This window comes from Mobula hypostoma, chromosome X2, assembly GCF_963921235.1.
Source record: "Mobula hypostoma chromosome X2, sMobHyp1.1, whole genome shotgun sequence".
NCBI lineage: Eukaryota > Metazoa > Chordata > Chondrichthyes > Myliobatiformes > Myliobatidae > Mobula > Mobula hypostoma.
The window spans coordinates 39,744,800-39,816,888 of record NC_086129.1 but is presented as its reverse complement, the minus strand read 5'-3'; the positions used below and the strand labels follow the sequence as shown (position 1 = coordinate 39,816,888).

The 72,089-nt window shown below is 42.3% G+C and overlaps 1 long non-coding RNA gene across 2 annotated transcripts; it reads left to right on the top strand.

The window, feature by feature from the left end:
- The first annotated feature begins 23,154 nt into the window (after positions 1-23,154).
- Positions 23,155-67,251, top strand: LOC134341045 (uncharacterized). Of its 2 annotated transcripts, none has more exons than XR_010016703.1 (4): positions 23,155-23,385; positions 41,892-42,114; positions 63,871-63,960; positions 66,564-67,251. It is a non-coding gene; the product is annotated as an uncharacterized LOC134341045 (long non-coding RNA). The 2 variants fall into 2 exon arrangements; XR_010016704.1 differs by lacking the exon at positions 23,155-23,385 and adding an exon at positions 26,553-26,582.
- The last annotated feature ends 4,838 nt before the right edge of the window (positions 67,252-72,089 follow it).

Below are 72,089 nucleotides of genomic sequence, written 5' to 3'. Positions count from 1 at the left end.
CTATTGATTGCAGTGACCATTGCCCAGAAAAATTGTGAGTAATAATGTAGCTAGTAGTTTTGTTTGTCGCCAGTAAGGCATCATTGTGTTTCACCAGCACCATCTTAAACCAGAAAGTGTACAAGATGATAAGAGGTATAGATCAAATGGATAACCAGAGACATTTTCCCAGGGTGGAAATAACTAATACAAGGGGTCATGATTTTAAAGTGATTGAGTGTCAAAGGTAAGTTGTATTTTTTAAGCACAAAGTGGTGGGTGCATGGAATACCCAGTCAGGGATAGTGTAGAGGCTGATATACTAGGGGCATTTAAGGAACTCTTATTTGAGAACATGTCAGATAGAAAAATGGAGAGCTATGCAGGAGAAAAGGTTTAGATTGATCTTAGAGTAGGTTTAACGGTCAGCACAACTTGTTGGGCCAAAGGGCCTATACTGTGCTGCTATGTTCTACATTCTATGTTCTATCACAAGTACAACTGTCCTCACCATTGAGAACATCCACAAGGAAGGGGGCATCCAACATCAGGGCCATGCTCTCTTCTCAATGCTGCCATCACACAGGACATAAAAGAGCCTAAAGACCTCACACCTCGAGGTATAACGACAGCCTCTTCCCTACTGCCATTAGGTTCTTGAACTGACCTGAAAACCCCTAACACTACTTTGACTATATATATCAAAATAGTATACGTATACTGTATATTTCGATATACAGTATATGACTATATTTCTCTCTCAGTCTGGAACTAGTGCCATTGCTGATTTTCTTGATTGTTACATACAGAAGATGGTAGAAGTTTCCAAGCTGTTATATATCGGTGCACTGTGCAGGTTCCTGTTCACTTATAAGAATTTTATGCAGAGCCCTATTGAAAAAACTGCACATGGAATTTGGGATGTGATAGTTGACACATGGAGAAACTGTTTGCACTAGCCTGATGATTAATAACCAGGAGTTCTCATTTAAGATAATTGGCAAAACAGTTAGAAGTGGACTATATTTTATGCAGCGAGCTGTTTGTGTATAATTTACCATCAGTCATTTATCTACACTCTGTCACCTACAACTGTCACCTGTGTCTTAGCTCATGACAAGACTGTTTACTCATTATCCTTGTGCCCATGAACCTTCATTGCCCTCTAGTTAAGCAGTGCCTTAACTTTATCATTTTCATCTTTGGTCTCAGGTCCCTCTATGGCCTCCTTCCTATCTTGCAACCTCATCTTGGTCTACACTTCACAGTAGTGGCTCTCCTCTAATTCTGGCCTTTAGATGATTGTCAACTTTAATTTTGTTCACCTTGCACTGAGACCCAAAACTCTAGAGCCCACCCTAAACTCCCCTGCTTTCTCCACCTCTTCTGTTTCCTTTGAGGGACTTAAGGCCCTTTAGGTCATCTACTCGAGTAACTCCTTATGTGGCCTTCGGTTTGACAATACACCTGATATTGAATGTTTTCCATATTAAAGGCCCTATTCAGAATAAATATCTATAATCTGAAAGTATGCTAGAACTAAGTTTGCCAATATCTCTCTAAAGGATTTTAGATAAATCAGAGAAACTACTGCAGGCTAATGGATTCCATAATAACTTTGGAAATAGAATTGGATAGGAAGTGTTTGCAATGAAGAAAGAGAGTGCGGTTATGTGAGTAGAACTTTCAAGGACAATGGAGGGTTGGTGAAATGAATGGATTCCTTCCGTACAATATGGTTCTAGCTGATATGGAATTGGTCTGCACTTGTTATTTCTTACATTGACCTATTTGTCTTCCTTAATTGACCTTGCCCTTGCGTTAGAAAATTGCTAATCATTTCCTGAATACTGTAAGCACTGAATCAATGTTGCTATTAGACAACTGCACATTAGGCAGAATGCAAGATAAAACAATGAATATACATTTATTTTAAGCTTGACAAATTAAATTATTCCTTTCTCTTTTACACAATGTCCGGAATATACTAACAATTATCAGTCTAAACAAGGACAACATTTTTTATTCCGGTTCCTAGATACTGATAATTGTTATGCTAATAATTTTATTTGAAAGAGGCACAATTTAGGGTTAAAAGAAACTGCTGAAAGCACAAATAACACTGGGCAACAATATTTTTCTAAAGTGTTGTCTCCTCAGAAATTTTTTTTGTTTATGATAGACCACTTGAAGCTGAACACAAATATAATTTCAAACTACTTGTATTATGTAGAAATTTGGAGAAACAAGAAATTAACTCTTTTTGAATACAATGCATTTAATTGCTTAAAGGTGTTGATGTTTTAGTTCAACTAAGCTAAAAATGTTTTGTTGATGGATTGATATGTAGCACTCCCTTTGTTGTATATTGGATTGCACCTCAGGTCCGTGGATTGGGAGCTCACCTGGTGCAATTAGATTGATGAACCAGGGCAATAATATTTTCAAGTAAACAGGAGAATGTCTTGATTTTTATTTCTTTTTGTAGAGTTTACAATTTATCTTTCTTTATTTCAAGCCAGGTTACAATTGTGAGGAAGGGAGAGCCAGTGACCATACCTAATGGTGCAGGGGCTTAAATTATGTGAGATGGACCTGGTCTGATGGACAACTCACTGCTGCCTTCCCTGACAGTGACCAAACTGCTGGAAATTACATTCGTGGACAAGTTCATCCAGAGCTAATTGTTTTTTTTTCACTTCCTGGGCTCTGCTTACTTCCCTGTCTCCTCAAACATCTGAATCAATTATACAGAGGCTGAGGCTCAAATCTGTGACCCTTTGTGCTGAACTAAGGGCTGTTGCAATCATTTATTTCAATTTTTTTTTTGTTCATCAATGGACAGTATGTCAAGCAGGCATTCATCCAGTGTGGGTATAGGTGACATCTCCCAAGACTTCCCTCCAAGCAACTCAAAGTTACGTCGCCGTGTATTGGCCATTTCTCCCCCGGGAAAAAGTCTCTGGCTATCAACTCTATTTTTGCCTCTTATCTTATACACCTCTGTCAAGTCACTCCTCATCCTCCTTCTCTCCAAAGAGGAAAAAACCCTAGCTCACTCAACCTATCCTCAAAAGGCTTGCTCTCTAATCCAGGCAGCATCCTGATAAATCTTCTCTGTAGCCTCTCTAGAGTTTTCACATCCTTCCTATTTGCACTGTGTGGCTTTTGAAAATGATGATTTACGATTATTTGAGTTTAGCACATTTTATTAATGTACTAATGTTCACTGCCATTCCTTCTCTGAGAGCTGCAATTAAATATTTCTTGGTATGCTTTTGTGCCTCTTCCATCTGAGTTCCATTTGATAGAATCAAAAAACCACACACCCCTTGTGTCTGTTCCAGATCTTTAAAACAGATATCCAATTAGTTCCATTCCTGCACTCTTTACCCAAAAGTTCTGCAATCTATTTTACCATTCAAGTTTATATTTAACTTCCTTTTGTAAGTTATAGTTGATTCTGCCAGTCTGTCAGGGAGATCTATGACCCAGACTATGGAAATTCATTGTTTTAAAAGCATTCACTTCATTCTCACCCTGTTCTTTTGCCAATTATCTGATAGCTTTAAGATCGCTCTGCTCCATCGGAAGGGGTTTTCTTGCCTGTGTATGGGTCTGTTGTAAACTATTTAATAGAGATTGATTACTATAATTAGTCATCAGTTCTGTTACCATTACTTTGGAAAGTAGAATAGGAGCCAAATAATCTTTTGACTTCCTATGTCCCTAAGGCATGTGTGCCTCTAATAACCTCTCTATCTCAGGTTAGTCAGTAAGGAAGGTATGACCTCTTTCTGTGCAATATGTTTTCTAAGAATCAATTTACACATAAATACATATATTATTGAATCAGTCATGTGCATTGGTTCCAAGAATGGGTTGAATCTTAGTTTAGAAATTTAGTTTACATGCTAACTTTTGCGTATTCTTCTCTTTACAGTGTAGACTTGTTTTATCAAGTTGATGTTGAATTGGATTGAGAGGGGTAGGAATTCAAACTTGGTCTCATGAGCTGAATGCACAATGCAGTAAAGGATGTCCTTTCACTCTTGTTCTAAAATTGATTTCTAATGACTCCTATGGAATCGACTTTCAGTAGCAAAGGGCAATGCGCTGTGTTGTAACATTTCAGCTAGACTAGATAGGCCGGATTTGTTTTTTTCCTGAGATGGAGAAGGCTGAGAGCTGATCTGGTTGAGCTCTACAGAAGTCATGAGATGCATAGGTAGGGTAGAGATACTGAGAAACATTTCTCTATTGCAGAATTGTCCAGAACCAGAGGGTTGTCGATTTAAGTTAAAGAGTAGGAAATTTAGAGGGGACGTGAGGAAAATTATTTTCATGCAGAGGACGAATGAGATCTGTAATACACTGCATGGGGAGGTGATGGGGGCAGTGTTACAGGTTTTAACCACCTTCTCGATATTCCCACAACTTTTCTAATGTTTTGCATGGACCAGATGGGGTGAAGGGCCTGTTTCTGTGCTGCATTTTTCTATGACTCTATTTAATGAGTATTTAACTGTGCATGTGAGGTATGTTGGCATAAAAGAGCTAGGTTAAGTACTAGAAAATAGGAATACTTTAGATAGGTAATTGATAGTCAGTACTGACACAATGGGCTGAAGGGCCTGGTATTGTGTTGTGATACACAATAACTCTTTCTATGTTAAACACAAGCAGTCAGAAGGTTCTTTGATATCATTTATTTACACCAATGTTACATGTGTCCAATGCTTATTGTGTAGAAAAAACTTGGCATTTCACAAGGATCTTAGCTAAGGAAACTAAACGGACACCAAAAAAGCAGGAGGATTATTGGGTCTGGTCAAGGACAAGGGTTTAAATGAGCCTCTTGAAGGAGGAGAGGCAAGGAGTATCATGTTCAGTTCTGGTCACCTCATTATAGGAAGGATGTAGAAGCTTTAGAGAGGGTGCAGAGGAGGTTTACCAGGATGCTGTCTGGATTATAAGGATAGGATGAGTGAGCTAGGGCATTTCTCTTTGGAGGATGAGATGTGATTGGATCAAGGTGATAAGAGGCGTAGATCAAGAGGGAAGCCAGAAAAATTTTCCCAGATATGGCTAATACCAGAGGGCATACCTTTAAGGTATTTGGAAAAAAAGGTATAGGGAGATGTCAAAAGTAGGTAATTAACACAGAGAGTTGTGGGTGCATGGAACACCCTCCCAGGATGGCAGTACAGGCAGATACATTAGATACATTTAAAACACTCTTAGATGAGCAGATTAATGAAAGGAAAATGAAGGGCTATGTAGGAGGAAAGCATTGTTGATCTTGAAATAAATTTAAGGGTCGGCATGACATTGTGGGCCGAAGAGCCTGTACTGTGTAGGACTGTTCTATGTTCTCTGTTCTAAAGAGGTTGAGGGAGGGGAATTCCAGAGCCCACTGCTTGAACAGTTGGTGGCATCGTCTTGGGGTCACACTGAGGCTACGAGGCACAGGTTTTTTGTTCTTCTTCCCTTCGTAACCCAGGGATACTGAAGCTGCCAGGAGACAATGAGAATCAGAGCAAACAAGAACCAGGAATTGGAAGAATGTGGAGTCCTCAAAGCTGAAGGCTGAAAGTTCCCTTCAAAGAAAGGCAACCTTATCCAATAAGCTGGTTTAAATTTAAAATCTTTACATTCGCCATTCCTCTACAAACATTATTGCATTTCTCTAAAAATTAAAAACAACAGCAGATGCTGGAAATCTGAAATTTAAAAAAACAGCAATTGCTGGGAACACACAGTAGGTCAGGCAGTGTCTCTTTCTCCTTCCACATGTGCTGCCTGACCTGCTGATTGCTTCCAGCATTTCCATTCTGTTTCCTTCCAGCCTCTGAAGCAAAGCCAAGCCTCTCCTCTCCCCAGTGAGTCAGAGTTCTGCCTATTTCTCGTTTCTCTTTTTGACTACAGTTTGGCATTCAATATCATCATCCCCTCAAAACTAATCAATAAGCTTCTAGACCTTGGCCTTAATACCTCCTTGTGCAATTGGATCCTCGATTTCCTCACTTGCAGACCCCAATCAGTTCAGATCGGCAACAACATCTCCTCCACAATCTCCATCAGCACAGGTACCCCACAAGGCTGAGTGCTTAGCCCTGCTCTACACTCACGACCGTGTGGCTAAGCACAGCTCCAATGCCATATTCAAGTTTGCTGATGACACCACTGTCATTGGCCGAATCAAAGGTGGTGATGAATCAGCAAATAGGAGGGAGATTGAAAATCTGGCTGAGTGGTGTCACAACAACAACCTCTCGCTCAATGTCAGCAAGAACAAGGAGCTGATTATTGACTTCAGGAGGAGGAAACCAGAGGTCCATGAGCCAGTCCTCATTGGAGGATCAGAAATGGAGACAGTCAGCAACTTTAAAGTCCTCGGTGTTGACTCCTCTGAATCCCTTATTATTTCTGTGTTGCAATGGGGCGTTGGGGGCAGAGGAAGCAGACACAAGTGCAGGACACAGGCACAGACACTTGACACAGAGACGGACTAGGACATGACTTGGACACGGGGACGGACTTGGACATGACCTGGACACGAAGACTTGATTGGACACGAAGCCTTGACTTGGACTGGGACTCAGAGCCTACAAAACAAAACAACGATGGCCCACTCGCATCCCGGCTCGGAGCAGCAGCAAAATGGCTGGCAACACTCAGCTGGACACGAGACGACAAAAACAAACAACAACAAACAATACGTATCTTGACACAGAGAAGCTCATGAAGACGATTCCTTATTCTTGGCGGCTCGGAAGATGGTCCCTTATTCTTGGCGGCTCGGAACGTTCATCGCCTCCCTGGCCATGGTGACGGACCAGCCCCGAGTAGCTGTAAGCTGGGGTTTTTATCCCGCCGGTTCGGATGAAGATCAGGTGCCCTAATCAAGGAGCCTGGTGGGACACGGGGAAAAGGAAATTAACTGAAATGAGTAGTTAACGGACCGGACCATGACATTCTGAGGACCTGTCCTGGTCCCAGCACATCAGTGCAATTACAAAGAAAGCACGGCAGTGCCTCTACTTCCTTAGGAGTTTGTGATGATTCAGCATTGCATTTAAAACTTTGACAAACTTCTATAGATGTGTAGTGGGGAGTATATTGACTGGCTGCATCATAGGCTGGTATAGGGACACCAATGCCCTTGAACAGAAAATCCTACAAAAAGTAATGGATATGGCCCAGTCCATCACAGCTAAAGCCCTCCCCACCATTGAGCACATCGATGTGAAACAACGTTACAGGAAGGTAGCATCCAATATCATGGACCCCAACGACCTGGAACATGCTATCTTCTCGCTGCTGCCATCAGGAAGAAGGTACAGAAGATGGTACAGGACTCACACCACCAGGTTCAGGAACCATTATTACCCCTCAACCATCAGGCTCCTGAACCAGAGGGGATAACTTCACTCGCCCCCATCATTGAAATGTTCCCACAACCTAAGGGCTCACTTTCAAGGATTCTTCATCTCATGTTTTTGACAGTTATTGCTTATTTAATTATTAGTATTATTATCATTTATTTCTTCTTGTATTCCCACAGCTTGTTGTCTTTTGCCCAGTGGTTGAACATCCAAGTTGATGCGGTCTCTCATTGATTCTGTTATGGTTGTTATGCTATGAATGTATTGTGCATACCCACAAGCAAATGAATCTCAGCGTTGTATTTGGTGACATATATGTACTTCGATAATATATTTACTTTGAAAATTGAGGCTAATTGCACATTTGAGCCTCATCTGTTGCTCATCGATGTTAAGATTAATCTACTTTCCTGCAATGACCCACATCCTTTGATTCCTTCAATATCTAGACGTGCTCATTCTTGTGATTGTCTTTTCATTTAACATTCTATTGGGTGAGCTCCATGGTCACCGGGAGATCTGTAAAGGGTTGTCAACCCCAAGCTTGTTCTTATGAGGTCCTGCTATATTTGCTTCCTTCTACTGTTTCAGGAATAGCAAGAGTTACCTGCAGCTGGTGAGCATAAGAATCAGCCTCTTCACAGTGCCAGCAGCAGAAACTGGTAACGTACATTTTAGAGCCTTTTTTATGCCATGGACCCCTACCATTAAGTGAGGAGTCCATGGACCTCAGGTTGACAGCCCCTGTTTTACAGAAATGGTGGTCTAGAGTACTATGACAGAGAAATAGGCCTTTCTAGTCCATGCTGGCCTTATTTTAGGCCTAGTCCACTACTCTCAAACTTAGCATAACTCATTCTCTCAGCTTTAAATATTTTTACCATTGTTTCTTCAAAGGACAATGCCACCTTTTGCTGGCTTAACCAGTTCATTGTTTTTCATCAGATTAGATGGTAAATGATTAGATGTTGGTGGGAGGAGAAGATGGCGGCACGACGCAGCGCATCGTGATATCGTATTTGTAAGTAGGATGCCATGCACAATTCTGATTTGATGGAGACAGACATGAGAAGCACGGAGGAACATCTGGTGTAATTTCTGAAATGCCCAGTTCGCTGCCGCTGCTACTGTGCGATCAAGAATCTCCGGAGTGAAGGCCCCAAAATCCGCGGCTTTGCCTGCTGCTGGCAACCATGGCTGGGGTCGAAATATTCGGCAGAGATGGTGCTCGGTGCTTGGTGTCGGAGGGCTGGTTGGAGCTCGAAGTTTTCGGAAGACTCAGAGTCGGACTGTGGTCGGGCATGGCAGGGAGAGTTTTCTTCCTTCTCCCATCTGCATGAGATGTGGGACTTTTGAGAGACTTTGAACTTTTTACCATGCTAAGTGGCCTGCTCTTCATCAAGTTACGGTGTTGCTTGCACTATTGTAACTATATGTTATAATTATGTGGTTTTTGTGATTTTTTTTCTGTCTTTGTCTGTCCTGTGTTTCTGTGATATCACACTGGAGGAATATTGTATCATTTCTTAATGCATGCATTACTAGATGACAATAAACGAGGACTGCGTGTCCTCATAATCTAAATTCTAATCTAAATCTAATCTAACTGTTGTCAGCCAGCAACTAGGTTCACCGTCTCCCACTGGCCCTATGGCTACATGCTTAGCATTAGACGTTATTGGGCAGTGACCATTTGCAAATTTTAAAATATTTTTCTCTCAAGGATACTGAGGCTAAATTTTGTACATCTGCCTCATTCCCTCCACCACTACTGCACAATGGCTACTGTGTGCACCATCCAGAAAAACACACTACAGATACTCGCCTCGAGGAGGCTTGAACAAGAGTGAACAGATGTTTAACACAACAAGGTAACTGAAGGTTTGGAGCAACTGGCTGAGGTTGGCTGGTTCAATGAGTGAACAAAAGACTGCGGATGAAAGCTGGGTTTAAATAGGCTGCAGGTGATGGGTTGGAAATGAGTGGCAGATGATTCCTGTTACCTGGGTGGAGTCTGGGAGGTATCTGCCTGTACAGGTCTAACATCAGCTAACACTTCCCAGACCTGTGACTCCAGCCACAAGATAACAAATTTCACAACATATGTCAGGTTTATTAAACCTGATTCTGATTCTGGTTCTTAATCCTGAATTCCCTATCCACAAGCACTATGGGAGGACCTTCTTTAGAAATGGTGCCAGAGGCCTGCTGGTGTCACCTTCTTGAGGACATTCTGGAATGAGCAGTAAATGCCAGTATTGCCCAGATTATGAAAAATAGAAAAGCCCTACATTCTTGTCCCAAAACTCAACTCCCATTTGGAAAGTACAATTCATCAACTGAAAAGTAATTGGAACAGGGATTATTTTCAACAACAATTTCATCTGTTAATATATTGGCGCCCCATGAGATCTTGCCTCCATATGTTCAACTGGAGCATGTACCTGCAATGAAATATGCTCAAGATAAAATATCCCCATATTTCAGCAGTGTGAAAGGGTCACCATTTTGCTTTGGCTCTTACTCTGTGAATGTTATTAAAAGTCTTACTTTGTTCTTTGTACTTATTTTCTGCTTCCCTTGGTTCTTGGGATATAGTTTCGATCAGATGAATCTTCAGACCTTGGCTGGCTCAGAATTCTTCCATTCTTTTATTCGCACCCTCCAGGCAGTGGACACGCTGGCCAATCCCTCTCTAACTTGGTGTAGCGGCCCATGGAATTCTGGCAGGATTCCTCAGGATTGAACAGCCCACGTATTTGTGTTTGGAGAAAAGGAAAATCGGGAATCCTTCCTGAGTTATGGATGTGAAAGGAGATTTCTGATGTGCTGTAGCAAAGCATAATTCAACATCCTTACAAAGTGTTTGATTTAAAAGGTACAGCATTCTTTTTAATAAAGCTTATAACATTTGTTCGGCTTTCTGCCACATTCCATAACCAAGTTTATTTCAACTCTTTGAACTATGTTATGAAATTGGTAGGCAAGTATAAAATGTGGGGGGCACTTTTTTGACATCAGAGGTTCAATATTCCTGTTTGCATAATAAGCATGTTTCATGGAGAAATAGGAAAGATGGGGAACTTTATTAAGGTGTGTCCAACCGTTTCTGTCCTTTCCAACATTTTAGGGGTGCTTGGGACTCTCCTATAATGACTACATGGAGTCCAAGAGACATAGAGTCATAGAGCATGGAATCAGGACCTTTGACCCAACTGGCCTTTGCTGACTAGCCAGTCACATTTGCCACAATTTGGCCCATAACTTTCTGTGCAATTTCAATCCATGTATCTGTACAACTAACATAACTTCCCTGTTAGCTAAATGAGATAAGACAGGCAACAAGTGTGAGAGAGATGCAACAAGCTGCCTACTTGAGAAAAGGGTTCAGAACCTTCAAGTGTCTGGTTTAATGCTGACAATGTAATGACTATGCAATAGAGGTGGTGGCCATAGTCCTGGATTAGTGATTGGGAGACATTTATAGGGCAAAATGGCAGCCAACACAACCGCCGCAAAATCCAGCAAGTGTCTAAATCAGGGGTAGGCAACCTACGGCCCACGAGCAAATATTGAGATGCTATGCTTATCCGGCCTGCAAGTGATTTTTCCTTATTCTGAGTGTTTCACGCGACCACACTGATGGACATGCATGGTGTCTTGTTACACCGGCCCCAGGTTCTGTTTTGTTCCAGACCAAACACTGGTATATACGAATGACGGGAAGGCAGACTACCTTATTAATATGTATTAGATACTCTCCGGGCACGCACAGGTTTTCAGATGGGATTGTTCAAATTTGTAAACAGAAACAACGTCACTGTGTTTTAACAAGAAATCCACGCTAAATATCCAGATATTTACATGTGCTATGATACGTTGAATAACTCGCGTTTCGAAATAAAATAGAAGAAAAAAATTCCAATGGCAATGAATGCGAAACGCAGGAAGGTAGACACTGAGTGCTGAAATTTCCAAGACACTTGGACACTAGATTACTTCTTCATCGAGCAAGCTGGGAAAGCACAAGATCCAGGCATTTTTGTGAATATGGTCTAAGAATTGAGAAAAGAGTTTAATCTCTTTTTGCTGATTTTCACTTGCGTGCAATTGAGTTCAAGCTGTTTGCTACTCCATTTGATGTGGAAGTGGACACTGCATCAGAAATTTTTCAAATAGAATTGATTGAAATGCAGTGTGATGATATATTGAGATCGAAATTTCATTCTGAAGATGTGTCAGTGCTTGACTTCTATAGAAAATATATTCATCCAAGTGGGAAGTATCCTAACTTAGTGGACCATGCAAAAAAGATGGCATCATTGTTTGGCAACACTTATCTATGTGAGCAATTATTTTCAAAAATGAAGCACACCAAGAACCATTTGAGAACAAGACTGACTGGATAATGTCTTGCTCTTGGCATCAACAAGTCTGACACCCAATATTGAGAAGCTTTCAAGCAACAAACAGCATCAATTTTCACATTAATTTATCGACTGTTTGCATTAAAATTTTCTTTTTTATTATACTTCATTTACCACCATTCAATGCATCATGTTCATACGTTTTATGTTTAAAGATTCTTTGTGTCCTTTTAATAGATTCAAAAGATGCCTTGATTGAAATAAATTGCAATTAAACTGAGTTCTTTGATTACTAATTGCCATCCTTGGTAAAGCACAAATGATTTTCTAGCATGCGTTATTCATTAATTTGAGGCAAAACATAACTAGATGTATTTAAAAGGAAAATTCCCATATTTCAAGTTTTTTATGGCATTTATCTGGCCCACCGTCCGCTCATTAATATGTGATCTGGCCCACAGAGGCAGAAAGTTTGCCGACCCCTGGTCTAAATGTTAAAAGACAGGATTTTTAAAAAATTGTGGCTATGCTAAAAGCAAGGGATGTAATGCTAAGAACTTATAAGGGATTGGTCAGACCACATTTGGAGTATTGTGAGTAGTCTTGGGGCTCCGTATCTAAGAAAGGATATGCTGGCACTGGAGACAGTTGAGATGTTCATGAGAATGATCCCGGGGTGGAAAGGGTTAAGGCATGAGGAGTGTTTGATAGCTCTGACACTGTATTCAATGGAGTTTAAAAGATTGAGGGGGGAACCTCTGGAAGCCCACTGAATATTGAAAGGCATTGATGGAGTGGAAGTGGAGAAATTGTTTCCAACGGTGTGAGAATCTTGGACTAGAGGGCACGGCCTCAGTAGAAGGATGTCTCTTTAGAACAGAGATGAGGAGGAATTTCTTCAGGCAGAAGATGGTGAAGCTGTGTAATTTGTTGCCACAAATGGCTGTGGAGACTAAGTCACTGGGTATATTTAAAGCAGCGGTTGATTGGTAAGGTCAGCCATGATCGAATGGTGCGGCAGACTCAATGGGCTGAATGGCCTGTGTTTTATGGTCTAATGGTCCTAGGTTGCTTGGAGAATGTTTGTTGGTCAGCACACTGTGAAAAATATCACCCTTGCTCTTCTTCAAGTTAGTGGATGGCATCCTGTTAATCCACTGGAGACAACAGATGAGGCCTTGGGTTTGAAACATAGAAAACCTACAGCAGGAAGAAGAGAGTGTGAGCTGGGTGGTGGGGGTCCCTGAAGATGGATGCTATTTTCCTGCAACAGTGCTCTGTGTAGATGTGCTCAAAAGTGGGAGGGATTTACCCGTGATGGACTGGTAAAAAAACACAAAAATATGAAGTCTTAGTCTTAAACATTTAAAAAAAATAAACCGAGCTAAAAAGACTGCAAAGGCTGAGTGGAAAGGTGAGTTCCAGAGGACTCTATTGAGGGACTTGGGTTACCTATAATTACTATCAGCACCCTTAGGCTTGGAGCAGGAGTGGGAATTTCAAAGTCCCCATTGGGTGAGACTGCTGTGGTAAACCCTGGGCATGAATCAGAATCAGATTTAATATCACCAGTACATGTTGTGAAATTTGTTAACTTCATGGCAGCAGTACAATGAAATACATGATAAATAAATATATAGAGAAAAGACTGTTACATTATATATATGTCTATTAGATCGTTGTTAAAATAATTCATGCAAACTAATAGAAATAAAGAAAGTAGTGAGGTAATGATTATGGGTTCCATATCCATTCAGAAATCTAATGGCAGAGGGGAAGAAGCTGTTCCTGAATCGCTGAGCATGTGTCTTCAGGCTCCTGTACCTCCTCCCTGTTGGCAGAGGGGAAGAAGCTGTTCCTGAATTGCTGAGTGTGTGCCTTCAGGCTTCTGTACCTCCTTCCTGATGACAGCAATGAGAACAAGGCATGTCCCGGGTGATGGAGGTCCTTAATGATGGACACTGCCTTCCTAAGGCACCGCTCCTTGAAGATGTTTCAGATACTACAGAGCAACTAGATGAACAACTACAGATTGTAGTTACATGGCTCTGTCATGTTGTAAGCCATCTTGAGACACATAATGGAGTGAGAATTCATAAGATCATAAGATATAGGAGCAGAATTAGGCCATTCAGCCCATCAAGTCTGCTCCACCATTCAATCAAGACTGATTTTTTTTCAACCACATTGATCCCAAATTCATCTTGTCTATTGAGATGAAATGTCAGGCAAAGTCTGAAAATTGGCAATCAACATAATGAGTTAAGGTTACCTAAGAAGCCTTTTAAGAGAGGGGGAAGAGAGAGAGGTGGAGATATCTGGGGAAGGAAATATCAAAATCTAAAAGTCTGACCATTACTGAATGAGGTATGGATGTGGGCAGAACTGGAGGCGGACAGGGAAATTAATAAGTCTTAAGGTGGAAGGAGGTTGTAGAGGCAGGGAGGAGCAGAGGCAAGGCACGGATTTGAAACAAAAGATCAAGGTTTTTAAACAGAGGGATTGCTGATGGATGAGGGATAATACCTTAGACATAGTAAACTAATGTGTGATATTATAGTAGTGCTATCACACGAGGAGTGGGAAGACAGATGTGGACTTCAAATGAAATAAGGCTATATGTTTAAAAAATAAAGTTAAAATATATTAAGTACGCAGAGGGTTAAAAATAGAGAGGAGAACTGGAGAAAAGAGGCCTTGACAACCAGCTTACTGTTGGTAAAAATTAACTGCGGCAGCAAGTCAGAGGGGTGTACATTTTGAGAACATAATGAATCATTTTCTTTGGTAAATCTGGCAAACATCAAACCTGTTCCTGCGGCCCCTTCATTTGAGTGAACTCTCTGTGACACATCAAATTTAATGAGATTGTACAGAATAGGAATCTGGGACAGAGGCAGTGCTGTGTGTTACAAAGTCCCACAGCACTTAACAACCAATAGAACTGCTCTCCCTCTTTCCTTCTCTAAATATATCTGCTCCAGGGGGAAAAAAAATCCCTTTTTGGCTTTCAGAATTCCTGTAGTCTGTTATGCTCATTCAGGATACATTATTGAGTCTTTTCCCTTGCTCTGACATAAATGATTGACAGCCTGTTGTGCTGTACTTATTATTTCCTCCTCCATTCAGACCCTGTGAAGAAATTCTTCATGTGCCCTCAACAAGCATACTCAGAAACCTAACAACAGCCTCAACTCACTGACCTCTATCGACTTCAGTTTCAGCTTAGCTTCCAATTTAAATTCCTCTTTGCTGTTTCAATAGCTTCACTCCTCCCTATCTTCGCAAGTTCATCCAACTATGAGACCCATTAGAACTCTGTATTCCTTCCTATCTGATCTCTTGGTTTAAATCAGTCTACCTAAGCAGCTTTCCTGGCAGATACGAGAAAGTGTAGATGTTCCAATCCAGAGCTCAAGCAAATTGCTGGAGGAACCCAGCAGGTCGGGCAGCATCTGTGGAGGGAGATGGACAGTCAATGTTTCAGGTCGAGACCCTTCATCTGGACTGGTCTGGAGTGATCTTGACCTGAAACATCAACTGTTGACTTCCCTCCACAGATGCTGCCTGACCCACTGAGTTCCTCCAGCGGTTTGTTTGTTGCTCCAGCTGGTTTAACATCTTCCTACTCTCAGACTTTTGGAATTCACTTCATAAATCGCTGTCTCTAGCACATCTCTAAAACCTACCATCTTTTGACAGTATTCGAGATTACTTATCATAAGCAACGCACACAAAATGCTGGAGGAACTCAGCATGTATGGAAGTAAATGAACAGTTGATGGTTCGGGCCGAGACCCTTCATCAGGACTAAAATGGAATAGGGGAAGATGCCAGAATAAAAAGGTGGGGAGAGGGGAAGGGGGCTAGCTGGAAGGTGATAGGCGAAGCCAGGTGGATGGGAAAGGTAAAGGGCTGGAGAAGAAGGAAACTTCTCCTATCCTAATATCTGGTAGATGGCTGGGTGTCAAACAAAGTTCTCCTCTATAAATAATTTTAGGATATTTTAATACACTTCTGGTACTATATAAATGTATGTAATAGACATCTTAAGTATTTTGTAACAGATTAACACACTGGATAGCTTTCTGGGCATCTTTTGCCTTTGCTTGTGACTCTTGAACAGATGACATTCTTTCCCCACTCTACATGCTGTTAGTGGTTTCAGTGTTTGTCTTTCAGTAAGGGATCTGCCCTGCCAAGGAGCAGAGGTTAACAGTGGTCACTGAGAAATATTTCTTTAGCCGTAGAAGGAGCTCTTCTCCGCTGGTACATTTGTCATTATATCAGACATCGGAAATGTCTCTTCTTATTGACCAGTTGTAGGTGCTGTTTGCCTGGTAGAAAGATATCTAAATTGCTGTTCATGTTTACTTGCACTTAAAGTCTTTAGCAATCAGTTTCGATAGCTGAGGAACATAGAACTTAGAAGAGTACAGTGCAGGAATAGCCCTTCAGCCCACAATGTTGTGCGAAACCAGTTAAAAAGTAAATCAAAAAAACCACAAACACTAATCCCTCCTACCTACACAATGTCCATATCCCTCCATCTTCCTCGCGTTCATGTGCCTATTTAATCGTCTCTTAAAAGCCTCTAATGTATTTGCCTTGACCACCTTACCAGGCAGCGCATTCCAGAAACCTACAACTCTCTGAGTAAAAAAAACTTACCCCTCACATCCCCCTTGAACCTACCCCCTCTCACTTTCAATGCATGCCCTCTGGTATTAAACGTTTCTACTCTGGGAAAAAGATACTGTCCACCTACTCTATCTATGCCTCTTAAATCTTCTAAACCTCTATCAGATCTCCCCTCAGCCTCCTGTGCGCTAGAGAAAACAACACAAGTTTACCCAGCCCTCCAAACCAGGCAGCATCCTGGTGAACCTCTTCTGCAGCCTCTCCAAAGCCTCAACATCCTTCCTAGAGTGGGGCGACCAGAACTGGAAACAATACTTCAGACGTGGCCTAACCAGAGTTCTATGAAGTTACAACATAATGTGAGTAGAAGGAAGTGGAAACATTGTGGGAAGGTGACTGAGGAAAACAGCCAGAGATGTAAGTGTAATGAAACCTGCAATTTTTGGGGGTGTGTGAGGGGTGGTGCTGTCTGGAAGGTGTTTGTATGGGTGCTATGGTAGTGTGCTATTAGCACAACACTATTACTGCTTAGGGTGCTCCGGAGTTTGGAGTTCAATTCCAGTGCTGTCTGTAAGGAGTCTATGCATTCTCCCCACGGAACGCATACGTTTCCTCCAGGTGCTCTGGTTTCCTCCCACAGTTCAAAGGTATACTGGTTAGTAGGTTAATTGGTGATTGTAAATTGTTCTGCAATTGGGCTAGGGTTAATTGGCGGGTTCCTAGGCAGCACGGCTCACTGGGCCGGAAAGGCCTGTTCCACACTGTATCTCGAAATAAAATTAAAAATAAATAAATGTACACCTCGTCACTGCGTGGTTTTCCTCAGGGTGCTCGGGTTTCCTTCCACATTCCAAAGACATACACTTTAGTAGGAGTTAGTAAGTTGAGGACATGATATGTGGGTGCCAAAAGCATAGCGACATTTGCAGGCTGCCCCCAGCAAGTCCTTGGACTGCAGGTCATTGATAGAAATGATGCATTTCACTGTATGTTTTGATCTACATGTGACAAATAAGCTAATCTTTAACATAAAGATTTAATCTTTACTGTTCTAAACTGTTGAGTTCTGATGTGCCCTTCCATAGGACACAGCTCTTTTAATGAGGGTGAATTGCTTTCAAGTGTGCAAGCTGCCATTTTGTTCCATCCAGAGGTATCCAAAGACTAGAAAGGTCAGGATAACTCTTTTTCTGCAAAGTGATTGAGCAGCGAACAGTAAAGTGTAGCAAGCAACACAATAATGTCGAACTTGATGTTGTTGCAAGAGAAGATAATGAATAATTTTCTTTGGTAATTGTGGAGAATCGGGTTCACTCAAGTCTTTGTGTTGGATCTGTACCCAGTGCTAAATAAAACTGTTCATGTCTGCATTTTGGAATTTCTTCTGGTATTTTATCTGTGCACATATGATTACATTATTATTAATAACTACACTGAGATCCCCTCTCTGTGGGCCCATGAGAGAATCTCTGGGAGAAAGCATTGTGTGAGTTCGTAGTTCTTGATCTGAAGCTTTCCAGGAAGAGATGGGACAGGTAGGTGCTGACAGATGGATAGTCTTTCACCACAAAATAAAAGTTCTGAAATGTATAAGTGGAATTTTATGTGCATAAAAACATATGAAAGAATTAGAATTCAACCAAGAGATACAAAAGTTTAACTAGTAGATACTCCAAGAAGGAAGGAGTCACCAAAGTGATCCAATTATAATTCAGTGAAGAGTCTGCATAGACTCCATCTTGTAAATGTTGCCTTCACTAAATTGCAGGGGGGAAAGTGTGGCTGAGCTATGGGAGATTCAGATTAAACTGCAGAAGAACAATGGTGACTTTTCACTATTAGTGATGATTTGCAAAAGTCAGTGGGCATATTTTTTCCCAGTGGAAAAAACAGATTATACTACGATCAAACAAAGTTTTGTTACATTTTCTAAAAGCATGATATCTGTAAATAATGGTGTGGTCTTGTGGCTGCGGTTGTGAACCAGTTGTCTACATGGTGTTAGCCATCATTTGTGAGTCAGGACCAAGAAAGAACTGGGTAGCACATGAGCTGGGAAGTGCAGCCTAGTCCATTTCTGAGAGCTTCCCATACCCGTAGGGGCAGGGCTTACTTCTTCTTGAAACCTCCGCAGGGAGGCTCCAGTTTACCAACCATTTTCTCTGCACTAATCCTCTCCACAGATTCCTACATCACTATTGTCTCTCTGCTGTCTCCCTCTTCTTCTTCTCTGAATGGCCCATAAGACCATTAGACATAGGAGCAGAACTAGGCCATCCGGTCCATCGAGTCTGCTTAGCTATTCCATCATAGCTGATTTATTATCCCTCTTAACCCCATTCTTCTGCCTTCTCCTGATAACCCTTTCTAATTAACAACCTTCACTTTAAATATACTTAATTACTTGGTGTCCAATGTTATCTGTGGCAATGAAATCCACCGATTCACCAGCCTCCGGCTAAAGAAATTCTTCCTCATCTCTGTTCTAAATGGACATGCCCTCTCGTCATAGACTTCCCACTGTAGGAAATATCGTCTCCACTTCCACTCTATCTGGACCTTTCAGTGTGTGTGTGTGTGAGAGAGACAGACAGACAGACAAACAGAGAGAGTGGAGTGGGTAGGGAGCACCATTCAATACTCAGAATTCAGGACAGGAAATTGCAGTAGAGGTGTAATATTGCAGAACTCACAATTTCTGCAGATTTCAAATGTGGGTCAGTCCATCGTCATGACAAATGCAAACATAGAAATTACAGGACAGGTTGGCCTGAATGTTGTTCAGCACCAGAATCTTGCAGAGCACACAGGGAACGGTAAAGTAGTGGATTATGAGAAGACACTACATCAGTGCTGCCTTTAGCCCAGTCTAAGCCCTGGCTTAACTGGAAACAGATAGGAGGCCAAGGCCCTGCCTCCCCCAGCAAACATTATGCCAAGCAGACATTCCGTCCTGTCTGCAGGGCTGGGAGTGTGTCACTCACTTAGATCCATTTCTGGCTGGTCCAGGAGCAAAAAAAATGTTTCAGAGCTATGAGAATTCTAAATGCAACTTATAAGAATATGAAACCTGCTCCTGTAACATCCTTGCTGACTCCTGTCAGGTTGTGACAAGGAGCCAGTAAAAGAAATGGATGTGTTCTTCCTCACAAAGCCATACTTGCATGTGCTGAATAATTCGTAACTTGGCTTAGCAAGAAATACAAAATACAGTGTGTAGAAAGAGACATCCGAGTAGAAGTGATGTGAGGGAATTGATAACTTTTAAACTGCTTCTGTTTTGGATCAAGGTTAGCGGGTGAAGGCAACATGATAAGTTTCAAGCTGATCATTTCTCATCCCAGATCCCTCAGCTTCCTAATGTCCAGGGCACCTGTTGGAAAGAGCCTTTTGTGAAGCCAGGGCTTTTTTTGATGCAAATAAGTTGGTCCGTGAATAAAAAAAATTATTAATGCCGACAAACAAAAGTCAGTTTTATTTGTCACATGTACATCGAAACATCGAAACACAGTGAAATACACCAATAGCGTCAATGACCAACACAGTCTGAGGATGTGCTGGGGGCAGCCTGCAAGTGTCACCATAGCAAATGTCTTCTATTGTACTGTTGCTGACATAACTTGGGTGAGTTTTATGCCGAAAAAAAGTTCTTGAGAAAACTTAAAGTCCTGATAAAAAATAATGAAGAGATGATTTCTCCCCAATGAGATACTAAGAAATCCAAAAATGGGTGCAAATTGACTCAATTATTAACATCATTAACTCCGGTCTTTTTGAAGTTGGGGCAATTAATTTCTCATTTCCCCCCCCCCCCCCTCCACCTTAAAGCCTGAAATCTATTTCTGGATGATAACTCCTTCTGTGCTGTCAGGTATATTGAACTGAATCTGGTTTGTAGATGTAATAACATCATGTTGAGTAAACAGCCAAGGCATAGCTTTCCTTCTGCGAAGCCGATAGACTCAGTAAATTCTAGTGATGTTTCCACCTCAGTGTGGGAGCAGTGTTACCTGTCAGAGGTGCCATCGTTTGGATGAGATGTTAACCAGGGTGTTGAATAAGGAGGTCTTCTCGGAAAATAGCTGGACACATCTCCCTGGTCTCTTGGCATTGATTAATATCAAGGGGTAAAGTTAGAGTTAAAATAGCAGCCAGGTAAATGTTATTGATGCCATTTGCTGGCTTTGCAGTTGTAAATTCTAGGCTTCTGACTTCCAAGTAATATATTCTGTTGTTGTAAATCAATGCCATTGATTGGTCCTTCCTGCCTTGGCCTAATGATTGATCTGCTCCTTCCTGTATCCAGACCAGCACAATATCTGTTCTAATTCTTTCTCCTTTCTCTTCTGACATTATTGACTCAAGTTGGATAACATTACTAAGGATATTAACATTCTCTCATGGCCAGTTCATTCTTTAGTGTGTAGCACTCTCACCTGAGTCAGAAAAGTGGTTTAAATACCATTCAAGAAAGGAATGGGACTCAGGGACTTGTGGTAATATTACTGTGTGATTGTATGTGATGGATTGTAAGTATATGTGCTGTGTGTGACTACATACAGTATACTATGTTTTGTATCTTGGCCCCAGAGGGACACTGTTTCGTTTAGCTGTATACTTGTGCATGGTTGAATGACAATAAACCTGAATTTGATTAAACTTGACTACAGTGTCTTGTCTCACATTTCAATACACTACTGAGGGAATCACTATATTCTGAAAGAAAGATTAAGTCAAGGGCTCTTCCACTGTCTCAGACAGGCAATCACATCCAATCAATAATATAATATGAACAATCTGACATTGCTTTCTGTGGGACCATTACAAATGAGGTTGCATTCTAAAGCTACTTCATTCATTTAAGGCACTTTGTGGCAAAAACTCATGCATTGTAAGCCTTCTGTTGATATATTAGTCAATCATTAAACTATTTTCTCAGCAGCAAACAATCTACTGGAAGAACTCAGTAGATCAAGCAGCATCTGTGGGAGAAAAGGAATTGTCAACGTTGTGGGTCAAAGCCTTGCATCAGTACTGTTTTCTCAGGTATGGGATCACAGTTTAGCCTTAATCTTGCTCTTGACTAATCATTCTCCATGCCATTCCTAGTGGTGCAAGGATATTGATCAGGAAGGACAACAATGGACCTTGAGACCATGCTCTCAAAGTGCAAAGCTCGTTAAAAAAAAGGATAAGATGCCAGCTCAGTTAATAATGATAAAATAGAGATTTTTCCTGGTCAGAAGTCTAGAGACTGGAGTCATGATGAAGAACAGGCATGACTTCATTAAGAAGCTAAATAAGCTTCAGTGACTGAAGGCCTAAATTACCAAGTTACTATGTTCTTATCCAAGCTGATAACATCCACCATTCTTCCAATGAGATAGACTAGGTGGGCAAGAACTATTGAATAAACTGGGTGGACCTCGACAGTTTTTTTTTACAAAATCTGGTTTACCAATTGATCCATTAGGCCGATTTGGACTTCAGTTAACCCGAAAATTGTACTTTTGTGGGACCAGTTTGGATAGATTGTGCTTTGATTTACTCTTGGACTTGAACGGGTACTTTTTCTGACTGTGTTATGGAATTTCCTGTCTTTATTCAGTATCTGCTGAGCTGAGCAGGACTGTGTTGTCATTCTTAAACACAGGATGACTGGATGGTAATCAGGCGAAAGGGTCCAGGCTGGTTTCCCCTTAAAGCAATTGTGTAAAGACCAGCACTTGTAAACCCTCTGCCTCCCTCAGTGAGGTCACCAATAGAAAGATTATACACATTTATCCTATATTGAGGACTTAATAATCTCCAAATCCACTTTACAATCAATGTAAGTTGTCTGAAGTGTTATCACCATTGTAATCACAAACAACAAAGATTAAAGATTTTTTTAAAACATTACCTTTATTTGTCACATGTACATCAAAACATCGAAACATACAGTGAAATGTGCCATTTGCGTCAACAAGCGACACAGTCCAAGGGTTGTGCTGGGTGCAGCCTGTAAGTGTCGCCACGCTTGCAGCGTAGCAAGCCCACAACTCGCTAACCCTGACCCTAAATGTGAGGAAACCAGAGTACCTGGAGAAACGCCATGCAGTCACGGCAAGAACCTGCAAACTCCATACGAATTGAACCCTGATCGGGGGTCACTGCTGCTGTAAAGCATTGCGCTAACTATGTTACGCTACCATGCCTCCCTGCACTACCAGGCCGCCTTAAAATTCATATCTAAATTCACATCTAAAACTTTTAAGTCTCAGCTCAAAGACACCAGCCCAACGGAGCAGCAGTCACTCAGTACTGAGGTGGAAGAACCAGCCGAAATCTTGTTCTTAAGAACCTGCAGTGGAACTTCAACATAAATTTTTAATTTGGATGATGAAGTGTTGTGACTGAGTCAGACAGCAGAATTCTTCATTAAAACAATCCATTAATTCACCTTTGACAATTCTTCAAGATGAAAAGTTGCCATTTAACCAATTTCCCTCAGGATCAATAAAGTATGACTATGACTATTTTAATCAGTCTTAAATTTTCATAATATGCCAATGTATCTCAAAGCAAAGTTCAATATTATCCATCTTTCTATCACAAATTTAAACAGCCTGTAAATAGCAGAGCAGTTAGTGTAAACTATTAAAACTGCAATTACATCCTTTTACTTATGGTGGCAATGTAGATCCTCCGTTTCCCACTATCCCGAGTTCTCAGTCTGTACTGCACACTCCACGAGGGATTGGCCACTTCCTGCCATTTCAGAGTCACAAAAACAACAGGGTTTCCCTATTTAATGTTCACCTGAGCTGGAAATGGTGTTGCTGTAAACGACTTCAGTTCCCTCAGAACATGGAAGAGAAAATGGTTAGGATTCACAATCCTGATGGTTGTTGCTCAACACTTTCCGGTCAAGTAGTGCATTGTCTCTCATTGTTTTGATTTATTCATGAAGACCAACCACGGGCAAAGTACCAGATGGTAGGAGAATTATTGAAGCAAAGCACATCAATGTAAGTCAGCTCCCTTCTAATATCTTGAACTTCTTTTAATTTATACTGCAGTGCAGTATTAGTTAAATTTGAGTAGCAGAGAACCAGAGGCATTTGGAAGCTGGTGCAATGAAAATGGAGCTTACATTGACAATTCTTATTATTGAAATGGTAGTTAATAGTGGTATTCCAGTGCGATGCAGTTAGCCGCTCGCACATGGGAGGAGCTCACATTCCGTACAAGCTGGGTTATCAATAAAGTTCAGTTGAATATCCTGCATAATGGACTCCTGGTGCCCTCTGCACTCTCCCTCAATAATGAACACAACAATTATAAATTTGCAGAGTAATTTGAAAGGAATTACCAAGGGCAGTAATTTGACAGGAACTGTTAACCAATGGAGTATTTCAATATTGTAGAAATATGGTATGTTTGTGTAACATTTAACAATCTATTGCTTTTGAATCAATATTGGAAAATAGCAAATAATTTAAATTATACTTATTGATAATTCATGAATAACTAATGCATTAATCTCTCAGGCACAAGGCATATGCTTATATGCAATTATTTATTTTTACTGGCTTACTTGTTTTGAAAACATTTGACTTTTTCTTTATATTGCTAGGTTTATAACTGCATGCATAGCACCCTGAGGATTTATTGTAGGATTCTTAAATTTTTTATCTAAAAATATCTTAGACCATGAGACGTAGGTGCAGAATTAGGCCAATCGGCCCATCGAGTCTGCTCCACCATGTCTGATTTATTATCCTTCTCAACCCCATTCTCCTGCCGTCTTGTAACCTTTGATGCCCTTCCTAATCAAGAACCAATCAACCTCCACTTTAAATATACCCGATGACTTGTCATCCATTTAAAGAAAGAAATGTGATCTTTTTTTCATAAGAAATGCAAATCAAAAACAATATTTGGAAATAAGATCAAAAACAATATCCACTTCATCTTTATCTCAACACCAAAGTCATTCTTGCATTTCTTCCTTCTGATCTTAACTGGACATAAGCTGCTCTGACAGACCTCTGCAGTGCTGAGCGAATGCTGTAGTACTAGAGATGCCATCTTTCATCTAAGACAGTAAACTCAGTCCATATTCCTTGGGTGCATGTGATACATCTTATAGCATAACATAAGGGAAAAGAGGGGAGCTTGTCTCCGCGTCTTAGTCAGTACTTGCCTCTCAAATGATGCCCATTAAAAATTTTAATGTTTATCACTTTGCAGATTGTTCAACCTCGCTAGCAATAAATTGCCTGCTACATTTCCTAAATTACAACAGTGTATATACATTAGAAAGCACTTGATTTGTTATAAAATACTTCGGGACCTGTTGGGTTATGAAAAAAGCTACAAAAATGCAAGTTCATCCTTTTAGTATGCCTGCCACTGTTTAATGGATATGAGATAAATGTGCAGGTTAGCTGTATGACCCTCAGTAGCACTCAATCAGGAGAATGCAAGCTAAGTATTGCGCATTGTGCTCCAATTATACACAGACTGCAGTCTATTTGAGAGAATGTGGAGAGGACCAGCCCTGGGCCCAGCACGTAAATGCCATTACAATGAAAGCACAACAGCGCCTCTACTTTCTTCAAGAAGATTTGGCATGTTATCTAAAACTTTGACAAAACTCTGTAGTTGCGCAGTGGACACAATATTGACTGGTTGCATCTCGCCTGGTGTGGAAGCACCAATGCCCTTGAACAGAGATGCTTATAAAAAGTAGTCGATGGAGCCCAGTCCATCATGTGTAAAGCCCTCCCCACCATTGAGCACATCTACACGAAACGTTGTCACAGGAAAGCAGCATCCATCATCAAGGATCCCCACCATCCAGGCCATGCTCTCTTCTCACTGCTGCCATCAGGAAGGAGGTACAGGAGCCTCAGGACTCACACCACCAGGTTCAGGAGCAGTTATTACCCCTCAACCATCAGGTTCCTGAACCAGGGGGAATAACTTCACTCAACTTCACTTGCCCCATCACTGAACTGTTCCCACAAACTATGGACTCACTCTCATGGACTTTTCATCTAATGTCCTCGATATTTAGTGCTTGCTTGTTTATTTATTTATTATTATCATTATTTCTCTTTTTTTCTTTTTGTATTTGCACAGGTTCCTGTCTTTTGCACACTGATTGCTTGTCCATTGGGTGCAGTCTTTCATTGATTCTATTGTGTTTCTTGTATTTACTGTGAATGCCTGCAGTAAAATGAGTCTCAGGGTTGTGTCTGGTCACTTATATGTACTTTGATTATAAATTTACTTTGTACTTTGGACTTGCTGAAATGTTCAATTTAAACAAATGTTCATGATTTCATTTGTATAGCTTATTCAGGTTTATTGGGAACTAATTTCATACTCCATTCTCTTCATAGGAGTATCTCAGATAATACTGAAAATGATAGGATTTTAACCAAGTTGTTGACCAGTGGAAATTCTGAAGCATTTTGAACACGTTGGCGCAGGCAGATACTGAGTCAGGGCTGTGTTCATGGAAATTTCCATATTAACACTGACCAGAATCGTTTCCATCCAGCAACAGTACCTTCCATTTGTATTGTGCCTTTCAGTTAAGAAAACATTCCCAGCCAGTTTATGAGTACGTTGCCCTGCAACATCTGACATAAACTTTGCTGAGTGCTTTGAATACTCCAAATTCTGTTCATTTGAGCTCTGGATTTAAAAAGATAAAGATTTGCTTTATTTGTCACATGAAATGTGTCATTTTTTGTCAAATCAAATCAGTGAGAACTTTATTTTGTTATCGGTGGCAGTTATCTGCTGAGGACATAAGCTTTTGAGTTGCATAACTTGAGCTTCTCCAAGGGAGTGTTTTAAAATCAACCCTTTGTCCATTTGTTTAAATGGCTGTGTCAAACTGTTCGAAAACCCTGCTGTCAGGGAAATTGGAATACAGTGAGAGAATAAGATAGCACAGGTACAGTTCAAAGTACAAAGTACATTTATCAACTAAGTGTGCATATGCTATGTCAGCATATACTACCTTCAGATTCATTTTCTTGCAGGCATTCATAATAGAAAAAAAGAAATACAACAGAATCAAGGAAAGATGACACACAAAGACTGACAACCAATGTGCAAAAGGAAGACAAATAATTAATACTGAGAACATGAATTGTAAAGTCCTTGAAAGTGACTCCATAAGGTGTGGAATCAGTTCAGTATTGAGGTGAGTGAAGTTATCCATGCTGATTCAGGAGCCTGATGGTTGAAGGGTAATAACTGTTCCTGAACCTAGTGCTGTGGGACCTAAGGCTCCTGTACCTCCTTCCTGGTGGCAGCAGTGAGAAGAGAGCATGCCCTTTGGCCCAACCTGTCTATACCAACCAAGATGCTCATCTATGGTAGTCCCATTCCCATATACCTCTGATCCTTTAAAGCTTTCCTACCCATTATTTACTATATTAAAAATTCTTGCTGTTGATCACTCTTGGACCATGGTGTCAGTTTCAAAATGTTCGGGAGGAGATGAGACTTTCTTTATGTGTCGAGTATTATGAACCAGAATATACTACTAGAAAGGATGAGAGTAATGGATTCAATCTGGACTTTCAAAGGGGAAGTGCTTAAAATCCTGAACGTTTGAGTTACCATAAGGAAAGAACTGGCAAGTTGGATATTTAGTTAGTCCTTCAAAAGACATGACACAGACACTATGGACTAAATATTCTCAGTTGTATGAATCTATGAATATTTTCTTTTTTTCTGCTGTTCTTAATATTGTAATATATGGATCTACTTCTTTTAGAGCAGTGAAACCCCCACTTACGTATTGATCTGTTGTCTACGCATGTGCATTGCTCTCTCTCTCTCCCATTGCAATGTGAATACATCAGTTGAAACCATGTCCCATGTGCGTGTTTTTATTTAACTGATATGTAGTTGTGCACAGACAGAACAAATTGGCAATGAGGATGAATTTGAGTGTCAGAAAAGATCATGAACTGCACTGACAGTTACTGGATGAAACAGCGAGAGTTAAACAGCATGAGAAAGCCAAATGAATGCATGAGTAACAGTGAAAGACGTGCTGAACTTAAAGTGAAAATAACGTATCGATGGCGTTAGCTGGGAAAGTTGATGAACTTGATAGCGCTAATGAAGGCTGGGAGTCATATATTGAGAGGGTTGAACTGCATTGTAAGGCAAACAACATGGAGGAGCAATAAAAAGCGATTTCACTGCTTACCTTAATGGGTGCAAGGACGTGCAGTCTCTTCCACAACCTAGTAACCCCTGCAAAGCCTGCAAGCAAGATGTTCAATGAAATTATTACAATTTTACATAATCACTTGAGCTCTAAACCACTGGTAATAGCTAAGAGATTTAGATTTTACCAAAGGAACCAGTCAAAAGATGAAAGCATTTCTGAATACTTTGCAGAACTGCGCAAACTTTCTCAGTACTGTGACTTTAGAGATGGACTTTCTGGGCAGGCTTGCGTGTAGCATGCATGATCAAAACACTCAGAAGAGGCTACTGTCAGAAAGAGACCCAACCTTTGAACAAGCATTGACCATTGCAATATCATTAGAGACTGCAGCAAAGGATGCAGCAGACCTACAGAAAAGGAGGCTAGAATGTGAAATGACAAAATTTCCCTGAATGGTGCAAAAGGCCAGAGATGTTATCGATGTGGAAAATCCTCCCATGATGCAAATGACTGTTGGTTCGAAGAAAAAGTCTGCAGAAAGTGTCACAGACAAGGTCACAGAGAGATAATATGCAAGGCAGACAAAAAGCACAATTGAGTGAAAAGTCTCAAACACAAAACTAAGCAAATGTAGAAAATTACCGAATGTAAAACAGAATCAGACAATATAGAGTCTGACAAAGGTGAACTGTCATGCCTAGAACTGTATAGTATTACTGAAGCAGATTGCAATATAATCTGGATCACATTAGATGTATGTGGTGTAAAACTGAAAATGGAGCTGGATACAGGGTTAGCTTTGTCTATTATTCCAGAGGCTGACTGCAACAGACTGTTTTCTAAGATACCATTAGAGAAGACCTCAGTGATGCTAAAGACTTACACAAATGAAAAAGTGTCGTCCAAAAGCAAACTGAAAGTAAACGTGATGTATGGAGCCAAACACAACAGTTAGAGCTTTATGTATTGAAAAGTGAAGGGCCAGCACTTTTTGGGCGTGAGTGGTTGAGAAAAATCCAACTGGACTGACACTCAATCAAAGCTCTCAGTGTGACATCAACAGGCACACTGCTGCCCAAATGGTAGCACTAACCAGAGACTGTCACAGCTGCTTAATGCTAATGACAAGGTGTTTGAGAAGGGAATAAATAAACAGATCAAAGACCTGGCCAAAAACTGTTCGGGATGCCAAAAAATTCAAAAAACAAATACCCCCACAGGCACCATTACACCTGTGGAAGTGGCTGTTGTCACCATGGCAAAGAGTACATATTGACTTTGCTGGGCTATTCATGGACTCCATGTTTTTGGTTACTGTGGATACTCACTCAAAGTGGCTGGAGGTCATACCAATGAAGTCAACCACCTCAGCAAAGACTGTCTCCACCCTGAGCACTATCGTGGCCAGAAATGGCTTAACAGGACAAATTGTGAGTGACAACGGACCACAATACACGTCAGAAGAATTCCAACTGTTCATGAAGGAAAATGGCATCAGACATTTTGAGTTGGCTCCTCACCACCCAGCAACGAATGGGTTAGCTGAAATCTTCAAGAAGTCCATTAAAGCCATGGACAAGGAGGGCATTTCTCTGCATCACAAGGTGGACAACTTCTTTTTCATGTATTGGAACTCTGTTCATGCCACGACAAATCAAACACCTGCAATGCTGTTTATGAACAGGAATCTGAGATCGTACACAGACCTCCTGAAACCGGATCTATGGAGGGAAGTACAGAATAAACAGTTCAACCAGTTGCCAAGTGAAGCAGCAAGGAGCTTCAAGACTGGACAGGAAGTCCTAGCATTTGAAGTGTCACTGGTTAATCTGTTCTGTATCTTACAATATTTAATTTATGCACTTTAGTTTGTTATTTATGTGCAATCCACTGTAGATTTTATCCTTACTTTCATAAGTTGCTATGCGTACTACTGGGCTTTACACGCTGGTTTGAAGAAACGTTGGCTAGTTTGTGTATAGTTAAATGACAATAAACTTGACTTGACTTGAGATTGAATAGAGAGCACATTTGTGCTGAATATTAGTTCATTGCAAAGTTTAGATTGCTGTGCACAGTTCTGTACTGCATATTATGCGAAGTATACACAGATGGTGCAAATAAATTTTAAAAAGATGATACCAGATCTAGGTACAGATGAATAGACTCCGTACAACAAGAGATGGGGTCATACTGGACCTGGTGTTGAGTAATCAACCTGGCTCGATGACTGACTTTTCAGCGGGTGAGAAGGTAGGGAACACGTCCACAACTCCTTAAGTTTTAAGATAGCTATAGATAAGGATAAGAATGGACCTTGTGGGAGAGTTTTAAACTGGAGCAGGGCAAATTACAAAAGCATTAGGCAGGAACTAAGGAGAGTTAATTGGGAACAGTTGTTTATGGGCAAGTCTACGTCTGACATGTGGAGGTTCTTTAAAGACAAGCGGCACAAAGTACAGGACAGGAACGTACCAGTTAGAAGGAAGGAAAAGGATGGCAAGGGAAGAGAACCTTGGATATCAAGAGAGAAGATGAATTTAGTCAAGAAGAAAAAGGAAAAGTACGTAAAGCTTAGGAAGCAAGAATCAAACTCAATCCTTGAGGATTATAAAGAAGCCAGAAAATAACTCAAGAAAGGAACTAGGAGAACAGGAGGGGCTGTGAAAGGTCCTTGGCAAGTAGGATTAAATAGAATTCCAAGGATTTCTATACTTCAAGAGTAAGAGAATAACGAGGGAGAGAGTAGGACCACTCAAGGATAAAGAGGGGAACATTTACTTGGATGTGGGTGAGACCCTTAATCAGTATTCACTAAGGAGAAAGACATGGAAGATAGGGAGGTTAGTGCTGAGAGTATTGATATGCTAGGGCATTTCAAGGTAAAGGAGGAGGTAGTGTTGGGTCCCTTAAAGAGCACTAATGTTGATAAGCCACAGGGCCTGATGGGACATACCCTAGGTTATTGAGAGAGGCAAGAGAAGGGATTTCTGGGCCTTGATCAATATCTTTGTGTCCTCTCTAGCCACAGGTGAGGTCCCAGAGAACTGGCGAGTAGCTAACGTTGTTCCATTGTTCAAGAAGGGAACCAGGGATAATCCAGGAAACTATAAACCGAAGAGGCTCACATCAGTGGTAGGGAAGTTATTGGAGAGAATTCTTAGGGGTGGAATTTATGAGTATTTTGAAAACCATGGCCTAATTAGGAAGAGCTAGCATGGTTTTGTGTGGGCCAAGTTGTGTCTTGCTAACTTACTTGAGTTTTTTGATGAGGTGATGAGGGCAATTGATGAAGGTAGCCCTGTGGATGGTGTCTACATGGATTTTAGTAAGGTGCCTGACAAGGTTCCTCATGGAACCCTCATCCAGAAGATTCAGATGGATGTCATCCATGGTAAATTTGCCGTTTGGATTCAGAACCGGCTTGCTCATTGAAGACAGAGGGTAATAGTCAAAGGGGCTTATTCTAGCTGGGGGTCTGTGATTAGTGGTGTTCTGTAGGGATCTGAACTGGGACCTCTGCTGTTTATGAGTGGAAACTGTCAATGACCTGGATGAAAATGTAGATCGGTGGGTGAGTGAGTTTACAGATGATGCGAAGATTGGTGTCATTATGGATTGCATAAAAGACTGACAAAGAATACAACGGGATATAGATCAGTTGCAGATCTGGGCGGAGAAATGGCAGATGGAAGTTAACCCAACCAAATGTGAAATGTTCACCTTGGTAGGTCAAATGTAAAGAGACAGTACACTATTAAGAGCAAGATCCTTAAAAGTGTTGATGAGCAAAGGGATCTTGGGCTCCAAGTTCATAACTCCCTGAAAATGGCTACACAGGTTGATAGGGCGGTTAAGAAGGCATATGGAACACTTACCTTTATTAGTCAAGGCATTGAGTTGAAAAGTCAGGAAGTTATGTTGCAGCTTTATAAAACTGTGGTTAGGCCACATCTCAAATATTGCAGACAGTTCTGACCCCCCTATTATAGGGGGGATGTGGAAGCTTTGGAGAGGGTGCAGAGGAGGTTTACCAGGATGCTGCCTGGTTTAGGGGGCATGTACTAATATGAGACGTTGGACAGACTTGGGTTGTTTTCTCTGGTGCCGTGGAGGCTAAGGGGAGATCTAATGGAGGACTATAAGATTGAGAGACATAGATAGAGAACACAGCCAGTACCTTTTTCATGAGGTTGAAATGTCTAGTACCAGAGGGCATGCATTTAAGATGAGAGGGAGCAATTTCAAAGGAGATATGAGGGGCAAGTTTTTTACACAGGGAGTGATGGGTGTCTGGAGTGCACTGCGTGGGGTGGGGGTAGAGGCAGATACATTAAGAACTTTTAAGAGAAATTTAGTAGGTAGAAGAATGTGAGGAAAATAGTGGGATATGGAATTGTGTAGGCAGAAGAGATTGGTTTTGTTGGCCATTTAATTACTAATTTAATTGTCTTGGCACAATATTGTGGGCTGAAGGGCCCATTCCTGTGCTGTACTACTCGCTGCTCTAAGCTCTATTGTGAAAACCATGCAGAGATGGTTTAAATAAATTGTGGAAGGAAAGAAATGATGCTAAAATTCTTAATTGATAGAGCATATACTGCCATTGTGCTTTCTCATAAAGTAAAGACTAAATTTAACAACCACCAATATAAGATTTTGGCTAAGAAATCAAACCAGGAATTTATAAGGGAGTTGTAAAAAGGTGGAGACAATTAGAATGCATGCACTTACAGGGAGGTTAGACCAGCATTAGAGAGACTAGGGAGGATGACATGAGGCTTGTGGAAGACGCAGACATCATCTTGGACTGCAGAAGCCAAATTTCCCATTGTTATGCTGTAGATGTAATTCCAGGGCGAAGACTCAGTGGTTGATTTGAGGGCTTTGCATGGAATGGTGCCCGCAGAATTAATGTGTCAAAGCGAAAAGACAACTGATATCCAATAAAGGTTTTCCTCAAACTTATGGCTGAGGCTATTATAACTTTTCAGTTCTGTCTCTGGTGCTTTATTTGCTTTTTATTTCGGAGAGGGAAAGCTGTCTGTTTAACCTGGGGTTAGGTTAGCTAGAACAACAATAGCAAACCATACGCGGGGTGTGGGGGGGGGGGGTGAATACACAGAACACTGATTCTCTTTGCAACTTGATCAATCCAGTTTCCTTCTAGTGTAGTCTACTAATGTGGCCTTAAACAGAGATTTAATTATTCATCATTCATCGGGTTTTGGTTAATTTGGAGTGTTGCGTTGCTTATGGCAACCATCTCCAGTATCATCTCGTTCTCATTTAGAAATGTTTAATGCTTCATCATAGGTTGTCACCTGAATAATGCTGTTTTCACATTCTTTTGAGTGATAAGTATTTCCCTCTTTTTGTTAAGTACCAGCTTTCTAAAAGTCTTCTAGAGAATAGTTGAGGTCTTTCACCAGCCTTTAATCCACCCCTGCTCCCCTTCTCCTGCACATCTATTGCTCCTATGTTTTAGAATGCAGTAAATAGTTGTGTTTATGTTCAGGCACTTATTGTTAGCATGAAGGACATGGAGATAAGGCAAAGCTCCCATTGCACTGCTCCAACCTCAAAAATGTCTCCAGTCACCCCTATATTACCCAGAATAAGATTCCCATTCAAATTTATCTGTGATGAAAATAGGAGCAGAAGTAGACTGTCAGATCCTTCGGGCATGTCCTGCCAATCAATATGATCATGGCTGATCAAATTCGATCTAATCTGATCCCATTAGGCAATAGTTCAAGACTATCTAAATGACACACCTTTTATTTTGTATTCAATACATTGAAACCACTTTATAAGCTGTTTCTGGATATGAAAGTGAAATGTTGACATTTTCAGTATTTAGATAGAAATTCCAGCATTTACATAGCATGACCCCAAGCTATCCCAAATATTTTCTTTGTGCCAAAGGAATACTTGTGTGTTACTACTGTGACCTAGGAAAACCAAAAGCCAATCTTTGCATAGCAAGCTCCCAAAAAATAGCAATATGATTAACCAGAACACAGGAGACTGCAGATGCTGGAATCTGGAGCAAAAGAAAACACAAGTTGCTGGAAGAACTCAATAGGTCAAGCAATATCTGGGGGAGGAAAGGAATTGTTGAGGTTTCAGGTCGAGACCTTGCATCAAGACTGATAAATCTGGAAATCTTTTCTATTGATATTTATGCTCTTCAGGGAAGGACATTTGTTATCTCTACTAAGTTTGACCTACATGTGGTTCTGGATCCACCTAAAAGGTTGACTCCTAATGGCCACAGATCAGGAATGGATATTAAATGCCAGCACCGCTGATGAAGTCAGCATATAGTGAAGCAACAAATAAAAGTACAAAGAGCACCATGTAAAATGGGCTGCACAAAACGATAAGAGGCAAAGATTGAATGGGCAGCCAGAGACGTTTCCCAGGGCAAAAATGGCTAATATGAGGGGGCTTAGTTTTAAGGTAATTGGAGGAAAGTTTTGGGGGGATGTCAGAGATAGGTTTTTAAACAGAGAGTGGTAAGTGCATAGAGCACATTGTTGGGGGTGGTGGTAGTGGCAGATACATTAGGGACATTTAAGACACTCTTAGATGCACACGGCCAAAAGCAAAATGGAGGCTATGAGGGAGAGGATGGCTAGATTGATCTCAGAGTAGGTTAAAAGGATGACACAACATCATGGGCTGAAGGAGCTCAATTGTTCTGCACTGTTCATAAAGTATACAGTACACATATTCTGCGTTTTTAAATAGTCAGGATGCAAAAAATAGCTCCACTGATGTTCTCTGCAATATTTTGATGGGATTCTTTATGTGTCATTCAGTGTCTACCTTTAACCATTTATCTGAAGTTCTGACAGCCTCGTGCACCCTCACACTTTCATTGGAGAGGAGCCTAAAGAGATTCTGCTTTTGCCGTTGACGTGGGTTTGAATATATCACCTTTGACTCAGACATCAAAGCAATACTTAGTCTACTGTGGCTGGTGGGGTGGAGCTACGTCTCTACCAAAGGAGGTGTAAGGTGCTCCTTCCCTCCGCGAGCCTATAGGTCACCCCTGGGAAGGTGTAGCACCTGCTTAACCTCCCCCCCCCACCCCCTATCAGGGTCACGTGAAGCCATGGGAGATGGTCTAGGATCAGCTGGTGCATATCACAAGTCCTGGTTATGCGACCACTGACACCAGGCAGACAATCTCTGAAGAGTATTGATAATGGCTGAGGTCACCCGTCTTGCAAAGACACTGCCCAGAGGAAGGCAACGGAAAACCACTTCTGTAGAAATATTTGGCAAGAACAATCATGGTCATGGAAAGACCATGATTGCCCACGTCATACCACACAGCACAGAATGATGATGAGTCTTCTTAGTCACTAAGTCACTTACAATTACTGCTGAACATTTGTTTGTTAATTCGTTCCTTTAATTACTAGGGGTATTACGGATTTTCATCCAATTTGGTTTTTAATAAATATCAATCCATATTGAATTTACAGGCAGAGAAGGTAATTTATCTCAACATATCTGTACTAGTGTTAATGCCAGCAACACACACAAAATGCTGGTGAACACAGCAGGCCAGGCAGCATCTCTAGGAAGAGGTACAGTCGACGTTTCAGGCCGAGACCCTTCGTCAGGACTAACTGAAAGAAGAGCTAATAAGAGATTTGAAAGTGGGAGGGGGAGGGGGAGGTCTGAAATGATAGGAGAAGACAGGAGGGGGAGGGATGGAGCCAAGAGCTGGACAGTTGATTGGCAAAAGGGATATGAGAGGATCATGGGACAGGAGGCCCAGGGAAAAAGAAAAGTGTGGGGGGGGGAACCCAGAGGATGGGCAAGGGGTATAGTCAGAGGGACAGAGGGAGAAAAAGGAGAGTGAGAGAAAGAATGTGTGTATAAAAATAAATAACAGATGGGGTACGAGGGGGAGGTGGGGCATTAGCAGAAGTTAGAGAAGTCGATGTTCATGCCATCAGGTTGGAGGCTACCCAGACGGAATATAAGGTGTTGTTCCTCCAACCTGAGTGTGGCTTCATCTTTACAGTAGAGGAGGCCGTGGATAGACATGTCAGAATGGGAATGGGATGTGGAATTAAAATGTGTGGCCACTGGGAGATCCTGCTTTCTCTGGTGGACAGAGCGTAGGTGTTCAGCAAAGCAGTCTCCCAGTCTGCGTCGGGTTTTGCCAATATATAGAAGGCCACATCGGGAGCACTGGACGCAGTATATCACCCCAGCCGACTCATAGGTGAAGTATCGCCTCACCTGGAAGGACTGTCTGGGGCCCTGAATGGTGGTGAGGAAGGAAGTGTAAGGGCATGTGTAGAATGCCTCCAGCTTCCCTTCTCTTCACACATTTATCCATCCACTCACTGAACAAAGGATAAGAGAACAGAGAAATTTGCAAATGAACGCACGACATGTCAAACCTTGAAGTGGATGGGCTACAGCAGCAGAAGATTACGAACGTACACCTAATAAAGTGGCCACTGAGTGTAGTTTGTAATTGGAATCATCAAAAGACACAGACCTGAGGTGATCTATACATAAGCAGAATGCAGCCACAAGCCTGGTGTAACTGGACTCTGACTGAAAGAGGTTGCAACTACCATAAGCAGGGAATAAGGCAGCATTCTTTAGCACAGGTACTTCTGCAAGACAAACAGACTGCAAATTATCCGGTCGGATAATATGAATCTTGATTCAAAGCTTCAATCAATGCTTCTCTACTGTACTGAAATAATGCTGAAACAGTTCTGTGATAGGGATCCTGTTGCAAAGGCCTTGTTTGAACTGAATTCAAAGTCTCCCCTGACCAGCAAAGAGGAGTAAATTGAAATAAAGTGACAGGTGTCGGTGCTTCAGTGTCCTAATCACTTCCAAATGTGACCTGACAAAGGCAGCTTTGAGGAGAGGCAGGTTACAGTAAAGGGTGGAGGGGGGATAGTTTTACAGTAACTGGGCAGCTTCCAGCATGCCTTTGGTGGATAACAGTGTGCCCTGTGTTTTTTGTTAAAACCTTTCCATAACCTCTTTGGTTACTCCATGCCACCATGCCACCATGCACCAACATTCCCAGGCACGGTGTTGTCCAGTTCACAGAAGTGTTAACTCTTTTCGACATTTCTCCTGTCTTGGAGTTCAGCAGGGATGTGGAGGAGGGGGAAAGAAATGAAGTCCGCTGGGATTTCAAATGCTTCGTTTTATTTTTACTGTTTTCAAATTCTTTCCAAAAAAAACCATATGCTTCAGGGAAGTTGTTAAATGTGTGTACACTATTTAAAGAAGTCCCCGAGGGTTACAGTATTTGGATTTCTTTTACCGCAGGTGTGGTCACTTCAACAAGGAGGTGGGTTATTGGTATAACTCCAGATGCCAATCTGCTTTTTTCTTGAGGAGAGGTTTAAAGGTAGAATGAACTTGCATATCTTTAGACTCTTTCATGACCTCAGAAAGTCCCAAACGATTCCAGTCAATGCTATACCTTTGAACGATAGTCACTGTTGTAATTCAGGATGCACACTAGCCAATATGTAAATAGCAAGCTCCCACAAGGAGCAATAAATTCATAGAATCGTAGAGAGATACAACATAGAAACATGCCTGTCAGGTGTCCAAGTATTAACTACCCACTTACACCTGCATTCAATCTATTTTATTCTCCCCACATTCCCATCAAAGCCTGCCAGGTCATCTACCTACAGGAAAGATGTAAATAAGGTTGAAAGAGTGCAGAGAAAATTTACAAGGATGTTGACGGGTCTGGGGGACCTGAGTTATAAGGAAAGATTGAATAGGTGAGGACTTCATTCCTTAGAATGTAGAAGATTGAGAGGAGATTTGATGGAGGTATACAAAATTATGAGGGGTAAATGCAAGCAGGCTTTTTCCACTGAGGTCAGGTAGGACTACAACCAGAGGTCATGGGTTAAGGGTGAAGGGTGAAAAGTTTAAGGGGAGTATGAGAGGGAACTTCTTTGCTCAGATGGTGGTGAGAGTGTGGAATGAGCTGCCAGCACAAGTGGTGGATAAGTTTGGATAGGTACATGGATGGTAGGGGTGTGGAGGTCTATGAACCTGTGCAGGTCAATGGCAGTTTTAAAGGTTTGGCATGGACTAGATGGACTGAAGGGCCTGTTTCTATGCTGTACTTTTCTATGACTCTATGACTCTCTCAAACACATGAATACACAATAGGAGCAAATTTTAGGGCCATAATTTTAAGGTAATTGGGGGTAAATTTAAGGCGAGCTTATGGTGTATGTCAAAGGTAGAGTGTGGGTGTGTGGAATGTGCTGCCTGGGGTGGTGGTAGAGGCAGATACATTAGGGACATTTAAAAGACTTTTAGATGGGCACATGAATGACAGAAAAATGGAGGGAGGGTTGACAGAGAAGTGGTTATATAAGGAATGTATACTTTGCATGTCAGTCTGTGTAACCACTTCCCAAGCTGGATCGAGGTCCAGAGTTAAGTGTTTAAAGTGATGACGGGGAAGTGGTTATATAAGGAATGTATACTTACCGGGGAAGTGAGAAATATGAAGGGTCAACAGGATGTTAGAATTATAAGGGTAACATTGCAATGACAATCAAATTGGCCGGTGGGCTAAATTGACCAAATTACCTAACTCAACAATACTTCTATCAGCATTTCAGGAACAAAGGATGGGGATGAAGTTTCTCAGAGAGGTGAAATATAATCCACTCTAAATTCAATGTTGCATAATTTGAGTTAAATGAGAGACACCCCCAGGGGAGCCCGAGAGGGGGGGGAGAATGAGCACCCCAATAGGATGGACCTATTAACAATGACCAAGGTAAATGGTCAACACCATGGACCTAGATTTAGCTGTTTTGAAGCTCTTCCTTGCCCATGCGATGATCTTTTCCAGGCCCTGGAGGATCCACCTGCTGCCAGGAACTGGTGTTGTCATGACAATGAGGTCATCCATAAAGGCTCTGATCGAACACCAAACTTGGTCAGCGGGCCTCTACGCTCTGCCTCGGCTGCCTTGACTATCATATTCATGGCAAGGGCAAAGAGAGTAACGGAGATTGTGCACCCAGTTATAATCCCCTTCTCCAGCTTATGCCAGCCTGATGTCATAGCTCCAGACAAGAGAGAGATGCATTTGCAGCAAAGTTTGTAAGAACAAGCGCAGCCTAAAGATCCATCAGGCCAGAATGAAGTGCTTGGAGCAGGAGAATGCTGCGCAGCGCATAGGATTTACACCTGGTGAGACGCAGGAGGAGCCCGGCCTGGAGTCACCCCACGGAGCCCAGAACCTCCAAGCACCAGAAGCTTCTGTCCCAAGCAACATAGTTCAACAGCGCCGGATCAAGTGGCCCCCAGCCAGCAACAAGAAAGAGTGGCTGCAGTTCGATGGCGATGTAGCAAGGATCATAGAGTTGAGAGCCAAGGGAGATTTTGACAGACGGCTTCAGACAATGACCACCATCATTGTCAGCTTTGCCACAGAGAGGTTTGGAATGGAGGAGGGAAAGACCACCAGATCCCGATACACTATGAACCGCAGGGCAGCCCAGATCCACCAACTGCACCAAGAGCTCCGGTCCCTGGCACGGCAGTTCAGGGTAGCAATGGAGGAGAAACCTCCCCTGGTTGAGCTTTGGAACATCTGCAGGAAGAAGCTAATAACCCTGCGCAGAGCAGAATGGCACAGGAGGTGAGGGAGAGAAAGAGCCAGGAAGCGAACTGCCTTCATAGGCAATCCGTTTGGTTTTACAAAACAGCTCCTAGGGCAGAAATGCTGCGGCCGCCTTGTGTGCTCTAAAGAAGAGGTAGACCATTTCCTTCATAACATCCTGAGCGACCCTGCAAGGGAACAAGAGCTGGGCCTCCACAGAGCCCTTACAAGCCAACCACTTCCCATAGTGGAGTTCGATGTGAGGGAGCCCACCTGGAGGGAAGTCCAGGAGGTTGTGTCTTCAGCCAGAGCCAGTTCTGCGCCAGGACCCAGCAGCGTACCCTACAAGGTGTACAAGCACTGCCTGGAGCTTCTCAAGATTCTTTGGAAGATCCTGCGAGTGATCTGGCGCAGGAAGGCAGTGGCAGACCAGTGGAGGTACGCAGAGGGGGTCTGGATCCCCAAGGAGGAAAATTCGTCGAATCTGGAGCAGTTCAGATCCATCTCACTGCTTAGTGTGGAAGAGAAAATCTTCTTTAGTGTCTTGTCCCGCCAGATGACGGACTTTCTCCTCAAGAACGCTTACATCGACACTTCAGTGCAGAAAGGTGGAATTCCCGGAGTGCCTGGGTGCCTGGAACACACTAGACTAGTCACCCAGCTGATCAGGGAGGCACACATGGGGAAGGGAGTCCTGGTCCATTGGCTAGATCTCGCCAATGCGTATGGGTCAATACCCCACAAACTGGTGGAGTTTACACTGGACCAACACCATGTTCCCAGAAAGGTCAAGGACCTCATCATGAACTACTACAGGAACTTCAGACTGAGAGTCACTTCTGGAGCTATGACATCAGGCTGGCAAAAGCTGGAGAAGGGGATTATAACCGGGTGTACAATCTCCGTTACTCTCTTTGCCCTTGCCATGAATATGATAGTCAAGGCAGCCGAGGCAGAGTGTAGAGGCCCACTGACCAAGTCTGGTGTTCGATCAGAGCCTTTATGGATGACCTCATTGTCATGACAACACCAGTTCCTGGCAGCAGGTGGATCCTCCGGGGCCTGGAAAAGCTCATCGCATGGGCAAGAATGAGCTTCAGACCAGCTAAATCCAGGTCCACGGTGTTGAAGAAGGGCAAAGTGGTGGACAAGTTTTGTTTTACCTTGGATGGCACTAAAGTTCCATCTATCAATGAGAAGCCAGTCAGGAGCTTGGGGAAGGTCTTCGACCGTAGCCTCAGAGATGCAGCTGCCGTCCGATCAGCTTCCAAGGAGCTTGAGATCTGGTTCACCAGGGTGGACAAGTCAGGCTTGCCTGGAAGGTTCGAAGCCTGGATTTACCAGCATGGCATCCTACCCCAAATCCTATGGCCGCTACTGGTATACGAGATGCTTGTGACAACTGTGGAGTTGCTGGAGAGAAAGGTTAGTAACTACCTTCGAAGGTGGTTGGGCCTACCTCGTAGTCTGAGCAGCTCAACACTATACAGAAGGAGCAATAAGCTGCGACTTCCCATCAGCAGCCTGGACGAGGAGTTCAGGGTTCTTGACGACATTCAGCAGCACATTTTCCAACCAAATTTAGTGAATGTGCAAAACATGGAATGTAATCCGCAAACTCATTCAGTTCTTTAATTCGTGCTTGTAAGCCACTATACTTGCCACTCATGTTGCTGGCATTGTCATAACTTTGACACGGCAGTCTTTTATATCAATGTCATTTTCCTTTAAAAAGTCAAGTAAACTTTGAGCGAGCTGTTCAGCACTCTGACCGTCCATATCCAAAAACTTCACAAATCTTTCAACTGGTCCAGACGGCAAAACATAGCACACAGTCAAAGTCAGTTGGTCCACATTCGATATATCTGGAGTAGAATCCAATGAAACAAAATATCTAACACTTTACCTGTGAGTCGGCTGGGGTGATATACTGTGTCCGGTGCTCCCAATGTGGCCTTCTATATATTGGCGAGACCCGATGCAGGCTGGGAGACCATTTCACTGAACACCTACGCTCTGTCCGCCAGAGAAAGCAGGATCTCCCAGTGGCCACACATTTTAATTCCACGGTCCATTCCCATTCTGATATGTCTATCCACGGCCTCCTCTACTGTAAAGATGAAGCCACACTCAGGTTGGAGGAACAAAACCTTATATTCCATCTGGGTAGCCTCCAACCTGATGGCATGAACACTGACTTCTCAAACTTCTGCTAATGCCCCACCTCCCCCTCCTACCCCATCCGTTATTTATTTATTTATTATTATTAGTAGTTTTTTTCTCTCTCTCTCTCTCTCTCTCCTTTTTCTCCCTCTGTCCCTCTCACTATACCCCTTGCCCATCCTCTGGGCTTCCCCCCTCCCCCTTTCTTTCTCCCTAGGCCTCCTGTCCCATGATCCTCTCATATCCCTTTTGCCAATCAACTGTCCAGCTCTTGACTCCATCCCCTCCCCCTCCTGTCTTCATTTCAGATCTCCCCCTCCCCCTCCCACTTTCAAATCTCTTATTAGCTCTTCCTTCAGTTAGTCCTGACGAAGGGTCTCGGCCCGAAACGTCAACTGTACCTCTTCCTATAGATGCTGCCTGGCTTGTTACATTCACCAACAATTTTTATGTGTGTTATCTGCAGAATTTCTTATGTTTTCATTTGGTTTTTCTTCTTTTCTTTGTAGGTAGGGGGATTCTGTTCCCATTTGGACCAGCTAATAAGTTTCTTCCACTGGCCAGTCAGTGAGCATAAACCTGGCCACAGTAACGCACAAGAGAAAATCTGCAGATGCTGGAAATCCAAGCAACACACACAAAATGCTGGAGGAACACAGCAGGCCAGGCAGCATCTTTGAAAAAAAGTACAGTTGACATTTCAGGCTGAGACCCTTCGACAGGACTGGCTCGGTAATGAGAAACACAGTTAATTCAAACTCTTTTAGATTTTGTACTTTCTCTGAGAAAAGTGCTTCTTCGGCAGGGAATCACTTGGAGTCAATGTGACTTTGAGCTAAAGTGTCAAGTGGGAACTGCTGAGTAAGGAATCATGTTGGAAAGGTTTAAGTCCTAAGTTTGCAAAGCTTACTGCCATGTGCACACATCCAGGTATGCATACGTGCAATGAAAAATTGGCTTGCAGCAACAAGAGGGTAAAGCGGTGGATGTTGTCTATATGGACTTCATTAAGGTCTTTGACAAAGTTCCACACAGAAGGTTAGTTAGGAAGGTTCAATCGTTAGATATTAATACTGAAGTAGTAAAATGGATTCAGCAGTGGCTGGATGGGAGATGCCAGAGAGTAATGGTGGATAACTGTTTGACAGATTGGAGGCCGGTGACTAGTGGTGTGCCTCAGGGATCTGTACTGAGTCCAATGTTGTTTGTCATATACATTAATGATCTAGATGATGGGGTGGTAAATTGGATTTGTAAGTATGCTGATGATTCTAAGATAGGTGGAGTTGTGGATAATGAAGTAGGTTTTCAAAGCTTGCAGAGAGATTTACGCCAGTTAGAAGAGTGGGCTGAAAGATGGCAGATGGAATTTAATGCTGATAAATGTGAGGTGCTACATTTTGGTAGGACTAATCAAAATAGGACATACATGGTAAGTGGTAGGGCACTGTAGAATGCTGTAGAACAGAGGGATCTAGGAATAATGGTGCATAGTTCCCTGAAGGTGGAATCTCATGTGGATAGGGTGGTGAAGAAAGCTTTTGGTAGCTGGCCTTTATAAATCAGAGCATTGAGTATAGGAGTTGGGATGTGATGCTGAAATTATACAAGGCATTGGTAAGGCCAAATTTGGAGTATTGTGTACAGTTTTGGTCACCAAATTATAGGAAAGATGTCAACAAAATAGAGAGAGTACAGAGAAGATTTACTAGAATGTTACCTGGGTTTCACACCTAAGTTACAGAGAAAGGTTGAACAAGTTGGGTCTTTATTCTTTGGGGCGTAGAAGGTTGAGGGGGGACTTGATAGAGGTATTTAAAATTATGAGGGGGATAAGTAGAGTTGACGTGGATAGGCTTTTTCCATTGAGAGTGGGGGAGATTCAAACAGGAGGACATGAGTTGAGAGTTAAAGGGCAAAAGTTTAGGGGTAACATAAGGGGAGCTTCTTTACTCAGAGAGTGGTACCTGTGTGGAACAAGCTTCCAGCAGAAGTGGTTGAAGCAAGTTCGATGTTGTCATTTAAAGTTAAATTGGATAGCTATATGGACAGGAAAGGAATGGAGGGTTATGGGCTGAGTGCAGGTCGGTGGGACTAGCTGAGAGTAAGAGTTCGGCATGGATTAGAAGGGCTGAGATGGCCTGTTTCCGTGCTGTAATTGTTATATGGTTATATGGTTATATTACAGGTGTGTAGCATTGGAGACACAACATTCACAACAGAAAAATAATTAAACATGAATGATGTAAAATTATACAAGAACAGCACAATTAGAACAAAATCATCAAATATTAGAGGAATATTAGAGCTTTGTAAAACAAGCAGCAGATCTCTTGTCTCTTTGTTCATTGGAGCTGCAAAAACAACCTCAGTGTCTTTGAGTTAGTCTGGTGGCAAGAGCTGCTTGGTTGGCCTGCACGGTACTGATGTTTTGAGGTTAATTTTCAGCCTGCACTGCTGACAACTGTAGTCGCCCTGCAGACCAAAATGTCACCACCTACTGGCCCTTGCTTGAAAATGTGTTTGTCTGCATTCCTAGAGGGGGACGAAATTCAACAGGATTGCTGTAGCACATCTCTCACTCAAAACATCTTCCAACACACAGACCTGAACATCCAGAAGTCCATTCAATGCATTGATTGTTGCACATGGAAAAGCTACAGGACATGGGAAAATAACAATATACTGTAGCTGCTCAGTTCCTTGAACTCATTCTGCCATTCATAGGCACTTTGAGAGAAATGGTGCATTTTGAAGGTTGGCATAATTTACTTCAATTCAGACGCTTAATTTAATCAAGTGCAAGCAAATATCGCTTGCACCAACTGCTCCTCTAGACACAGTTATGCACTTACAAGTTTCACTGCACATTGCAGTTAAATGGTTGACGTTTGGTAACCTTGGCTCTGTAGTGGAGATGTTGAACAGTTCCCCATTCATCCTAAGGATTGGATATGAGGTGCAGAACTGTGGGAAGGAAAACCTGAAAAAAATACACTCAGTGGCTATTTTATTGGGTACCTCCTGTACCTAATAAAGTAGCCACTAAGTGTACAGTATGTTCCTGATCTTCTGTTGCTGTGGCCCATTCACTTCAGGGTTCGATGTGTTGTGCGTTCTGAGATGAATAACCTGTCTGGCCATTTTCCTTTGTCCTCCCTCATTAACAAGGTGGTTTTGCCAACAGAATGACTGCTCACTGATTTTTTTTTAATTTTATGCACTATTCTCTGTAAATAGAGACTGTTGTGTGAAAATCCCAGGAGATCAGCAGTTTCTGGGATACTCAAACCACCTTGTCTGGCATCAACAATCATTCCATGGTCAAAGTCATTTAGATCTTCCCCATTCTTCCCCATTCTGATGTTTGGTCTGAACAATAACTGAACCTCTTGACCATGTCTGAATGCTTTTCTGCATTGAGTTGCTGCCACACGATTGGCTGATTAGATATTTGAATTAATGAACAGGTGTACAGGTGTGTCTAATAAAATGGCCGTGGAGTGTAGATTGGAAATGACTAACTGGATGAGTTGTTATAAATTGTCAGGATACTTCATTAGTTTCCCCTGGGAACTAACCTGTAGGCTACCCATGGATTCCCAAAAGATGAGTGGAGGGTAGACTTTGATGTTGAACGATGTTGTAAGGTGGGCCACAAGAAGTCTGATTCACAATTCTCCAATTTTTACCTTTTTTTAAGTGAATTGGGAAAGTTACGAAACTGGTAGATAGTTTGGCTTCTAGTTGGCTACGAAGAAGGTACTAACACCATAAACGTTTCTGAATTGCAACACATCTGACATAATCAAACTTGTTCCAGATTCTCAATCACTGCTTCCATTCCATCCTTTGCACTTGACTGCAAAATTGTCTTAATGATATGATTTATAAATCACTGCCTTTTTTTCTGGAAGGTTTAGATGTAAATATAAAGGCTCTGAGCTAATCAACTGCATATTTTTCTTCACCAAACAATGACGAAGGAGGCAAGTGGGGTTATTGAGAATGACATTGGACATAACAACAGTCATCAATGTAAAAGCAAGCCATTCCACTGAGTGATTTGTAATAAGAAAAGATCTTCCAGTGATACTACTTGTTGCACTGGGATATGACAAAACACGTTACTGTCAAAGAAACACTATTGTTGAACAATGGCATGAACATTGATTTCTCTAGCTTTCAGTAATTTCTTCCTCCCCCCCATTTTGACTCCCCTCTTACCCCTTTCCTTCTCCTCACCTGCACATCATTTCCTCTGATGCCCCTCTTCCTTCCCTTTCTCCTGTGGTCCACTCTCCTCTCCTAACAAATACCTTCTTCTTTACCTCTTCCACCTATTGCCTCCCAGATTCTCACCCCACCAGTACCCACCCATCTTTTCCCTCACCTGGTCTCACCTATCACCTGCCAGCTTGTATGCTTTCCCTCACCCCACCTTCTATTCTGCCTTGTTCTCCCTTCCTTTGCAGTTCTGACGAAGGGTCTTGGCCCAAAACACTGACTGCTTATTCCCCTCCATGGATGCTGCCTGACCTATTGAGTTCCTCAAGCGTTTTGTGTGTTCCTCTGCAGAATCTCTTGTATTTATGTTGTTGAACACTATCATTGTAAAGAAGAGAATTACTGCAGCTAATGTGTGCAAAACAAGCTCCCACAAACTGATGTGTGAGAGTAATTGGACAATCTGGTTTTGTTTAGCTGTATTGGTTTCTGAACCATAACTACAGGCCAGAATACTGAGATGAACTCATTATAAAACTGTCTGGCAATAATTCCATAGGATCCCAGATATTGCCCCTGAGCTGTAAAAAGTTGGCTGATATCTAGTCGTGAAGTTTGCAAGGTATAATTTGTCTCCAGGCTGTTCCGGGTTTCTGATCTCACCAGTCACTAACAGACAGTGAATGTGTACAAACTTCAGATGAACTGTTGCAACTAATTTCCTGAACATAACAATAGCAATCTGCATTTATGTGACACTGTTTACCGAAATAACGTCAGTATTTCAAAAGAACATAATTAAGCATATTTTGACCCTGTGCTAAGTAAAGAAGTATTGGAGAAAATGGCCAAGAATCTGGAAAAAGAGTAAGTATTAAGGTTGTGGATTTTAATATTGAGATGTTGCCAAACTGGAAGCCAGTGCTGGTAAGTATGTGTTGAATCTTCTTAATTCCAATCCAAGCTCCATGATTCCTCTGCACTAAGCACTGTCAAACCATATACAGATTTATCACTCATAGTGTATCAATGGTAGATTCCAGGAGCATTTCCGCCATGAAAGAAACAAGTTAGTAGACAACCTTAAAGAAGCTGCAAGGATTTTATAGACACCCTGACCAAGATTGAGAACATTGGTGGGGAAAGTAAGAGAAGACAGCTTTTCTGTCCATTCAGTGTCTATTCTTTTACATTTTTCATGCTGACACCTCTTGATCAGTCCTAATTCCTTACACAATGTGGTGGTAAGTTGCAGTCCTACCATTGTGTTGTTGGATGGAGAGTTGCAGTATTTTGACCCATTGATGACGAAGGACTGGTGATGTATTTTCAAATCAGGGTAGTGTGTAATTTGAAGGGAAACATGGAGGTAATGTTGCTACCAGGTAGATGCCTAGTCCATCCTGGAGGGATAAATGACTGCAGTGCACTCTGCAAATGGTATAGACTGGACCAGTAGTGGAGGGGATGACTGTTCAGGGTGATTATGGGTGTTCATTAAGCAAAGTGCATTGGCTTCTTGAGAGCTTTTCAAGCTACACTCAACAAGGCAAGTGAAAAGTATTCCATAATGCTGCTTTGTAGACCATTGAGAGACCTTAATGTATCAGCCATTCCTGTGAAGTTCCTTCCTCCCTGGGAGCTTCCAATGAGGTTCAAATAACTGTGGGAAGACTGGCCAGTAAAAACACTAGTGGTAAATTTGTTAATTCTGATTGGACATATTTCATCATATCCCCCCCCCATCTTGTTTATCTCACAAACCATGTCTTTGCTGTTGAATTGACAGTATTCTAGCCTTACATTGTACCTTTTTCCTCACACCAGGTGAATCTAGTATATCCTCTACCAGCTAATGGGATGATCCTTCTTCATATCTGTCAAATCACCACTTCCATTTCCAACATACTGCTTATGTTTAATGCCCTCATGGTTTTGCTGATCGGCTCTATTCGTCATTGCATATGGAAATTAATTTTCAGTGTCCTCATAACAATCCTGAACAGTTGGCAACCCCAGACAGTGGCAGAAAATGCAGATAACAGATGTTGAGTCTGTGATAGGTTGATCTATTTCCTCCCACTTCCCCACTTCCATACTGCCTATTTTGAAGAGTGGATATAATACCGGATACGTTTGCCTATTGGCATCAGGAAAGGGAGGAAGGATAAATCAAGTGTATACTCATATTAGTTGCTGTTCATGCTAAAATGCTCCAATCATCATTCGTAGGTGTTGGCGGAGGGAATTAGCTGCTACGTAGGCTAACCTTCTCAGTAATATTTTGACAGACATCACTGTACCATTTCCTTTTCCCCTTGTACTGTCACAAATTAAATAATTCTGGATTTAGCTAATGTTATACAAAAAGTCCTCTACCTGATAAAGATAATTAGAGAGTCTGAATTACTGGAAAATAGAAGTTGTATTCTACTCTCTGTGGTTCTAGTAACCTTGGTTCAACTCTGACCTTAGATGTTCCCTTGTGTGGAGTTTGCCCATTTTCCTCTCTATGTGCATGTTGATTGTGATTGTGTAGGTGAATGGTGCAAACTGGTGTGAATATGAGAACAAAATGGGATTAAAGTGAATGGTTGAAGCAGAGTTAGGTCATTTCCATGCTATATGGCCCAGTACCTTTACAATTAAGTTGCAGTCATATCTATGAACACTAAGTTTCCTTGGGGAAAATATATTTATAAATGAGAAATCCAATGATTTATTGATTGCTCCCCTTCTCACCTTGCATCACCCCACCCCCTCATTCCTATCACTGCTTTTGATTTAGTGCACCGCTTGCCAAAGCCAGGTAAGAGATTACTGACACAGATGCTAGAAATAAGAGATTATTGATGTGCCATTGTAGCTTCTTGGAGACTTGCAAGAATGCACCTGTAGGGAATTATGCATGCATGGTTACTGCTTCTTTTCCCTTTTTTTCCATTCCCAATGCTCCAGGCTGTTATCCCAAAGCTACTAAGAGAAACCGAAATCTGATGTGTCGGTTTTTCAGTGGAGTAAAGGAAACTACAGTGGCATGAGAAAGGAATTTGCCAAAGTTAACTGGAAAGGGACACTGGCGGGAAGGACGGCAGAGCAGCAGTGGCTGGAGTTTATGCGAGAAGTGAGGAAGGTGTAAGACAGGTATATTCCAAAAAAGAAGAAATTTTCAAATGGAAAAAGGATGCAACCGTGGCTGACAAGAGAAGTCAAAGCCAAAGTTAAAGCAAAGGAGAGGGCATACAAGGAAGCAAAAATTAGTGGGAAGACAGAGGATTGGGAAGTTTTTAAAAGCTCTACCTTTTAAAAAACTATCTAGATGTGGCAACAAATTCCACAGATCTACCACCCTCTGACTAAAGTAATTTCTCCACATCTCTGTTCTAAATGGACGTCCTCCAATCCTGAAGTCATACCCTCGTGTCCTGGACTCCCCTACCATGGGAAATAACTTTGCCATATGGTGGATTTATGGCCTATCTTGTCATGTGCCTCCAGGTACTCTGTAATCTCATCCCTAACAATCGATTCCAACAATTTCCCAACCACTGATGTCAGACTAACAGGTCTATAGTTTCCTTTCTGCTGCCTCCCACCCTTCTTAAATAGCAGAGTAACATTTGCAATTTTCCAGTCATCCGGTACAATGCCAGAACCTATCGGTTCTTGAAAGATCATTGTTAATGCCTCGGCAATCTCTCCAGCTACTTCCTTCAGAACCTGAGGGTGCATTCCATCGGGTCCAGGAGATTTATCCACCCTCAGACCATTAAGCTTCCTGAGCACCTTCTCAGTCATAATTTTCACTGCACTTACTTCACTTCCCTGACACTCTTAAATGTCCGGTATACTGCAGATGTCTTCCACTGTGAAGACTGATACAAAATATGCATTCAGTTCCTCTGCCATCTCTGCGTCTCTCATTACAATATCTCCAGTGTCATTTTGTATTGGTCCTATGTCTACCCTCGACTCTCTTTTACCCTTTAGATACTTAAAAAAGCTTTTAGTATCTTCATTGATATTAGTCACCAGCTTCCTTTCTTAATTCATCTTTTCCTTCCTAATGACCTTCTTAGTTTCCTTCTGCAAGTTTTTATAAGCTTCCCAATCCTCTATCTCCCCACTGGCTTTGGCTTCCTTGTATGCCCTCTCTTTTGCTTTTACTTTGGCTCTGATTTCACTTGTCAGCCACGGTAGTGTCCTTCTTCCATTCGAAAATTTCTTCTTATTTGGAATATATCTGTCTTGCACTTCCCTCATTTTTCACAGAAACTCCAGCCATTGCTGCTCTGCTGTCCTCCTGCTCGTGTCTCTTTCCAGTCAACCTTGGCCAGTTCCCCTCTCATGCCATTGTAATTTCCTTTATTCCACTGAAATACTGACACATTGGAATTTAGTTTCTCCTTCTCAAATTTCAAAGTGAACTCAATCATATTGTGATCACTGTTCCCTAAGGAATCCTTAACCTTAAGCTCTCTTATCACCTCCTGAACATTGCACAACACCCAGTCCAGCACAGCCGATCCCCTCGTGGGCTCAACAACAAGCTGTTCTAAAAAGCCATCCCTTAGACATTCTACAAATTCTCTCTCTTGAGGTCCAGTAATGGCCTGGTTTTCCCAATCCACTTTCATGTTAAAATCCCCAATGATGATCATGACATTGCCCTTCTGACATGCCTTTTCTATCTCCTACTGTAATTTGTAATCCACATCCTGGCTGCTGTTTGGAGGCCTGTATACAACTGCCATTAGGGTCCTCTTACCCTTGCCATTTCTTAACTCAACTGATAGAGACACTGCACCTTCCGATCCTATGTGATTCCTTTCTAATGATTTAATATTACTTCTTATACACAGGACCACACCACCCCTCTTCCTACTAACCTATCTTTCCAATACACCGTATATCCTTGGACGTTCAGCTCCCAATGGCAGCCATCCTTCAGCCAAGTTTCAGGGATGGCCACAACATCATACTTGCCAATCTGTAGCTGAATTTCAAGATCATCCATTTTATTTCTTATGCTGCGTGCATTAAAATATAACACTTTCAGTCCAGTATTTGTTGCTTTCTGTTTTAACTGCACCATGCCTCCACTGCCCTGTAACTCATCCTACTGGCTGTGATTATGCCTCATCTCCTACCTGTCCTTCCTATCATCTCTGTTACACGTTATCTTTGATTTATTTTTGTATGCAGATAGATTGGGAAAATCAGGTTGGTGCTGGATCCCAAGAGAGGGAATTTGTAGAATGCTTACGAGATGGCTTTTTTAGAACAGCTTGTGTTTGAGCTCACTAGGGGATCGGCTATTCTGGATTGGGTGTTGTGTAATGACCTGGATTTGATTAGGGAGCTTAAGGTAAAGGAACCTTTAGGAGACAGTGATCATAAGATGATAGGATTCACCCTTCAGTTTGAGAGGGAGAAGATAAAAGTTAGCTGTTACAGTGGAGTAAAGGGAATTATAGAGGCATGAGAGAAGAACTGGCTAGAATTGATTCAAGGGGGACACTATCTGGGATGACAGCAGAACGGCAATGGCTGGAGTTTCTGGGAGCAATTTGGAAGGTGCAGGATAAATACATCCCAAAGGAGAAGTATTCTAAAGGGAGGATGAGGCATCCATGGCTGGCAAGGGAACTCAAAGACAGCATAAAATCAAAAGATATTGCATATAGTATAATAGGAATGAATGGGAAGTTAGGGGATTGGGAAACTTTTAAAAACCAACAGAAGGAATTAACATAGCAATAAAGAGAGAAAAGATGACAAAGGGTGAGTGAGTGAGTGGGGCCGCCGTCAGTCAGGGTCGACCAGGGATGTTGTATCCAAGCCGTCTAGGTGTGCAGCCCAGGGCTGCACAATATGGAGAGCAAGCTGTTCCCATGCGGCAAACTCCTCCTCTCCGCACATATGGTGAACCCAAAGGAACAGTAGAGACCGATACAGTTTGGTACCAGCGCCGCAGGAGTTGCCAGCCAGCGTTGAGCCAATATAGGACTGCGTTAGGGACTCCAGCTCCGGATTTTTCCCTCGTGGTTTACTCCAGGAGCCTTCCCCATGAGTGGGTATAGCAACAAGACAGCGGAGATTTGAGATCAGAGTGTTCCTTCTCCTCGATGGCTGATGAGCCGCATCTGCCTAAAAAATATAAAGATAAGTTAGCCAATAGTATAAAAGAAGAGACCAAAAGTTTTTTTCAGATATATAAAGAGGAAAAGGGCAGCAATAGTGGTTATTGGAGCACTGGAAAATGGTGCTGGAAATGTTGTTTGATGGCTCTGGGCTGTATTCACATTTAGAAGAATGGGGTGGGGTGGGGGGGCCTCAGTAGAGTGGCTGTGAAGAAGATGTTCCCTGTAGTGGAGGAGTCTAGGGCCAGAGGGCACTGCCTCAAAATACAAGCATGTCCCTTTAGAACAGAGATAAGGAGGAATTTCATTCGGCAGAGGGCGGTGAATCTGTGGAATTCACTGCCACAGATGGCCATGGAAGCCAAGTCATTGGGTATATTTAAAGCAGAGGTTGCTAGGTTCTTGATTAGGAAGAGCACCAAAGATTATGGGGGGGGGGGGCGGGGAGACAGGAGATTGGGGTTCAGAGGGAAAATAAATCAAATAATGGAAATTTGGAGCAAACTTGATGGGCCCTTCTCCACACTGTGCCTATATCACCCATCACACACCCATCTATACTGATCCAACACTAATTCCATTCTTTCCTTTCCTCTGTCCTTCTCATAGTGTTCTGTCACTCACCTACACAATGGGTCAATTAACAACAGCCAGTTAATCTAACAACTGACATAACTTCAGCATGCAAGATGAAACTAGAACACTTGACGGAAACTCACAGTCACAAACAGGACATACAGACACTACACAGATAACACCGAAGGTCAGGATTGAGTCCATGTCCGTCAAGTCATGAGACAGCAACTCCAAACACTACACCACACCACTGAGTCACCTTTGCCCCTCCAATTTATTTTTCCCATCATTAGTTTCAGGCATTATTGACGGCGTCTTTAGTTGTCGTAGTTCACCTTCTCCTCTCCTATCAGATTCCTTCTTCTTCAGCCCTTTACCTTTTCCACCTATCACCTCCCAGCTTCTCACTTCATCACCCCTCCCCCACCCACCTGCCTTCCCCCTCAGCTGGCTTCACCTATCACCTTCCTGTCTGTATTCCTCCCCCTGCCCCGCCACAATCTTCTTAATCTGGTTTCTTCCCCTTTCCTTTACAGTACTGTTGAAGGATCTCGGCCTGACACGTTGCCTCTATATTCCTCTCCATGGAAGCTGCCTAACCTGCTGAGTTCAAATTAAGTTTATTATCAAAGTACATATATACCACCATATATAATCCTGGGATATACATTTTCTTGCAGGCATTCACAGTAAATACAAAAGACATAATAGAATAAAATGAAAGAATACACCCAACAGGACAGACAGACGACTAGTGTGCAAAGGACATCAAACTGTGCGAAGGTGAAAGAGACAAAAAATAAGCAGAAAATATTGAGAACATGAGATGAAAAGGCTTGATAATGAGCCCATAGATTGTGGGAACAGTCCAGTGATGGGGTGACTGAATCTGAGTGAAGTTATCCCCGCTGGTTCAGGATGGTTAATTGTTCCTGAACCTGGCAGTGTGGCTCCTGAGCTTCCTGTACCTTCTTCCCGATGGCAGCAGCGACATGAGAGCATGGCTTGGGTGGTGGGGCGGGCGGGGGGGGGGGGTTCCTTGATAATGAATGCTGCTTTCCTGTAACAACGTTCCATATAGATGTGCTTAATGGTGGGGAGGGCTTTACTTGTGATGGACTGGGCTGTATCCATTACTTTTTGTTGGGTTTTCCTCTCAAGAGCATTGGTGTTTTCATATCAGGCTGAGATACAACCAGTCAATAAACTCTCTACTACACATCAACAGAGGTTTGTCAAAGTTTTAGATGTCATGCCAAATCTTTGCAAACTCCTAAGAAAGTAGAAGTGTTGCTGTGCTTTCTTCGCAATCGCACTTACATACTGGGCCCAGGACAGGTCCTCCAAAATGTTAACACTGAGGAATTTAAGGTTGTTGACCCTCTCCTCCCCAGATCCCAGAATACTGAGATTCCTCCTCCAGAAGTCAATAATCAGCTCCTTGGTCGTGCTGGCCTTGCTGATATTGAGTGAGAGGTTGTTGTTGTGGCACTACTCTGAGAGATTTTCAATGTCTTTCCTACATGCTGATTCATCACCACCTTTAATTCAGCCAACGACAGTGGTGTTGTCAGCAAACTTGAATATGGCATTGGAGCTGTGCTTAGCCTCACAGTCACAAGTATAAAGTGAGTAAAACAGGGGGCTAAGCACACAGCCTTGTGGTGCACTTGTGCTGATGGTGATTGAAGTGGAGATGTTGTTGCAAATCCAAACTGACTAGGGTCTGCAAGTGAGGAAATCGAGGATCCAATTACACAAGATGGTATTGATGCCAAGGTCTTGAAGCTTATTGATTAGCTTTGAAGAGATGATCGTGTTGAACGCCAAGCTGCAGTCAATAAAGAGCATCCTAATGTTTGCATCTTTGCTGTCCAGACATTTCAGGGTTGAGTGAAGAGCCAATAAAATGGTATCTGCTGTGGACCTGGTAGTGCCGGTAGGCAAACTGGAGTGGATGCAAGTCACGTCTTGGGCAGGAGTTGATATGTTTCATCAGCAATCTCTCAAAGCACTTCATCACTGTGGATGTAAATGCCACTGGACGATAGTCATTGAGGAAGGTTACCACGTTCTTCTTAGGCATCAGTGTAATTGAAGTCTGCTTGAAGCATGTGGGTACTTGAGACTGCTGAAACAAGAGGTTAAAGATATCGATGGACATTCCAGACAGTTGAACAGGTTTTTTGTACTTGGCCAGGTACCTGGGCTGGCATGGATGCTTTCAGCGGGTTCACTCTCCGGAAGGATGCTCTCCTATAAGCCTCAGAGACTGAAATCACAGGGTCAATGGAGGCTACGGGAGTTCATGAAAGTTCCTCCATGTTTTGATGGTCAAAGAGAGCATAGAAGGCATTGAGGTAACCTGGGAGTGAAGGCCCGTTGTCACTTATGTCACTCGGCTTTACTTTGTCAAGTGAATTCACTTTGTGAGTTCCTCCAGCAGTTTGTGTGTGTTACGTTGTGTTTGCACACATTCTTTGAAAAATGCTGGAACAGATTCCAGTTAGTTGAGAAGCTGTGGATTTGGTTGTCCTGCTGTCAGCAAGGTGTCCCTGTAAACTGTGGGACATAACAGAGTGACACAACGTGCCCTGTGTTTTATAATGCCCATAGCATGGAGTTTTCTGCTCCAGGTTAGGTTGGTGTAATGCTGAGCGCAGATTAGCAATTCCAATTAGTATTTGTCCAACAGTGGGAAAAGTTCAGCAGCCATTGTGTGAACAGAAGTACCCGGGCCAATTTTGCATCTGGTGTAATTTCACTCAGTAATAATGTCAAGTGTCGAAAAATCCACCACCTCGCTCTAAATAAAGGCAAGCATATGATCTAATTCCTAGGCTACGGAATGGAATAAAAATTGGGCAGAACCTACAATAGAAAAGAAATTCCCTGGCAGTTTCCCAACCAGAAAGTGAAATGGAAAACTGCTCCTTGAATATCAAGTGCAACCTTTAATATGAACCAAATAACTTGGTTTATGTCCAGATATGAATAACTACAGATTAGATGGGGTCAGCTGAGAGAATTCTGACCTCTGTGTTACAACCTTGTGCCTTCAAACCCGACCTAAAAACAAAGCAGCATCCATCATCAGGGACCACCACTGTCCAGGCGATGCTCTCCTCTCACTGCTGCCATTGGGAAGGAGATACTGGAGCCTTAGGTCCTACACCACCAGGTCAGGAACAGTTCTTACCCTTTAACCATCAGTCTCCTGAACCAGTGTGGATATCTTCACTCACTCAACACTGAACTGATTCCAAGACCTATGGACTCACATTCAATGACTCCACAACTTACGTTCTCAGTATTTATTTATGTATTTATGTCTTTATTTATATTGATTTATTTATTTGTTTGTCTCTTTGTATTTGCACAGACTGTCTTCTTTTGCACATTGATTGTTTGCCAGTCTTTGTATATAATTTTTCATTGATTCTGTTGTATTTCTTTGGTCTACTGCGAAGGCCTGCAAGAAAATGAATCTCAGATGACATTTACGTACTTTAATAATAAATTTGCTTTGAACTTTGAACTTAGGAATCTAGACACATTCCAAACGCTTTTTTGTCTGAGCTGCTGACCTTCAGCCAAATTATAAACTGAGAGGTGTCTGTTAGCACTATTATGATGGTGAGCATGAGCGATATTGTTGGTGTCTTTGCCATCCTTCAACCTACATACCAAAAGAAAGGAAATTATCTGGGGATTATCGTGAAAGCTTATTGTGCACAAACTGGCTGCAGTGTTTCCTACATTACAACAGTGAATACACTTCAAAAGTACTTCACTAGCTGTAAAGTGCTTGGGAGGTCCTGAGGTTGTGAATGCAAGTGGTTTCCTTTCCTTTTAGATCTAAAGGCTTCTGAATTAAGAACTATCGATCAAATCAAGTTCAAAGACAGGATGGCAGAAGAAGCATGTCATTTTAATGAGTAATTTGGCATTGCATTGTCTGCTTTACCCTTTTGAACCTCACAGAGCATGTATCCTTTGATAGTTCAACCATTTAGGACACAGTACACTCATCTGCAAGCCTACCTCCTTTGATGCTAGACAGCAATCAAAGCCATTGCTTATGTCTGTGAGGTGTGTGCTGAAATCTACAAATAAAATGCCCATTGTCTCTTAAAGGACCAATAATTCGATTACACTGTCCTCCACTCTCAATCCAACACCACCCCTCCCCCCACCCACCTGGGACTATATTCTAGCTAAGGTCCAGCTCTGTAAATTCCACTTCCTAATTTGAAATTCAGTAAGAAAGAGCAGCCTTAAATTCATTTAATCTTTTTCTGTAAAAGTTTTCCCGTCATAAAAACCTAAGTTATATACAAAAGCCATTTTGCTACACATCATGTTGACCACTGAAAACACAACACTGATGTGAAGGTTACAAGTTCAACAGAATAAAGAGTGTTTGATATTGGAGGTACTGAAGAAAATAATCCATGTTTACAACAAAAGAAAGACCAATTTATAGCGATATCATTGTCAGAAATACAAGGGGACCTTGTTTATATTATCTTGTCCCAGGCTATTCAATTTTTTTTATCACTGCAAGGCTGTAACATGAGCAGGAAAGTTTGTGCACAATATACAGGACAAAGTGAGAAAATGGCTGGAGGGAAGGCAGGCTTCATCATCTTTGTTAGTATTAACCCTAATTTTGGACAAACAATTCCACAGCTACCAGAATCTTGTGCTTGCAATACAGTCCTGCTGATAACTGGCAACTTAAGAAAACACTGTCTGTGAAACCCCTTTCCTTTCGGAGAATAGACAGCATCCTCGAGACTCATATCTGTAAATAATAAGTGATTAAAGGAAATCTAGACTATTCTTTCAAGTACAATAGGGTAGAAAGAAGTAAACCCTTTTCTCTGATTTCAGAGTTTCGAAGCAGGTGATTCTTACTTACTGCCCATTACATCACTGGCATTGAAGGCAGCAGTGGAAGTCCTCCATCTCTGTCTGTCCTTGGCCATCTTCTCTATTGCGCCCCAGATGTGGTTCAGTGTCCTCATTTCTGCATATACCATACTGCACCAAGTTGTCTTTGGTCTCCCATGTTTCCTCTGCCCTTCAGGGGTCCAGTGAAGTGCTGTCTTGATGATGGGGTTGGCCTCTCTTCTCATTATTGGCTGTGTTCAGAGCTTCCTTCATCATGCCAGTAGCTTCCTCTCAGTTTTCACTACAGTCAGCCATGCGAGTCCCTGGTGGAGACTCGGGACTATTGTCGCACACAGATATAGAAGGATTCTTCATTGCTGTTTCTTTTGGAGGAGAGGCAAGGGGTAGAGCCTTAAAATTAAGTTCAGGGGTGAACGCTGCCAAAACAATGGAGCAGGTAGCAGAGTTGCTGCCTCACCCTGATTCAATCCTGACCTGGGGTGCTGTGTCTGTAGAGTTTTCACATTCTCCTTGTGACCCCCATGGGCTTCCTCCCACGTTGTAAAGACATGTTGAGGGGCCATGGTAAATTTCCCCTGGTGTGCATCTGAATCTTGGAAGGAAGTTAATGGGAATGGAGGGAAAATTAAAAAGATGCAAATAAAACAAACTGCTTAAAATCTGAAATAGTGAAAAACGAAATTCAGGCAAGACATCATCTGTGAAATGGGAAGCTCAGGTCCAAGACCCTTCATCAGAAGATAGAGTTATTATACATTGGTGCATACTCAGTGGGCTCCTCCAAGAGGACCACAATCTTGTCGAGGTTTGGAGGCTCGTGTGCCTCAATGACCCGGAGAGCTATGTTGGCTGGAGTCAGGGCTTTATGCTTTGCCTCTTGGTAGGATCACCCATGCCATACAGGTCAAAGGGTAGAGGTCAGACTAAGAGTGGTCCACCAGTCCTCCAGGTTTGGAGTTCAGCTTGGAGAAACAACACTGGCTGGTAAACAAAATTGTTACGGAAACAGCAATGAAGAATCCTTCTACATCTGAGTGCGACGGTATTCCTGAGTCTCCTCACAGGACTTGCATGACTGATAGTAGTGAAAACCAAGAGGAAGCTACTGACACGATGAAGGAAGCTCTGAACACCACCAGAGATAGAGGACCTTCATTGCTGCCCGAAACGCCAGCGGCGTAATGCACAGTAAGTTAAGTATAGTCAGTGGGCTGAAGGGATGATTTCTGTGCTGTCTGTTCAGTGGCTCTCTGACATTTGCGCACAAAGCATAGTAGAAATGTTCTGGTCCCAATAATTTTTAACACTGGATGTCATTTGAAGATATCTGAGATTAATGAATGTTGTGTTGTATTCATTTTATTTTTCAAAGGGATGTGATTGCTAATAACACAATCTTGTTTGGCCTTTCATTTGGGTCACACCTTCTTTCTACAATATGTTTGATCAAACTTCAGCCAATATCATGAGTTCTTATTTAGTCACCCTGCTGCGCCATTTGAGAAGGAGCAGCAAAAGACAGATCTCATCTGGTGAAAGAATTTAAAGGAAGTTAATGCATAGCCTGAAGATTAAAAATAGATCCTCTGCTTTGACGATTTAAGTAAACCCTACAAATGAAGAATTAAACCAGGCGTTTGTGCTACAGGCCAAAAACAGTGTGAAAGGGTTAAGGAGCTTGTAACATGGCAGTGGTAACAGAGTTAATAATCAGTAGAAACTCCGTATGACCTGGAAATTCCACCATAGATAAGACTTTTGTTCATGCTTAAGAAACTTTAAACTTTTCTTCTTAGTTTTAGGACCTTGTATATCATGCTTCACTGTTCAACTGGAATCCACCAGGTGAGCTAAAATATATTAGAGTACTTTGCTAATGGCAAGTGAAACAAGGAGCCCTTTCACATATCCCATAGACCAGTAAAGTGCCTTTAATTAACAACAATCTCCTTAAATTACATGGTAATTCTCAATTGGCTTTTCAGAGGATCCTGATGAGGCTGAAGTATTTATTCTTCAATGGTAGAGGTTGTCTAGACTGAAATTGCAGTTGTTGGGTTAAAAAAAATCAAATGAGTTAAATGGCTGCTAGAATGATTGATGTTCATTATCTCACTTGAGCAGAGATATAAAGGATATGAGATGGAAAACCGTTGTGATGCAGGTTAACTGATGGGCTTGGGAGTGCATCACACATCAGCTCTCTCCCACTCAGTGACATTGTTTGGGGTCAGTAGGTACCTGTTATTGTTTCATTTAAGAGGGACATATACTCAGTGGCCACTTTATTAGGTACAGGACATACCTAATAAAGTGGGCATTGAGTGTATGCCGTGGTCTTCTGCTGCTGTAGCCCGTCCACTTCAAGGTTCAACATGTGTATTCAGAGATGTTCTTCTACACACCACGATTATAATGTGTGGTTATTTGAGTTGCTGTTACCTTGAACCAGTCTGACCATACTTCTCTGATCTCTGTCATTAAGAATGCATTTTCGCCCACAGAACTACCGCTCACTGAAAGTCCCAGGAGATCAGCAGTTTCTGAGATACTCAAACCACCCTACCTGGCACCAACAATCACTCCACAGTCAAAATCACTTGGACCACATCTCTTCCTCATTCTGATGTTTGGTCTGAACCTCTTGACCATGTCTTCATGTTTTTTATGCACTGAGTTCCTGCCAGATGATCGGCTGATTAGATATTTGATTTATTGAGCAGATGTGCCTAATAAAGTGGCTATATACAGATTCATTTATTTATCACACAAACATTGAAACATATAGTGAAGTGTGTTGTTTACAGTAACAATCAACAAAACCTAAGCATGTGCTGGGGCCAGTCCACAAGTGTTGCCACGTTCTGTATTCCAGCAGAACACAAGCAGCGGCAAAGCAAGCCTCTCAGTGCTGAAGAAGGGTCTCAGCCGGAAACAACAACTGGTTATTCATGTCCGTAGATGCTGCCAGACCTGCTGAGTTCCTCCAGCACTTTGTGTGTGTTGCTTTTGCCTTTCCCAGCCTCCCACACACAGTCAGGCCTCCAACCTCAGGAGAGGCCACTTCCGGGCCTCCCACTCCAGTCCTTAATAAGGGAAACAGGATAAGCAGATGGCTGGAAGAGCGTGAGAGGAGATTCATGTACCTTAAAGAGGTACTGACTTGGCTGAAAGACAGACATGCATTTCAGCAGCACCTTACTTTGGTTTAATGTGGCACAAAATGTTTCACACCCAGTGCAGTAACTGCACTGCACTGCAGAGAATGCAACAGGCAACTTGTACACAGCAAACTCTCAGAACAGCAATGTGACAATGGAAAATTAATCTGGTATTTAATTATAGAAACATAGAAAACCTACAGCACAATACAGGCCCTTCAGCCCACAAAGTTGTGCCAAACACGTCCCTACCTTAGAAGTTATTAGGCTTACCCATAGCCCTCTATTTTTCTACGCTCCATGTACCTATCCAAAAGTCTCTTAAAAGACCCTATCGTATCCGCCTCCACCACTGTTGCCGGCAGCCCGTTCCACGCACTCACCACTCTCTACGTAAAAAACTTACCTCAACATCTCTGTACCTGCTCCCCAGCACCTTAAACCTGTGCCCTCTTGTGGCAACCATTTCAGCCCTGGGAAAAAGCCTCTGACTATCCACACAATCAATGCCTCTCATCATCTTATACACCTCTATCAGGTCACCTCTCATCCTCCGTCGCTCCAAGGAGAAAAGACCGAGTTCACTGAACCTGATTTCATAAGACATGCTCCCCAATCCAGGCAACATCCTTGTAAATCTCCTCTGCACCCTTTCTATGGCTTCCACATCCTTCCTGTAGTGAGGCAACCAGAACTGAGCACAGTACTCCAAGTGGGGTCTGACCAGGGTCCTATATAGCTGCAACATTACCTCTCGGCTCCTAAATTCAATTCCACAACTAATGAAGGCCAATACACCGTATGCCTTCTTAACCACAGAGTCAAACTGTGCAGCAGCTTTGAGTGTCCTATGGACTCTGACCCCAAGATCCCTCTGATCCTCTACACTGCCAAGAGTCTTACCATTAATATTATATTCTGCCATCATATTTGACCTACCAAAATTAACCACCTCACGCTTATCTGGGTGGAACTCCATCTGCCACTTCTCAGCCCAGTTTTGCATCCTATCAATGTTCCGCTGTAACCTCTGACAGCCCTCCACACTATCTACAACACCTCCAACCTTTGTGTCATCAGCAAACTTACTAACCCATCCCTCCATTTCCTCATCCAGGTCACTTATAAAAATCATGAAGAGTAAGGGTCCCAGAACAGATCCCTGAGGCACTCCACTGGTGACCGACCTCCGTGCAGAATATGACCTGCCTACAACCACTCTTTGCCTTCTTTGGGCAAACCAGTTCTGGATCCACAAAGCAAGGTCCCCTTGGATCCCATGCCTCTTTACTTTCTCAATAAGCCTTGCTGAAATCCATATACACTACGTCTACTGCTCTTCCTCCATCAATGTGTTTAGTCACATCCTCAAAAAATTCAATCAGGCTCGTAAGGCACGACCTGCCCTTGACAAAGCCATGCTGACTATTCCTAATCATATTATACCTCTCCAAATGTTCATAAATCCTGCCTCTCAGGACCTTCTCTTCAACTTACCAACCACTGAATTAAGACTCTCTGGTCTATAATTTCCTAGGCTGTCTCTACTCCCTTTCTTGAATAAGGGAACAACATCCATAACCCTCCATTCCTCTGGAACCTCTCCCGTCCCCATTGATGATGCAAAGATCATCACCAGAGGCTCAGCAATCTCCTCCCTCGCCTCCCACAGCAGACTGGGGTACATCTTGTCCGGTCCCGGCGACTTATCCAACTTGATGTTTTCCAAAAGCTCCAGCACATCCTCTTTCTTAATATCTACATGCTCAAGCTTTTCAGTCTGCTGCAAGTCATCACTACAATTGCCAAGATCCTTTTGCATAGTGAATACTGAAGTAAAGTATTCATTAAGTACCTCTGCTATTTCCTCTGGTTCCGTACACACTTTCCCACTATCACACCAGAAGATAAATATTGACTGTTGAAATAAAACCTTTTGGATCATGAATGCCCACCTCAAGCTGCTCAGCAGTGCAGGGCTCTCCTACCACTACAATTTTGGCTCTGGTTTTGTTTTTCAGTGATGTTTCCTCTCTTGGGATGTTCTTGGGACAAGTCGGCTTATGATGATGAAGCTCTGGCCATTGTGACTTGGAGCAGGTTTTGATATTGGCCATCAGATGAGTGTGAATGGGAATATTGATCAAGTCGGGAGATTGCCAATGGATTTAATCTTACTTGCAGCCTGAAAGCGACTGGAATAAGAGACCCCATAAAAACTACACAAAATGGGAAAGCGGATTGCCAGTAAATCATGACTGCCAGCTCTTGCAAAGCTCTATTTTAAACCTGTTTATTTCTCTTGGTTCTGCTTCCATTTTGCTGGTGCCAATTGTGCTCTTTTTGTCAACTGTGGCTCAGTTAACGGCATTTTCACCCCTGGGTCAGAAGTTTGATGGTTCATGTCCCACTCTGGACTTAAGCATATAAATATATGGTTGGCACAATGGTTAGCACAACACTTTACAGTACTGGTGACCCAGGTTCAATTCCCACCACTGCCTGTAGAGAGTTTGTGTGTTCTCCCTGTGACTGCATGGGCTTCCTCCAGGTGCTCAGGTTGGTAGGTTCATTGGTCATTATAAACTGTCCCATGAATAGGCTAGGATTAAATTGGGGGACTGCTGGGCATTGTGGTTCAAAGGGCTGGAAAGACCTATTCCTCGCTCTATCTCAATAAAATAAAAAAATTTTAAATTAAAAATTAAAATCTAGGTGGATACTTCAGTGCTGGGTGGAGGGAGTGCTGCATTGATGGTAATGCCATCTTTCAGAAGAGCTGTTAACTCAAGGGTCTACCTGTCTCTCTGGTAGATGTAAATGGTCCTATGACCATCTATAAAGAAGCGGAGGAGAGTTATCCCTGCTGTCTCTGGTCAATACTTATCTCTCGATCAATATTACAAAACCAAACCATCTCATCGTGGACACGTTGTTGCTTGTGGGATTTGCTGAATTTCCCAAGTTACCGTGATTCCACTTCACATTTACTATATTGGCTGCAAAGTGCTTTGAGATGGCATGGTAGCATAACAATTAGCGTGATGCGAACATCCAAGCTGATGTTCCTGTGATGTTCTAAGGGAGAGAGACACACTTTTGGAGTTTGGTGAATCTGTTGGAATTCATTGCCACAGATCGCTGTGGGAGCCAAGTCATTGGGTATACTTAAAGCGGAATTTGATAAGTTCTTAATTAGTAATGGCATCAAAGGTTACAGGAGAAAGCAGGAGAATGGGGTTGAGAGGGAAAACTGATCAGCCATGATGGATTGGTGGAGCAGATTCAATGGGCCAAATGGCCTAATTCTGTTCTTATGTCTTATGGTCTTATGGCCTTAAACTAATTGTCCCACTATATTTCCTGCACTACACCAGTGGTTACATTTTAAAAACTATTCACTCAACTGCAAGTTGCTCTGTGAGGTCCTGAGGTTGTAAAAGATTCTGTCTGTTCTTACTTAGTGTCCCTGGTGACCCGATCTGCCCAGCGAAATGGCACCTTCAGTATCAGAGCGTCAGATGTACACATTGAAAGGATTGTCCCGGACTGAGGTAAGAACTGAACATCATAAGAAATATATGCAGGAACAGGTCTGATGATCCCTTGAGCCTATTCTGCCATTCAATAGATTTTGCGGCTGACATGATTTCCAACTCAAAATGTTCCTGTTTGATCATTATAAACATTGATTCTCCTGTTATCCAAAATTACTTAAAGCTTTAGAGCTCACAGCCATCTGAGCTAAAGAGCCCCAAAGATTCAGATTCAGAGAATTTCCTCCAAACTTCACTCTTAAGTAGTCACAGTCATAGTCATAGTCATACTTTATTGATCCCAGGGGAAACTGGTTTTCGTTACAGTTGCACCATAAATAATTAAATAGTAATAAAACCATAAATAGTTAAATAGTAATACGTAAATTATGCCAGGAAATAAGTCCAGGACCAGCCTATCGGCTCAGTGACCCTCCAAGGGAGGAGTTGTAAAGTTTGATGGCCACAGGCAGGAATGACTTCCTATGACGCTCTGTGTTGCATCTCGGTGGAATGAGTCTCTGGCTGAATGTACTCCTGTGCCCACCCAGTACATTATGTAGTGGATGGGAGACATTGACCAAGATGGCATGCAACTCGGACAGCATCCTCTTTTCAGACACCACCGTGAGAGAGTCCAGTTCCATCCTCACAACATCACTGGCCTTACGAATGAGTTTGTTGATTCTGTTGGTGTCTGCTACCCTCAGCTTGCTGCCCCAGCACACAACAGTAAACATGATCGCACTGGCCACCACAGACTCGTAGAACATCCTCAGCATCGTCTGGCAGATGTTAAAGGACCTCAGTCTTCTCAGGAAATAGAGATGGCTCTGACCCTTCTTGTAGACAGCCTCATTGTTCTTTGACCAGTCCAGTTTATTGTCAATTCGTATCCCCAGGTATTTGTAATCCTCCACCATGTCCACACTGACCCCCTGGATGGAAACAGGGGTGACTGGTACCTTAGCTCTCCTCAGGTCTACCACCAGCTCCTTAGCCTTTTTCACATTAAGCTGCAGACAATTCTGCTCACACCATGTGACAAAATTTCCTACCGTACCCCTGTACTCAGCCTCATCTCCCTTGCTGATGCATCCAATTATGGCAGAGTCATCAGAAAACTTCTGAAGATGACAAGACTCTGTGCAGTACTTGAAGTCCGAGGTGTAAATGGTGAAGAGAAAGGGAGACAAGACAGTCCCCTGTGGAGCCCCAGTGCTGCTGATCACTCTGTCGGACACAGTAGCTGACTCTTTATCCTGAGTGAGCTTCCCCACGAGGTGAACAACTTCATTTGATCCATCTTTTTAAGGTCCCACAGGGCCATTTACTTTTCATTTCAGATCAATTCCTAATCTTATAACCATATAATCATATAACAATTACAGCATGGAAACAGGCCATCCCCACCCTTCTAGTCCGTGCCGAACGCTTACTCTCACCTAGTCCCATCTACCTGCGCTCAGCAAAGATCATTTGGCCATTGTGCTCAATATTTCCTTATAAGACCATAAGACATAGGAGCAGAATTAGGCCACTTGACCCATCGAGTCTGCTCTGCCATTCCATCATGGCTGATTTTTCTCTCTCTCAACCCCTTCTCCTACCTTCTCTCCGTAAATTTTGATGCCCTGACTAATCGAGAACATATCACCTTCTGCTTTAAGTATGCTCAATGACTTGGTCTCCACGGCCATCTGTGGCGGTCCCAATACCAACCCCCGTGGAACACCACTTGTCACCGGCAGCCAACCAGAGAAGGCCCCCTTTATTCCGACTCTTTGCTTCCTGCCCGTGAGCCAATCTTCTATCCATGCAAGTATCTTTCCATGGGCTCTTACCTTGTTAAGCAGTGTTATGTGTGGCATCTTGTCAAAGACCTTCTGAAAATCCAAGTAAGTAACATCCAATGGTTTTCCTTCGTCTATCCTGCCAGTTATTTCCTCAAAGAATTCCAATAGATTTGTCATGCAAAACTTCCCCAGGAAAAACCATGCCAGCCTTAGCCTATTTTATCAAGTACTCCGAAACTTTATCTTCCCAACCACTGAGGTCAGACTAACTGGCCCATAATTTCCTTCCTTCTGCCTCCCTCCCTCCTTGAAGAGTGCAGTGATATTTGCAATTTTCCAGTCCTCCGGAACCATTCCAGAATTTAGTGATTCTTGAAAAATGATACTAATGCCTCCACAATCTCTTCAGCCACCTCTTTCAGAACACTGGGGTGTACACCATCTGGTCCAGGTGACTTATCTACCATCAGATATCTCACCTTCCCAAGCACCTTCTCTTTAGTAAAGCAACTATACTCACTTCTGCTCCCTGATGCTCTCGACTTTCTGGCATACTGTTGGTGTCTTCCACAGTGAAGACTGATGCAAAATATTTATTAAATTCGTCCACTATTTCTTCGTCCCCCATTACGGCTTCTCCAGAGTCATTTTTACAACGGTCCAATATCCACTTTCACCACTCTTTTTATGTATCTGAAAAAGCTTTTGGTATTTCTGAGCCAACAATTTGATTCCATTTTTTTCCTAATAACTTTTCGCTCACATGTTGACTGGGGTTTGTTGACCTTATTCCACCCTGACCTTTCAGTGCTTTTCACTCAATAGGCTGCTTGGGATTGCAGAACTACAGCATCACATGACAGAAAAGATGGGCATACTTGCAGACTGTAGCTTTGCAAAGAGACCGTGGAGTAAGATGCGAGAGCCTGTGTCACCGTTCATCCTGAGCAGCGGTTCCAGGGACACTTAAGGACATCAGGTGCTGCTGGCAGATCACCATCTGGTGAAAGGCACCTTTGGTCTGCCTGAAACTCGCTGCTCTCCCAGCACGTCGAGATGTCCATGGAGGGGTGCTGCCGACTGGCACAATCCAGGCTGTACGAATACGTGCTGAGGTTCTCACTAAAGCTCGGCGCAGCCACCATTAGGGCTCAGTGGGGAAGGACCACGGTATAGAGTTCTTCTGCTATTAGAGCGGAAAAGACCAGGTTGGGTGTGGAAGCCGCTCAGTTATTGTAGTAATGTACCATCCCAGGGGGTCACATGAGGGGCAATGGTCCTAGCGGTTTTAAGAAATGTAGTAGAAGCATTGACTGTGAATGTAAGGATGAAAAACCATTACTTTTGAAATAATTTTTATTATGAATAAAGTTTATTTTGATATTAAAAAAATGCTGGAGGATGCTCTGAAGCTTGGTTCAGCCAACGTAAAGCCTCTGTCGTGAAGGACCACTGCCTCGGCTCCTTCAGCTCTCGGTCCTGGAGGGGCTGAGCCAGGTGGAAAACCCCTCAAGCATTGGAAGGGTATATCACCTCCGGGGGAGAGGGGGAAACATATGTAGGGATGGTACTATGGCTTTAAAAAGTGTCAACCTCAACACAAAGAATATAAATAATTTTGCACTTTTTATTCTGTTGTGTATATTTTTATTATGAATAAAATATATTTTTGAAATAAACATTCTGTACATTGTGTCTCTGCAAGCTTTATGATGGAGGCTTCCAGTTAGTATTACTCATTTCCTCTTTCGTCTGAGCTCTGCAAGCTTTTCCCTTTACAAATACATTTCCCAAACGCTTTTCTGTTACATACCCCTCTCCTTATTGAAATTCATGTTGAAACTACTTCTTTTCAGGTAGTGCATTCTGCTACATAAAACATGTTAGACAAAAATTCTCTTTGTTTGTCCGTCTAGGTCTGTTACTAGATTCTGCTGGAGGGTTTATCGACTGAAGTCTGCTGGAGCCAGTATCAGTACTGTGAGCTGTGTTCTCAGCTGTGATGTGCTGTTAAATTTACATAAAGATGGTAAACTGCTCAGGACTAAATATAGCCTCACAAGTGGCTCTGTGTCTGTAGACCATGTAAATATTGAAGAAGCAGAAAGGGTTAAGACAGTTATTTTAGGAGGTTTACAATGTAGTTCAGACTTCGTTTCTTTTCTGATTTTATTCCCTCCCTCTTCCTCTCCCGCGCCCCTTTTTCTTGAACAATAAATGTGCTGGGATTATTTTTTTGCTTTTTAATTCAAATGACCAATTGTTGCAAATTCTGCAGGCTTTTATGGTGCCTGTATTAATGTAACTAGTCAATCATGAAAAGAATTTTGTTGTTGAATAGACTCGGAGTCCGGATCTCCAGTCAGGCAGTTTGATAATACGGGACTTGAATTTGAGTTGATTTAGATAGAACCAGTTTGTCTGGAAGAAGGATTAGCAGATTAAGAGGCTCTGTGTTTTTTTTTATTATTATGTAATGCAGTGTTAGATTTCATAACTAGAAAGGGATTAATTAAAATGTTAATGGATGGGCAGCAGAGGGGAACAAGGTTTCCAATGGCAACATTTGCGGCCCTCACCGCACACATATTAAACATTCTCATGCCTGCCATTGCTGGCTGTGCGATCGCCTCTCTCCCAGATTCCTGTAGACAAACCTCTTCAACAGAGCTGAACACTTCCCATCAGACAAAATCTCCAAGATGCTCCACTTTTAATAGTGTGCAGAGGCATAATTTAAAATCCATTATTTTTCTTCCACAAGGACATCAGTTTTTGATCTATTGAACATTCATTTTCTTATAGTGTTGCCTCATGAGGAACTGAAAAAGTCAATAATCTGGCACCTTGCAATATCCCATATATTCATTAAGTAGAAAGGCAAAGGGCTCCTCTATACCTTGAGAACTTAGTATAACCACTAAACAATAATATCTAGATAATATTATTACACATCATAATGAAGCTTATTAATATGGGGGTTACCAACTGTTGCTGAAAATAAGCCTAGAACATAGAATATAGAACACTACAGCACAGTACATACCCTTCGGCCCACAATATTGTGCCAGCCTTTAAGCTACTCTAAGATCAAACTAACCCCTTCCCTCCTTCTTTGCCTTCCATTTTTCTGTCATCCATGTGCCTATCTAAGAGTGTCTTAGGTGCACATAATGTATCTGCCTCTACCATCAGCCTTGGCAGGGGTTATCACGCACCCACCACCCTCAGTGTGAAAAAAATTACCTCAGATATCCTTCCTATACTTCCCTCCAATCACTTTAAAATTGTGCTCCACGATATTAGCCACTTCTGACCAGGTAAAATGTCTCTAGTTGTTCACTTGATCTATGTCTCTTAACATCTTGTACACCTCCGTGAAGTGGCCCCTCATCCTCCTTCACTTCAAAGAGAAAACCCTAGCTCGCTCAACTGACTGGAAGAAAATACAGTCCTTGGTAGCCCTTTTCTAGACACAGGACAGTTCTGTTTTATTTAAGGTCCACCTATCATCAGCATATGCCTGTTCACTCTTGGTACAATGAATTATCCCTCTTTAATATACACGCTGCTCTTTCCCTATTACAGTGGTACAATGAATTGTCCTGCTCTTAACCGTTCGTCAAAGATGGACGTTATATTCCCCTTTACACCGGCTGTTTTCCACATTAGTATGGGGCTTGGCTGTATTTCTAACAGATCTGCTGCACGGTCCTCAATACACAGGCGTGTCTGCTCCTCAAAAAAGGGATCAGCCCTTCCTCCAGACAGGGCTTGCCAACACCTCAAAACAGGAGACACACCCTCTTCTGTACAGGAGCATTCTCTTCTTTTACAGAGCAGCTGCCAGCTCCCTAAAACAAGGGCCATGTGCTCTTCATTCCAGGAGCCTCCCATTCCACAATCTAGAGACAGTTTACTTCACCACCCAGAAAATGGAATTGGTTTAGTTTTGTCACATGTACTGGAATACAGTGAAAAATTGTCCTGCAGATCATAAACACAAGAGATTCCACAGATTCACCACCCTCTGGCTAAAGAAATGCTTCCTTATCTCTATTCTAAATGGATGTCCCTCTATTCTGAGGCTGTGCCCTCTGGTCATAGACTCCCACTATAGGAAACATCCTCTCCACATCCACTCTGTTTAGGCGTATTCGATAGGTTTCAATGAGAAACCCCTCATTATTCTAAATTTCAACGAGTACGTCAAGAGCCTTCAAATCTTCCTCATACATTAACCCTTTCATTCCTGAAATAATTCTCGTGAATCTCCTCTGGGCCCTCTCCAATGCCAGCCTATCTTTTCTTAGATAATGGGCACAAAACTACTACAATGTTCCAAGTGCGGTCTGACCAATACCTTATAAAGCCTCAGTATTGCATCCTTGCTCTTATATTCTAGTCCTCTCAAAATGTATGCTGACATTACAATTTGCCTTCCTTACCAACCATTCCAACCTGCAAGTTAACCTTTAGAGAATCCTGTACAAGGACTCCCAAGTCCCTTTGCACATCTGACTTGAATTTTCTCCTCACTTAGAAACTTGTCTACCCCTTTATTTCTTCTTCCAAGGTGCATGACCATACACTTCCATACACTGTATTTCATCTGCCACTTCTTTGCCCATTCTCCCAATCTATCTAAATCCTTCTGCAGACTCCCCCCTTCCTCAGCACTACCACCCGCTCCACCACCTTTGTAACATCTGCAAACTTGGCCACAAAACCATCATTCCATCATCCAAATCGATGACATTTCACGTGAAAAGAAATGGTCCCAATACTGACCTCTGTGGGACATCACTTGTCACCAGCAGCCAACCAGAATACACCCCCTTTATTCTGACAAGGATATTGGTCTCCCTTGGGTTCAGGTGTAACCCATCCTATTTGTTCAGGTTATACCTTCTCCAGAATGATCCAGAAATCTGAAACCCTGCCATCAGCACCACATTCTCAGCCACATATTCATCTGTACCATTATTCTATTCCCGGCCTAACAAACACGTGGCACTGGGAGTAATCTAGAGATTACTACCTTGGAGGTACAGCAGCAGCAGCCAGGCCAGTGGACCTCCAAGGTAGCTAGGGTGTCAAAGGTTATGGGGAGCAGGCTGGAGAATGGGGTTGAGATGGAAAATAAGTCAGTTATGATCGAATGCTGGAGCAGATCTAATTACACCAAATTAGACCTAATTCTGCTAATGTCTTATAGTCTTCTGGCCTAATGCTGGAAATTCAGAGCAACACACACAAAATGCTGCAGGATCTCAACAGGTCAGGCAGCATCTATGAAAATAAATAAGCAGTTAATATTTCAGGCCGAGACTCGTCATCAGGTCTGGAAAGAAAGGGAGAAAGGTTGGAATAAAAAAGTGGGGGAGTGGGGAACGAGGACAAGCTAGATACTGTTTGTACAGATCAAGCTACTCTACTACTTGAACTAATTGAGCTTTGAAGCATCCTTCACTTGACTGAAAGAGTTCATATCACAAGAAGCTCAACACTCTCTAGAACCAAACAGCCTGGATAAGTGCTATGCTGTTCACTACTCCAAAAATGTATTGCCTCCAGTATTGTGCACAGTGGCTACAGTATGTCCTGCTTCAAGGCTCTGAGCATCTGCCAAACCCATAACCTTGAATGTTAAGCCAGATGAAGACGGTTGACACATTGGCTTGCTGGACGTTCACATCATTCTAACTCAGAAATACACCTTCATTCCTTCTCCAAAGCTGGGTTTAAATCCTGGAATATAACCCCAACCACATTGTGGAGGCACTTTCACTTGACAAAATGCAAAGATTCAGAAAGTGGTCACCACAATGTTGACCTAGCCAGTGCTGCCCAGTCCCTGAAAAATGTTTGAAAAATTCTACTGCTCTCCTTGAGCCACGGTTGAGCTAAAGAAATGCATTGTGTAAAAGTAAAGTTTTATAATCTAGAAAAAATTAACTCACTGCAAATAAAATATCAGAGTGAATTTGGAAAACGTCTGATGAAGGGATAATAATAAGAGACATTTTCGGAATAAATGAATCAGGATAATGAAGGGGCAAATCTACCTATGAATTTCAGGTAGATTCCTTTAAAGAAGACTGAAAATGCACAATTATTATGCTTGTAACATAATTCATAGCATAGTTGGAAAACGCAACTGGCAGAAAAGTTATTGCTGGCACAGTTTCATAGTGTATTATCTATTCCCCAACCAGAAAAAGACCCCTCTGGACATGAACATATAATCTAATCTGATATTCCAGGTGAAGTATAGGGAAAATCTTGCATTGTCAGTGATGCTGTCTTTCAGATGAGACCATGAAGCAAATTCCCTTCAGCCTCTCAGGT